General features: G+C 34.6%; 4 protein-coding genes across 6 annotated transcripts; 2 read left to right on the top strand and 2 right to left on the bottom strand.

Annotated features, from left to right (window-relative positions):
* The first annotated feature begins 981 nt into the window (after positions 1–981).
* Positions 982–6776, top strand: LOC123538331 (monocarboxylate transporter 12-like). Its single transcript, XM_045322351.2, has 3 exons — positions 982–1169; positions 1623–1748; positions 5899–6776. Exons 1-3 carry the CDS (start codon positions 1055–1057, stop codon positions 6051–6053), a joined length of 396 nt encoding a protein of 131 aa, XP_045178286.2. The 5' UTR covers positions 982–1054; the 3' UTR covers positions 6054–6776.
* A 4241-nt stretch (positions 6777–11017) lies between these two features.
* On the top strand, positions 11018–28587 carry LOC123538330 (monocarboxylate transporter 12-like). 3 transcript variants are annotated; one of them, XM_045322347.2, is made up of 7 exons: positions 11019–11360; positions 11633–11776; positions 19056–19157; positions 21325–21735; positions 23742–23921; positions 24144–24269; positions 26064–28586. In XM_045322347.2, exons 1-7 carry the CDS (start codon positions 11153–11155, stop codon positions 26126–26128), a joined length of 1236 nt encoding a protein of 411 aa, XP_045178282.2. In that variant the 5' UTR covers positions 11019–11152; the 3' UTR covers positions 26129–28586. The 3 variants fall into 3 exon arrangements, with proteins under 3 accessions (XP_053386525.1, XP_045178282.2, XP_053386524.1); XM_053530549.1 differs by having other exon boundaries at positions 26116–28581; XM_053530550.1 differs by lacking the exon at positions 11633–11776 and having other exon boundaries at positions 11018–11360; positions 26116–28587.
* A 348-nt stretch (positions 28588–28935) lies between these two features.
* On the bottom strand, positions 28936–30553 carry LOC123539521 (uncharacterized). Its single transcript, XM_053530552.1, has 2 exons — positions 30426–30553; positions 28936–29849 (listed from the first exon to the last, which is right to left on the bottom strand). The coding sequence occupies exons 1-2, from the start codon at positions 30540–30542 to the stop codon at positions 29520–29522; spliced, it is 447 nt and encodes a 148-aa protein (XP_053386527.1). The 5' UTR covers positions 30543–30553; the 3' UTR covers positions 28936–29519.
* Positions 30554–30641: 88 nt separating this feature from the next.
* On the bottom strand, positions 30642–32950 carry LOC128550784 (serine-rich adhesin for platelets-like). Its single transcript, XM_053530551.1, has one exon. It carries the CDS (start codon positions 31766–31768, stop codon positions 30782–30784), a length of 987 nt encoding a protein of 328 aa, XP_053386526.1. The 5' UTR covers positions 31769–32950; the 3' UTR covers positions 30642–30781.
* Between the last annotated feature and the right edge of the window lie 24607 nt (positions 32951–57557).

Here is a 57557-nt window from a genome sequence, read left to right as displayed (position 1 = left end):
ACATTCCATAGCTGGACTGGACCAATATCTATGGAACGCCACAGCTGTCTTATGTAGGGACATTTCGTGCTATGTTGAGTGTGGTGTTAACTTGACAAAACAACGTCTTATTTTGTTAAGAAAATATGTTATCATGTCAAAGTGTGATGTTTAACTTGCCAAAACATTGTCTTATTATGTTAACTAGTCATGTTGTGTCTTATTATGTTAACTAGTCATGTTATCATCTCGACGTGTGGTGGTATTTTGCCGGAACAATGTCTTATCATGTTAAAAAGCTATGTTATTATAACTTCACAGATTGATGTTAACTTGTCAAAACATTGATTTATTTAACTTTCTAACATAATAACACACTCTGCAGACAAGATCACACTTTGATATGATAACGTGGCTAGTTAACATAAAAATACACTTTTTGGGCAAGTTAACTACACATATTGACACGATAAAATAGCTTTTTAACATAGTAAGAGACTGTTTTGACGAGCTGACACCACACCTTGACATGATAACATGACTACATAATAAGACACTATTTCGACAAGTTAACATTACACTTTGACATAAGAACATATCTTTTTAACATAATAAGACGGTGTTTTGACAAATTGACATCACGCTCTGACATAATAACATGAAATGTCCCGACATAAGACAGCTGCGGCGTTCCATAAATATCTATGATACAGTAATGTTTGAATGTAACCTCAGTACCACATATTGGTCGCTTAAGATTAAAAGGGAAACTGGCCTCTTCTCTCATACCCTCGTGGCGATGGATTCCATCAGGAATGAGGTGTCAAGACTTATTAATATAAGTTGTAGTACTTCCATCACAATTGACCTAAAATAAATTATGTATAAACTAAGATAAAAAGAAGACAGAAAATTAAAGTTAGATATAGAAGTTGCCTTTCCTTATTAAAAAGATGGATAATTCTTTTAACGTGGATAAATTTATATATATATGTTTTTTTGGTTTTCAGGAATAACTAATACTGTAAGCCGAGCATGTTTTGGCTGGATAGGATATCGACAGTGTATAAAAAGGATGGTTCTGCTTGAAATACTTATATATCTCTTAGGAATATCAACAGGGTTGTCGTTCCTACTTACATCTTTCGAAACAAAATTGTTGTATATGAGTATGTATGGAATTTTTACAGGTATATATATAACTAAATAAGTACATATTAATATCTTTCAAATTATTGACGTTTTCGTCCTAAATAAATAAATAATTAAATTCTTCTTTTTGGAATGAAAAATATCATCCTAGTGAAAAGTGAACTCCAAAATAGTGTAAAATAGAATAAATATTATTTAAAAAATGGTGCCTTTTTAAGATAATGATTTTTCTGTTATAAGTCATGGACATTACTTTATGGGGTTTTAATCTCTGGTTGCCCAACAATTTATATAAACAGTCTATTTCTTCATAAGTCTTATATACATTAGCTTGTGTAACTTAGTAAATGGCCAAGTGTGCCATTTGAATAAATGAAACAGGCTAATATTATGAAATACATAACAAAAATAATCAAAACCGTCTATATTTTGTTACCAAGAAACACAGTATCTTCATTTGTACATCTATACTCTCTTTCTGTGTATTTTAGGTGGTTATAACTCACTTTGCCCTGTTGTTCTCGCGGACCTTTTTGGAACAGAGACGTTAGATAAATCATTTGGACTAATGATGCTGATCATAGGAATTGCAGATGCAGTGTCTACGCCGTCTCTCGGTAAAATGTGTTGTTTTTTTCTGTATTTTAAGAATGGCTAACACTTCTGCATTTTTGAGGTCTTTTCAACTGCACTCTTACCTAATAATTGTCTGCCATATCGCCTTTAAAAGGCGCAGCTGTCCAGACTGCAATTGTCGTTTTTATATGCTTAAGGCAGATCACTATCAAATAAAATGAAAGCCTACCCAATTCTAGTAGTCCAAATGAAAATAGTCCTTCCTCGTTCCCTTTCTCAGTAGCAAGGTTTTTTTTTACTCTTTAGAATGCGTTTCAATATGTATGTATGGCATTCTATCGAAATTGGCATGTTCCCATTTCATGCTAGGCAAAAATTGGGGCGTAAGAAATCTAGGTCTCGAAAAGTCATTGAAAGAAGAGAAAGGAGTAAATCGAGCCGATTGTATCTAATGAACCTTTCTTTTGTAAAAGTTAACACACCTTTTCCTTTTTTCTATAGAAGGGATATAGTACTTAAATGGAATATAAGTCTCTGAAAATCTGATTATGCTAGAAACTGTCGACACATCGTTATAAGTTAGAGTTTAGGAATAATTCAAAGTAATTCGGTCGAAAATGTGCTTCCATGGTGTAGCCGAAAGAAGTCCAAAGTAAATAGATCCTAATTTTCCCATTTCTTGTGCAAATTTATGTAGAACGAGTGCTTTAATCTCACTTTTTACTGCTAGAATACATTCTGCATGAAATGATTTCCGTGTTTATAACCCCATATGGCATGTTTTGCAGATCGAAACCGAAAGTAGGCCTTTTTTATGTATATCGCCATATTTAGGATAGCAGACCACAACTGACTGGCACTTCACTAGGAATTCGAACTAGTCAACCACCTATTTTCTTCACATTTTTTTCGTTTATTTATGATGGAACTTTCATGAAAAATACTTGTAGGAAAAAGTGATGTTTTATACATATACGTAAAGGCGATATGAAGTTGTCGGTTTTTATAAGAAACAAAGAAAGACTTCAGCTTTTATCTAGAAGTAGTATGTATTGCTGCCTATTAGCACCAAAAGGTCGGCGGTCGTCCGTCCTATTTTTAGCTCGTTGCACTTAGTGACCTTGACCTAGAACATGACCGACATACGCGACCTTACGCGACCGCAGGAATGTCCTGTCATAAGGGTGACGCGTTAACGAGGTCATTAATTATTTTTATCTGATAGAAATGTCGGCTCGATTACCCTAATCATTTTTCCATCAAAGGAAACCGCAAATTGAAAACCGCAAACCCACATTAAATAGAAGAGGTGTTACTTATCAAATCTCTGAAAGTCAGAGTGTTTCTGCGAGTGTCGCAGACCAGCGCAAATGTATTTGACCCTGCTGTGAATGTCTTTTAGGAAGAATAAATCATTTGGAACCGCCTCCTGAAAGTCCGCGAGTGTTCCTGAAAGTGTCGCAGACCAGAGCAAATGAATTATAACCTGTTGTGAATGTCTTTAGGGGGAATAACTCATTTGGCACCGCCTCCTGAAAGTCTGCGGGTGATCCAGAAAGTGTTGCAGACCAGCTTTAAAGACTTAGTTTTGGGTATTTCACATGTTGTAGAAAGCAAGGTTATCTGTTCTATCATCATCATCTACACCCTCAGTAACAACAGCAAGGTTATGCCATCATCATCATCATCATCACCTTCATCATCAATAACAGCAACAAGATCATCAGTAGCAACAGCAAGGTTCTATCATCATCATCATCATCATCATCATCATCATCAGTAACAACAGCAAGATTGTATCATCATCATCATCATTATTATTATCAGTAGCAACCTCCTCCTCTTCCTCCTCCGCCTCCTCCGATCCGTTATATTAGAGTTAACATTCCGGAAAGTTACAAATGGATCCTCCAGCATGTGTTATACTTCCTCAGGCAAAATCTTTTGTTAAATACTTTGAGCTTTCAGGGTTTATCATAAAAGTTCAGGTAAAAAGTTAGAATCATTTTTAAAAAAAATAACGGAAATTGTGTTCCGGCTGGTCAAATGCCAAATTACCCCACCCACTTTAAATGTGAATATCTATAAAAGCAAGTCAAAATAGTAACAGTAACACTTGTTAATGAAACTTAATACATGTAGGTATATTGCCATAAAATATAAATAAAATCAAAACACATTTTGCACAGACACATAACTGGGACCCCGCCTCCCACCCCTCTTTGTATCCAGAAATACGCACGTGTTCTGCAGCGGATATTTTGCGCGACATTAGTGCTCAATATTTATCCACAAAAAATGAGTGCATATTTCTCGATGGAAAGCTTATCATCATTTTGTTGCGCCTCCCTTGACTATTTCTTCTTTGAAACTGTTGTAATTTTCGAAGTTTTCAATAAAAATGAGTCCTTTATAATGGTTTGTACTGATTACTTAACGCACACACCGTTTTTCATATTTTGAAATAAATTTCAGATCAAAACCATTCCAGATCAAGTTTGAAACGATAAGTAAATAAACTCTTGATCTTATCATCGGGTAGCTCATTAATGATTTCCATTTAAATCCAAATATCTCAAGAACCGTACCAGTAAGTCCCGTAAATGTATAAATTTTCTGAATGCGCTTCACGAGACCTTTCCAACGATACCAGTTGTATTCCTCTACGACTAGTTTGAATTTTGATGACGTCATTTCCGGTTCGCGTCTGAATTTTCTAAATATTTACCTCTCAGGCATTCAGAAAATGTCAAATACCCTACCTGTCAAATCTGACCCTGAATCACCATTCTAGAGACGATCAAACTCATCCGGTTGATTCCAAACCTTACTAGCATCTATCATGCTGGAGGATCCATTTGTAACTTTCCGGAATGTTAACTATAATATAACGGATCGGAGGAGGAGGAGGAGGAAGAGGAGGAGGTTGCTACTGATAATAATAATGATGATGATGATGATACAATCTTGCTGTTGTTACTGATGATGATGATGATGATGATGATGATAATAATAGAACCTTGCTGTTGCTACTGATGATCTTGTTGCTGTTATTGATGATGATGGTGATGATGATGATGATGATGATGTCATAACCTTGCTGTTGTTACTGATGGTGTAGATGATGATGATAGAACAGATAACCTTGCTTACTACAACATGTTAAATACCCAAAACTAAGTCTTTAAAGCTGGTCTGCAACACTTTCTGGATCACCCGCAGACTTTCAGGAGGCGGTGCCAAATGAGTTATTCCCCCTAAAGACATTCACAACAGGTTCTAATTCATTTGCGCTGGTCTGCGACAATTTCAGGAACACTCGCGGACTTTCAGGAGGCGGTTCCAAATGATTTATTCTTCCTAAAAGACATTCACAACAGGGTCAAATACATTTGCGCTGGTCTGCGACACTCGCAGAAACGCTCTGACTTTCAGGGATTTGACAAGTAACACCTCTTCTATTTAATGTGGGTTTGCGGTTTTCAATTTGCGGTTTCCTTTGATGGAAAAAAGATTAGGGTAATCGAGCCGACATATCTATCAGACAAAAATAATTAATGGCCTCGTTAACGCGTCACCCTTATGACAGGACATTCCTGCGGTCGCGTAAGGTCGCGTATGTCGGTCATGTTCTAGGTCAAGGTCAAGGTCACTAAGTGCAACGAGCTAAAAATAGGACGGACGACCGCCGACTTTTTGGGGCTAATAGCCAGCAATACATACTACTTCTAGAACAGCCGGATTTAGTGATATTCGGCCTTCGTACGTTAGCCAGCGGTATGCTTCGTACGATAGTTTACTGTTACGTTCGGACTGTGTGCTTCAAACGATAGTTTACTGTTACGTTCGAACTATGTGCTTCATGCGATAGTTTACAATTAGGGCCGGTCGGTGTGCTTCATACGATAGTTTACTGTTACATTCGAACGATGTGCTTAATGCGATAGTTAACAGTTACGTCCGAACAGTGTGTTTCAAAGTTCAGAACCATTTAAGACTTTCTGTCCTTGTTTATGCTACAGAAAATGACGGCTAGTCAACGTCAGTTCTTGGATTTCAAATTATATAATGCCATTGACTACTTCAATTTGACTGTACAACATATAATAGTTTAAATGACTGCCATTGAACATTTCAGGTCACGACTGAAAAACATGAAATGGACTTACAGGTTTTAATTTGTCATTTAAGGTTGGCTGTTTGACATAACAGGGAATTACAACATGTCCTTCATCGTCACTGGAGCGGTTTTTACATTCGGTGGAGTTCTGATGTTGATGCCACGAATTCTATTGTTCAAGAAAAGACTTACAATTTGCATGCATGAGGATATTCCAATGGCTTGAAATTTGTTGCCATATTTACATATCATTTTAATAAAAAACATGAAGCATTCCTTTATTTCTTTCAGAAAAGCTGCACGAGCACTCGGGAACAATTACGATTTAAACTCTGGAGCTCTTTGATAAAACTGATTGTATTTCATGGAATTTCTTTTTTCACTTCCCACAAATTTTATCTCATCGTATCATTTTTTATTATCATTCTTATAAAAATGTTAAATAATTCAAAGATTGTTTTAGTATTAGTCGGAGGGAACTGCCGACTTTTCTCTTCAGTTTTATATGTTATAATTGCAATTTGTCACATTTTAAGAAAGAGGCGTGTGGTATCTTTGATATTTTTACTATAACACCTCACATATGTTTTATTTTTCTAAAAAAAAAAGAAATTCAGATCGTTTTTGTATAGTGTCCTACACATATTTTTGTTTTACATTGTTGGATCTGCAAGTTAGTCATCTTGACTGCATGTGAATGTACATTATATGGCACAAAAATATTTCACTGTTACTTGCAGCATTTCCATTATTGTCAGACCTGAAAAGTCAATGTCACAAAATGTTGACAAACCTTGCACATAATTAGATATAAATTTAGAATTACTCATTCAATTAAAGAAATTTTTGCGAGTAAAATTATAAATGTAAAATACAAAGCAAAGGTTGGGTAACAGTTTTTTGATATCCGTAATTGTTGCACTTATCTGATACATATTTCATTGAAATAAAGCGTCTTAAAAGCTTTTTTTCCAGGTTTCCATTTTTTCTGGTTTGTTGGCCGACATAATAATGTGTTTTTGTAACTTTGATAGAGAGAAAACCTCATCGCTAGTACAAAGATGTTACTGTAAAACATACACATTTAATAAAGAAAAACAACGAAAACAGAGCCAAGAAAGAGAATATATAAGAAAAACGGCCAAAGAAGAAGGCAAATAAAGAGTATGAGGAAGTTTGTGGTCACTGGTCAGTCAGTCTTTTTCCTCTTACAACGTAATCTTTGTAAGAGAGATTGTGGGGCTAAAACGAAACTGTTCAAACGGACATATTTTCAAAAAAAAAAAAAAAAAAAAAAAAAAAAAGATATCCATCTTATTATACAGCATCTTTTCTAACTCCGACCCTTGCATTATGTTCTTATCTCTACCAAATTTGGACAAATTTGAATCAAAATTAGAAAAATTGTTTAAGGATAAGTTCATTTGAATAAAACTTAAGAACGAAACAATAGTACATACGGTCCACTGAGCCGTGACATTTCTAATAAGCTGGCTCAAAAATGAAAAGTCAGAAAAGGGGTGCTCCTTTTTGCTGGTCGCTAAGCTTCAAATGTCATCTGTGCGATGGCCTCTATTACATTCTTCAAGGGGAAGAATATAGTCTTATCTAAGATATTATTCTGAAAATGTGCATTACTAGATGAACAAATTTGTATCCAGAAATACCCATTTGTTCTGTAGTGGAGATTTTGCGCGACGGTACTAGCGGCTCAGTATTTATCCGTAGTAAAAAGAAACGAGTTCATGTTTCTCGATGCAAAACTTATCTTCATTGTGTTGCGTGTTCCTTTTTGTTCATAAAGTAATACTCTCCTTTCATATTTGGGCTGAGTAGATTTGAAAATAATCGACTGACTATATTTTCTTTTAAACTGTTGCTTTTCAAAAACAAATAAGTCCTTTATAATAGTTTGTAAGTTGATTTCTTAACACACTGACCGTTTTCATCTTTCAAAATAAGTTTTCAGGTCAAAACCATTACATTTCAATTTAGAAACATTGATAATCAAATAAACTCTTTTGATTTTTGCTAGAATTAACTAGAACTTACAATGACTTATATTGGAGACATGTCACTTGGAAAATTTTGCACAGCAATTCAGAACGTTTTTTGTCTGACGGTACAGAATACGTGTATCGAAAACTGCGAAACAAAAATACTGATAACGTTTCCCACTGTAGTCTTTAAATTAAAGTTAGAGTTCAGCACTTCATAGTTTTAACTTATTATCACATTTGAACAGAGTTCGTTTTACAATATTTTCAAAATTGCTCGGAAATAATATCATGCACTCCACCCACTACTCTATTTTCGAAAATGCCATAGTCCTTAATTTAGCTATATTTCAGTGCGACAGAAGGACAATTTAAGGCCGCATTTTCAAGACTTTATCTGCAAATTTCATTTTAGCATTTTTACATTCGGTCAACATTTACCCCTTATTATGCTGGACACAACAGATTCTGCCTTTGTGACCAGTGTAAAGTGTAGATCATGATCAGCTTGCACATTCGTGCAGTCTCATAATGATTTGCACTGTTCGGCATTCAGTAAGTATATTTTGGAAAGCTCCCATTTAAACAGCTAATGGTACTATGCAAATTGGAAGATGGACAAGTTCATTTAGCAGGAATAGGCTTAGTATATTTCTAAGTGTTACAGACACAGCTAAATCAATATGTAACAATGTAGAAACAAAATAGGCCTAAATATAATTGTAACATTAAATTGTGTACATGCTTCTGTAACTGTAGGGACAAAATACATATGAGCCGCACCATTAACCATAAGAAAACCAACATAGTGCGTTTGCGACCAGCATTGATCCAGACCAGCCTGCGCATCCTCGCTGTCTGGTCAGGATCCCTGCTGTTCGCTTTCAAAGCCTATTGCAATTAGAGAAAACGTTAGCGAACAACATGAATCCTGAACAGACTGCGCGGATGCGCAGGCTGGTCTGGATCCATGCTGGTCGCAAACGCACTATGTTAGTTTTCTCATGGTGCGGCTCATATTGTATTTCTCATTTAATTGATGTAAATCGAGTATAAATAATATCACGGAACACAAAGGATGGTGGATCTTAAAACAAGACCGACAACCAGTTACTTTGCACACCATTGTTTCAAAACCTTAAAAGTTTGCAGTATCCTTCACGGTTCATGTATTTATTCTAGGTTTAAATAAATCGATATTTTACTGCATTGAAAAGTTATTGAAGTGTTTGTTGCACGATTATTTCGTGCCAATTTCAGTTGGTATATAGCTGTGTTGCATAGTCAGTTAAGTCATTCGAGGTTGTCTGCATTGCTTAACACAACACACACTACTTACATGTATACAAACTGTATCCCATCCCACCCACCCATTGAAAGCTTTTGTAAATTTCAATAAAATATTGAAGTCTTGAAATGATATAAAAGTTAAAACAAATAATAATAATTATAATAATAATAAACTTGTCGATATACATGTTGTGCATTTTGTACATGGTTGGAGTTGCATTTATTTCAATATTTAAAATAAAATTATACAATAGCCATAAAGGGAGGCAATCAGAACTAGAAAATTCTATAATACTTTCAATTGAATTTGCATATCAATTAATCATCAAACTCCTGACAAATTTTCAAATATTGAAGAAAACAATTATCAAAAGAAAGAAATTAGGAACTAAAAATAAATTATATGTTTATGTTCATAAAAGAGTGACAGACACGTCATAAACAAACATAATACGAGTTTTAAAGCGGCATGCCTCAAGATCGTTCGACAACAAAAACATTTTTTTTAGATATCTTGAAATAAATGCTATATTTCTTAAGAAGGCTTTAAAACTTAATTACTGACAAACTTTATGTTACGGAAACACATGAAAATTTGCTGTTTTACTACTTTTTAGGATGAAAATCGAAAAGCGTTTGTCACGCTTTTACTCCAGGTAAACTGTCTCGATTATAAATATCTATCTTTTGAAGTCATTATTCACTACTTCGGCTATAGCGCTATTGGTTACGACGACGGGAAAATGTCTTTATTGCCGCGGCGGTCCGGAGTTCGATTCCCGACGCGGTCATCTTTTTTTCTTGATTTGGAACTTTTAAAATATTTTAGAAACAAAAATTCTTATTCTAATGTTCATAATATGACCAAACTTCAATTTGAAAGAAAGATTTTTTTAGCCAAATCTGGAGGCATGCTGCTTTAAAGTTATTTCGTATATTAACAGTACATAGCGCGGCATAGAAGTTTCCCTAATGTATTTTATGATATGTTTGCTTAACTTGCTCGACTTAATTGTAAGAGCTGATTTAAGTATAATCAGTACTTAACTTGTTGACAGTTTTAACATGAGGTTGATAATAATACAGTTTAGTTTATATTTTACAGATTATTCCAAGAGTTGAGGAGTTCTCCTGGATATACTGTCGCTTAGATTTCTCGCAATGGATATGCGTTTTACATTAATGCATATGGAGAACTGTTCTATAATGGACTGACGTACCACGAATGAAACATTTACTTCGTTCAAAGATCCTTTAAAAATAGAAAGTTACATTTTCTTGTAAGATAGAAAGATAGAGACAGTATTTTACCCAAAGTGCAAAACCAATTTTATCATAGTCTTATTAAAATGTAAATGCATTGTAAGAATTCAAATGAATTTATATGTATTCGTAAGTTAAATAAAATTATATGTTCGGAAGACATACATTTAATGAATGTACATGTACATGCTTTTGGCTAGCAATTGAACTTCTATGGACTATATTAAATACCGTAACGACTGTATTAAAGAAAATTGATACTTTATATGATTGAAGTTCAGTTGAACAGTATATAATTATAAAAAAGGTTTTTGCAGATTTTTGTATATATTATGTATATAAATCTGTGCAGTTTTCGCTCAGTTTTAAACAAAAAAGTAGAATCTACATCCATGATGTGTTGTGTTAAAGCTAGAAATGTGTTAACAATGTGGATACATGATTATGCAGATAACAAATCCTAATAATGCATTTTTGTATTTGTTCTCCTTTCTTTCCTCGACTATAAGATAAATAATTTGTTTACGTTTGAGGGTAGCGAATTAGAAAATAAAGTACATTTAGTTTATGTGACATTGGAGATGCACATAAGGCAAAAAATGTGTTATATAAATAATCTTTTATATGAAACAAATTTTGACAGTTAAGTATCTCTTCCTGCATTTAACATTTCAGAATACTTTAAATTTACTGGTATCAGTTTTTGTTGTTATGTTTAAAAAATCTTAAAACGCGTGAGTTAGATCAATTTAAAGCTGTATTGAAATTATTTAAAATGAAATTATTTTGCAACAAAAAGACATATTCTGACGGCGGATATGGATGGGTTGTTGTGTTGTGCGCTTTTTGTATCGGATTTATCACAGACGGAATTTCGTTTGCTTTCGGAATTTTATTGGTTGAGTTACTGGATGTGTTTGAGCAAGGGCGAGCACCAACCCTGGCGATTGGAGCAGTGATGAGCGGCATGATGTACTGTATAGGTAACGTTTTTTAAATAAAAGAAAACGTTTAACAATACTGCAACAGATGTCATGTTTGTTATCAGTGATATCTGCCACTGCCTTTTCGTTCACAACATCAGCGTCAAAGTAACAATATACAGTTAATTCTTGGAAATATAGGGAACAGTCAATATTATTTTTACATGTATGTCGAATTAGCCTGAGGTCGTCAAAATTGTTTCGCGCCTCACGCAAATTCCTATCAATTATAAACTGAGAAAATATTGTTTAAACATTTGAAATGTTTTCAGGGCCACTATCAGGGGCACTTTGTACGAAGTACGGATACCGTGCTATTGCAGTCAGTGGCAGCATCATTAGTACCGTAGGGTTTGTGATCGGCTCTTTCTCATCCAACATTTTACATCTATGCCTGTCGTACGGATTTCTTGGCGGTAAGGTTTTTGTGTAATGAGGGTTACTGTGAAATTCATTTATATTTATTTTAAGAAGGCTTTAAAACTTAGTGACTGATAAATTATATGTTATGGAAACACAAAAATCTTCAAATTATATAGTGACATTTGGTTATTTTTACTAATTTCTCCTTTCAAAGTAATGGTGTTCCTAAGGTAAATTGTCTTTATTATAAAACTGTGTTAGCTTTGTTATAAAGCGAACAACTCCGTCGTGAATTTGTCAAGATGGTAGGACTTTTATTGCCGTGGCAACCCGGGTTCGATTCCTGGCTGAATAAAATTGATGAAAAAACATAGAAGTACGAGCAGGGGATGGGGGTGGACAGGGAGACCACCATCGTTTGCGACCCCCACACTTTGATTTCGCTTTTACGCTACTGAAATATAAATATCTACAATAATAATTAAATTAGGTATATTTCTTACGCCTGCCAATTCACATTAACGTAAACATTCAAATTCTATTTCAAGCTTAGAAATCGATTAGAAGTATACCAGGTGTATCGTATGTTAGCTAATATAAATTGCTTTTAAAATTATTTGATAGCAGTATGTAACCGGAGTAGACGAAAAAACTTGAAATCTCATTTTCTGTTTTTATCCAAAGGAAAAATGAATATCAACTTGTAAATGTAGATGTACTAAAGCGGGTGATTTCTAAAAACATAAAGAGTGAAAACATAATTAATTTCAATAACTACAGTTAGCGAAACATATACATAAAATAAAGCAAATAAATTCAATAACTTGTGCAATTTAGCAACTCCGTTTACTATTGATATCTGCCGTTTTGTTCTGGCGTGTCGGCATATTTGAAGAGCGCCAACGCGCCAGAACGACAAACCAACGCACCAATACGACAAATCAACGCACCAACGCGCCTATACGACAAACCAGTGCGCCAATAACGACAAACTAACATGCCAGTTCGACAAACCATCGCGCCAATACGACAAACCAACGCGCCAATAAGACAAACCAACGCGTCAATACCACAAACCAACGCGCCAATACGACAAAGCAGCGCACCAACGCGCCAATACGACCAACCAGCTCGCCAATACGACAAATCAATTCGCCAATACGACTAACCAACTTGCTAATACGACAAAAAATAAACGCGCCAATACGACAAACCAACGTGCCAATACGTCAAATCAGTGTACCGATATTGTCATGAATATTTAGATTTACTGTACATTTACTGAAATTGATGTAAGTTTTATCATCAGTGATATAAACAACGTATGTTTTATAACCGTAAAATAAAATCATACTGTATTTATTCAAGTGTCATTAGCTGATATAGAGCAAATAAAATATTTATTTTCCTTAAAGTGCACGTATACGTGTACGTGCTGTAAATATACGTAGTAAATACTGTACATTACAATTAACTGATTAACCCTATTACGATAATAAATTGTCTCCTTGACCAAAACTATACATAATTGTTACAAATGAAGTTCAAATCAAATGTACGTGTAGCAATACATTTACATACTATTTATGTAAAAGAGCATTTTGACATCCATGAGACAACCTTAAGGTATTAGGCCCATAATAGAGTATCTCCTTTTTGAAGAGTATTTAATTTCTACCATAAACCTACTTTGAGTGGGGCGTAGGTTCAAGCCCCACTGGGACCAAAATTTTTTTTCCTTATTTTTCTTTTTTTCTAGTAAGTTTTTACTTCTTTCAAGACCTGTTATTGATTTATTGTACAAAAACGGAAAATATTTATTTGATAAGCGATTTCTTGCTGTTCAAAGTGAATTTACCTGAAATAGAAGGGGTAGAGTTAGATATCTTTAAGAATACTGAGTTACGTGCGGTAAAAGTTCTCTATTTTGCCTTCATTCTTTAGATTATATATTGTGGAAGAAATGTAGGTAGGTTTTACTTCTGCCCCACAGTTTTTTTTGAATGAAGTGAGCAAAATTCAAAACAGACCGGCAGATTTCGACCTTTTATTTCAATGTTGGATATAGAATTCTGTTTCATTAAATCTGTTTACTTGAGGCACCCTAGAAAAAATGATACTGACACTTTTAGTTCTTAGTTTTATAATTGTTTACCAATAGTTTGTTGATTCTTTCATAAAAAATAATGGTATAATGAATTCTCTGCAAACGTTTTGGATAAAGGCCGCCACTTTGAAATTTGTCTCTACTTGAGCTTGAGGAAATACCATAATTTACACAAAATTTATAAAAAACGGCACGGTAAATGTTTTTAAAAATTTGCAACAAAGTGCGAAGCACGGTCAAGTGTAAGAATATACCAAGCAAATGCCATTTTTTAAACATTACTATTAGGGGCCTAATACCTTAAAAGTATTAAGAAAGGTTAGGTCACTGTGCCGTGTGCACGATAACTTATTTATGATTAACTGATAAAGTGTAAAATGTATGTCAACGCTCTGCAAGTATATAGTAAACGTACATGCATGAACGTCCCAAAATCGTACACACTATCAAAAAGTAAAATGATTACCTTCATAATTCCAAGAAAGCATTATCCCTTTATAAATACTCATTGCTTCCATTTTTAACACACTCAATATGTAGTACACTCTTTAAAACTATCTCAAAATGTTTCCGTGATATCCATGCAGACAGCTGAGTCTTATATTTAAAGAAATCTCTGGTCCAAGGGAGGCTAATTCAATTATTACACTTCTAACCTTGAACAGTTTTATATCCCTTCCTTGAGTTAAAATAGAATTCATGTATAAGAATACCTATTAAGTACACCTAGCTATGGACTTCAGTATAGGTATATGTGCATGATTATGTAAATATATGTTAGTATATATAGCTGCTGTAGATTTAAATACGTGTGTGTATGTATAATTGCATGTGTGGGTATAAGTGTGTACGTATATATTATGATATTGTTATATATATGGTCGTCAAAATGCTCATTTTAAAGCCCTGCTCCGCGGCTATTCAAATTCTGTTGCATGTGTGCAGCCCATGATTACAATAGATAACAGTTAACGCCCACGCGCTACACTTTAGCACGAAAACCACAGGTATTTTATATAGAATTTTATGTAAAATAGACTCTATTTTGACAGGCGTCATTGTTCATAGTCAGGATTTACATGCTTTTCAGTGACAATTTAAGGTTAAAAGGTAGGACTGGAGCAGGTCTGTAAGTATCACTTTTAATTTTGTATTTTCCAACTGTTGCAGTTGCTGTTTATTTCTAACATGCGACATCTGTGTAGGTCGGATGAGCTCTTTTTATGTGCATATTTTTCTTATATTTTTCTCTCTCTATTTGTGGGTTAAAGGAAAATGTCGAAATGAAATATATTTAATTGCTACAGTTTACAGACTGCCTAATGCTACTGTCGATTTTTTTTTGGGAGAGACTTAATATTTCTATTGAAAATGCTTTTGATTTAAGCAATAAAGTCTTGATTGTAGGAGACATCAACGAGGACCAACTGAATTTGAACAAACACAAGTTAAGAGATATACTAATGTTAAACGACATAGTGTTATAACAGAACCAACGCGAAAAACGCCTCAGTCTTCAACCCTTCTTGATCCGATTGTTATTTCAAATGATATTTCAGTTTTGCACCACGGTACATTTGATACACCGACAAACATTAGCGATCACCTAAGTACTTTCATTTTCATTAAATATGACCGACCCTCCTAAGTACCGTACAAAAGGTGTGTCTGGAATTATAAACGTGCAGACTTCTGTAAATTAAACGATTTGGTTAGAAATTCAGACTGGTCATTTATAAATTCAAATACTATTGATGAGGCATCGTGCCAATTTACTAATAAATTTATTGACCTTGCGAAGAACTGCATTCCATCCAGTTATATTACAATAAGACCTAATGATAAGCCATGGTACGACTCTGAAATTCGTCGTGTGACCCGACAAAAAGACCGAATGAAACGAAAATCTCTAACTACAAAAAAAAATATATCTGATTGGAAACATTATACTAAATTACGCAATAAAGCGAGTAACTTAATTAAGCACGCGAAAGAACAATTTTTCAATAACTTAAAAATTACTCTTATTGAAACTAGTTCAAGCAACCTAAGATTTTATCGGAAAATGGTGAAAATGCTAGTAAAACAAAGGTAGTGAGTGAAGGTATTCCTCCACTAGAATTATGCGTAAACAACAACACTTTATATTTTACTTCTGATAAAGACAAAGCAAATTGTTTAAATGATTATTTTGTTTCAATCTTAACGGTCGACTCCACTAAATCTAAACTTCCTCAATTTACATTTAAAAGTAGGAATATACTGGAAGAATTCGTGATAACTGAAGAACTTACTGATATTATAGCAGTTTTGTTAGTTAATAAAGCGTCAGGCCCGGATGAAATTAGCCATAGGGTGTTAAAGGAATGTAGGAATACTATTAATAAACCATTAAGTATGCTATATAATAGGTCACTATACGATTGTAAATACCCGAACATAAGGAAGTCGGCTACAGTTATGCCGCTTTTTTAAAAAAAAGTTAACAAAAATACTCCCTCCAACTATAGGCCAATTTCGCTTATCAGTTACATTGGGAAAATTATGGAAAGAATCATGTTTAAACATTTTTATAACCATTTACATTTGAATAATTTGTTATACTCAAAGCAGTCCGGTTTCATACCAGGTCATTCGACAGTGTATCAGTTAATAGATATTTATAATCAAATTTGTCAGTCATTCGATTCTAAAATACCGACATGTATGGTGTTCTGTGATATCATTTCAAAGGCATTTGATCGAGTGTGGCACGAGGGTGTGATTTTCAAATTTAAACAAAATGGCATCAATGTTAATCTTTTGCTATGGGTAAAAAAACTATCTTAAAGAATGTAATAAAAAGTGTTTGCTGGATCTCCTTTTTCTGATACGAAATATGTTTCAGCTGGTGTTCCCCTTGGACCTCTCATCTTTTCAATCTATGTGAACGATATTACTGAAAATTTATTGAGTGTTACACGTTTATTTGCTGATGAGAGCTCGTTAGCTGTTTCATCTTCAGACATAAACTTTATGCAAAATACTTTAAATTCTGATCTTCAGAAAATTAGCAATGGCTCGTTGAATTTAATCCAAACAAAACTAAAGTAGTATTTTTTAATTTAGGGTCAGAACGCAAACCTGCGTTGATATTTAATAATGTCCATCTCGACTTTGTTGAAAGTCATAAACATTTAGGACTAACATTTAGATCAGATGGAAAATGGCACGATCATAATAATAACATCATCTCATCAGCATCGAAAGTTCTTGGATCTATGCGAGCTTTTAAGTTTAAAATAAATCGTTATTCACTAAATCAGATATATATTTTGTACTTGAGACCCCTATAAGAGTATGCTTCTGTTGTATGGGATGGGTGTACTGAATATGAGAAGCAATCTCTAGAAAAACTACAGTATGAGACTGCGAGAGTTGTCAAGGGACTAACCCGATCTGTCTCCATTGAAAAATTGATTAACAGAAATAGGATGGGTTTCATTAAAAGACAGACGTATTATTAAAAAACTAGCTACTGTATACAAAGCAAGACAAGGAAAGCTACCAGCTTATCTGGCTAATTTATTTCCCGGAACTGTATCTGAATCAAACTCATACCGACTTCGTAATAGCAATGACTACGTACAACATTAGCCCGACGTACCCAGATACTAGTACATAATTCATCTTTTATTCCATCTGCCACTTCTCTCTGGAACAACCTTGAAATGGATATTAGAAACTCATATTCATTGAGTATTTCCAAAACCAGATTAAAGGCAAAATACAAAGCAGTTCCAAAATATTTTTGTACTGGTGACCAAAAACAGACCGCAACGATTGTAGTAACCTGAATGCTGATCTTTTTCACAATCATTTACGTTACTACTCTTCATGTGAATGTGGTCATCAAAACGAAGACGCAAATTATTTTTTTCTTTAACTGTAAAAAATATCATACTCAGAGAATCGTTTCGTTTCATGAGACACGTATATTTCCTCCGGTAAACCTACAAACATTTCTATTTGGAAATGATCAATATACGGAAGATGAAAACACATTCATCTTTCTACAAGTTCAAAAATATATGAAACAGACAGGCAGATTGTACTAACACTTTCTTTCTAAAATATAAAAATGTCTCAACTAATAGACGACACTTTAAAATGCTGAACAAGCGCCCCCTCCCCACTCTCTCTCTCTCTCTCTCTCTCTCTCTCTCTCTCTCTCTCTCTCTCTCCCCCCACTCTCTCTCTCCCACCATCATATTAATTTTGGTTTCCCCGCCTAGTTATTTTATGTTATTTCTATTGGGAAGGTCCGTTTACTGATGATGTAAGAACTTGTGGCCCGACCCATTTGCTTATTTTCATGACTGTACATGCACATTTTTGAAATGTGTTAATATAAATGTGAATATAGTAAAAAGCAATAAAATATGATTAAACTAATGCACCAACGCGTCAATACGACCAACCAACGTGCCAATACGACAAACCAACGCGCCAATACGACAAATCAACGCGCCAGCACGAAAAACCAACACGCCAGAACGACAAACCAACGCGCCAGAACGACAAACCAAAGCACGAGCACGACAAACCAACGCGCCAGAACGACAAACCAACGCACCAGAACGACCAACCAACGTGCCAATACGACAAACCAACGCGCCAATATTACAAACCAACGCGCCAGCACGACAAGCCAACGCGCCAGAACGACAAACCAATGCGCCAGAACGACAAACCAACGCGTCAATACGATAAAATAATATTTGTCGTATCGATGCATTATTTGTGGTTCTGGCGCGTTTGAAGGGCGCCAACACGCCAGAGTGAAATGGCAGAAATCAGCCACCATATTTACACTTTAAGTTGCTTGATATTTTTATAGCTGTGTGGCAATTATAGTAGGCTCCCATCCTGTGCCAGACACTGTGAAATGTTTGAGCATTTCATTTGGTTTCCGCAAACGTAAACATTTCATTTGATGACTGTAAAGTTTAGTTGTAATCTCGACCATTCCAGTTGATTGCATTAAACGTAATCATCCCGTTTGATTACCTTAGATGTAAACATTTAATTGATTGTTGTACACGTAAGCATTCCACTTGATTGTCGTAAACGTAAGCATTCAATTTGATTGCCATAAACGAAAGAATTTTAATTTGATTGCAATATGAACGTAAAAGTTTGTTTCTTGACTTCTAAAAACGTTCATTTAAACTTTGCCATGTTAGGTACCGGATTTGGTCTGATGTACCTGTCAGCAAACGTGTGCATGATGCATCATTTTAAAGAACGACAGGCTATTGCCAACGGGCTTGCCATGTGTGGCTCAGGCTAGTATACATTATTATTATTAAATACCTATATAAATTCAATCAAAAATACAGCTTGTATTTCACAAGGAAGTACGGACAGGCAGAAAAAAATACGTATTGTACCAGTGCCGTAACCAGGCCTGAAAACACACCGAGGCAGATTTTTTGTCAAGAAAGAGTTGTAACATAATTACATATTTGTATTATCATGTGTATATGAATTAATGTTTTGTGATTGATTTTATTGACTTTTGATGTCTATTCAAATCGTATTACATGTGTTATATACATATATATATATATTGCATTTAAATTTTGTCTTAAAGTTCTACATGTAACCAATATGCCGGATCACGAATTCGTTTTACGAAGTTGTAAACAACATTATATAATATGAGTGCTACATCAGGTTTCTTATTAACATTTGTCTTATATTCCCCTCACGTACGTTTTATTCATAATTAATATTTTAAAAAATAGTAATATGTTAATTCAGGCGTGATATATATGATGTCTATCAAATCAATATTCTAATTGGTACGTGATGTGTAATATCTGTCATGCCACCAAAGTAGATAGAAATTATAACTTGACTTAAAATTTTAGTAACTATACGATCACGGTTGTGGTTAGGTACAAACTACGATTTTAAAGTGAACAATTAATTTGAGCATTTTTGTCTTCTATCTATAAAAATCATATGGAGTTGTGGCATATGTTAAGGCAGGGTTACAGTGACCAATACTGAGAAGAATTTGAAACTCTGAAAGACAAAATGGTGCATTTTAAGTTATTTCAGATTTAAAAACTCTAAACAAAACAGTTTCGAAATGTATACACAACTCGCCTGCAATTGTGGAGTACAAGCTGAAATCGAAGGCGAATCTCCTTGAAAATATTTGACACTATACAATATATAGCTGTGCATTTCAAGCGATTTCAGATAAAAATCTACACACTACTCGCTTGCATACTCGTATATGGAGTACACATAGAGAGTTGGGTCCTCCCCAAGAAATTGTGCATTTTAAGCCGTCTTCGAAAACATTTAAGCAAATAAGGTTAAACGTATGCATAATTGAAATACAGGTAAAGGGTTTACAAGGTCCTCCCGAAGAAATTTTCAAATTATACAAGACAAAGCTGTGCATTTTAAGACATCTTTGATAAAAAAATCTGAGAAAATCAGGTTGAAATGTACACATTACCCGAAGAGGATTTGAAAAAACAATTTACATAATAAATTTGCTTCATCGACTCAACTTCATAGAAGAATATATGGACTAGATCTGCTAGTAGGTCTCTATTGCACTTTCATGAAAGCAGAAAAAACAGGTTAGATATTTGTTTCAAATATATCTGTTTTGTTTAGAGCGGAAACAGAAATTGTAAATTTTATAGATATATCAAATGTAACAAAAAACAAGTTGCTTAAAAAGCACAGAGGCAGCTGCCTCGGTATGCCTCAACGTAGTTACGGCACTGTGTACCTTTTGTATTGTATGCTGCCGGACTATTTTCATTCAGTATGCATGCCCTGACAAAGTTTTATAAATAGCGCACACAAAAACTTTTAACATCGATAAACTCGTTACATTGTATCAAAACAACAACAAAAGGGTGGAGGTATATAATAAAAGAGTCATTATAACAGTAGCTAGATCTGGGATTTTGTATTAGGCTCTGGTGAATTTTGTCCAGGTAGGATGACACTCGGCACTTGCGTGCCTCGTGTGACCAGACCTGGCAAAATTCACTCAAGCCGAATACAGCATCCCAGATCAAGTTACTATTATAATAAGTTTATTTTATATATTCGTACAAATGAATAGAATTGAAGAAAATAATATACAGTTTGGGTTTTGACCGCTTCCTGGTAAAATTGCACTTAAATCTTGAATAAAAGATAAACGATATCAACCACAGATTAACCTCGGTATGTCGACTTCCAAGGGATCGAACATTTTATTTCAACATAATCGAAATTCGACATAAAATAATATCTCTGGACGGGACTTGAAAATGTCTTCAAGATAGCCCGAATTTGAGATAAGGATAAGCGAGTTCGATATATCGAGTTTCAAGTGGTACATGGCATTGAGTCTATAAGAGCATTGCTAGAAGTATGCTTAAACCATTTTAAAAGTTGAAAGTAACTGTAAATTACTCAAAGATTAATCTTCAGGAGCCGGTGCATTTGCCTTTAATCATTTAACAAACTTTCTTTTGGAATCTTTTGGATGGAGAGGAACTCTGCTTTTAACTGGCGGAATTGTGCTAAATGGAGTAGTTTTCGGATTGCTTCTACTGCAGCCAACAACGGCGAATGAAGACCTCCTTTCTGATCCTAACACGGCAGGGAAACTGAATATAAAAGAGGAGACTGGACAATGCAGTAAACCTTTGAGAGCTATCAAGACATTTTGCGAACAGACATTTAAAGAAATCCTGTTCAAAGATATCAGTTGTTTCATTTTCTTTGTGTCGGTGTTTCTGTACTCGTTTGGGCGCGATGTTCCATTCAGTCTTATACCAGACCAAGTGACTGAACTGGGTATGAGCACAACTCAGGCAGCATGGCTAATTTCTGTGGCAGGTAGGTAACTGTTTATGTCTTTAGTGGACAAATGACATAAGGACTTCAAATAAGGACATAAGGACTGGGCCTCTAGACAAAATAAAACACAACATCAACTTCAACGTCTTTCTACTCCGCAAAATATTTTTATACTGCAGCATTACATTTTTGATACACGGCTGTAGTGCAAAAAAAAATGTTCCAAGTTTATCAAAAGTCGCCGACGGTTTCCCATAACGGCGACACTTTTAGAAATTTTAGTTTCGGATTACAAGGGTATTCTTACAATAGAGAATGAATGAAAAAAGGACCAAATAATTCGTTCAGTTTAGAGAGGTTTTCGGATAAATGGGGTTCGGATTAGGGAGGTTCCACTGTACTAGGCTTCTAAAGGACAGTGCAAAGTACACTGGATGGTTCTATTCGAGAAAGTGCCCCAGTCCTTTAACATGTAAAACACCATACACGGGACCTTTTAGTTCGATGAGCTGAGGATCGAACTCGCGATCTCTTGTTTTGAAGTAAGTCATATCACTATTAGATCGCAGCGTCCATACATGTACGTGTATCTCTTAACGTATCTAAAATCGCAAATGGTAAACCATACAGGCGACGGGAGACTCCTCCGTAATAATGTTTGTTATTTTAATTGGAAGTTATTGCAAGATAAAGAAGACGCTCCAATCGAAAAACATCGCTGGTTCTTAAGCGAGCCAGTTTTAAAGTAGTTATATTTGTATACAAGTGATTCATATCTGAACGTTAGTAATATTGGTATAAGGAACTTGGTCTCGAACTCAAGGCTCCTATTTCGGAGTATTACCACTGTTCCTTGCGTCTTATCTCGATAGGTTTTAGACGCAGTTGTCGTGCTAATAGCCTAGGCAACGTAGAAGGCTTATTGATTTTGCATAAACCAATGAAATTCTCTGTTAGAAAACTAGTAACATCACATGATGTAGTTCATATACACATGCAATTTGCGTGCATTCCTAATTCCCAAAAATACATGCACTTAAGAGAACTATTCATATGACGCCGGGGTTATATTGGCCGGCTCTTTTCCCACCATCATTAACCAAAACGCACGCGTATGAAAAATAGTCACTAAATGACCACAGGCAGGCAAAACTGGCCCCATCAAAAATCATGTTAAGCATATTCTGACATTCTCATTCTGTCAATTGTACTTGTACCTAGTGTTCATATTTCCTCTATGAAATCATGTCATTTATTGCAGGTCTTTCGCTCAAAACTTCACAAACAAAGAAACTATTTTTCGCGTAACGACTTACTTATTGTGGTCATCCAAACGCAGATAACTGCGCTTTTGTATCACTACATATGTTTTCTCTTTTGATCAACAATATTATTCAAATTAAAGAATATGGATTATATTTTACTAAGTAAATTTACTGTATTTGTTATTTAATTTTAAATAAATATATACATTACAGAACGAATATCATTTTATGAAACAGCATTGTTTTCATAATAAGATGCATGTCAATTAGAATAAATATTTTTGAATTATGAAACACATATACTTTTTGTTTAATGAAATATTGAATACATATGAGCCGCACCATGAGAAAACCAACATAGTGCGTTTGCCACCAGCATCGATCCAGATCAGCCTGCGCATCCGCGCAGTCTGGTCAGGATCCATGCTGTTCGCTATTGGTTTCTGTCCTTGCAATAGGCTTTGAAAGCGAACAGCATGGATCCTGACCAGACTGCGCGGATGCGCAGGCTGGTCTGGATCCATGCTGGTCGCAAAGCCACTATATTGGTTTTATCATGGCACGGCTCATATAGTGCAACGTTTGACATGCCATAGTCAGAATGGACCAGAATCTATGATACAGTAGTGTTTTAATCTATCCTCAGACAGCATAAGGCCTAGTATTATATTTTGGTCGCTTAAGATAAAAATGCAGAAAATAAAAATGTAAGATTCCTTTATTAAATGGATAATTCTTTTGACGCGGATAAATTAATAACTTTTTCTTTTTGGTTTTCAGGAATAACCAATACTGTAAGCCGAGCAGGTTTTGGCTGGATAGGATATCGACAATGTATAAAAAGGATGGTTTTGCTTGAAATACTTACATTTCTTTTAGGAATTTCAACAGGGTTGTCGTTCCTATTTATATCTTTCGAAACAAAATTGTTGTATATGAGCATGTATGGAATTTTTACAGGTATATACTCAACAAATATCTTTCGAATTCTTGACGTTTTCATCCTAAATAAATGAATAAATAAATAAATAATATATTTTAGCTTGTGTAAGTTTGTGGATGGCCAATTGTGCCATTTGAATTGAATGAAACTAATACTACGAAATACATAACAAAAATAACCCAAACTCAGTATCTTCATTTGTACATCTATACTCTCTTTTTTTTTTCTGTGTATTTTAGGTGGTTATAACTCACTTCGCCGTATTGTTCTCGCGGATATTTTTGGAATGGAGATGTTAGATAAATCATTTGGACTGATGATGTTGATAATAGCAATTGCAGATGCAGTCTCTACGCCGTCTCTTGGTAAAATGTGTTGTTTTTCTGTATTTTAAAAGAGTGGCTAACGCTATTAGGTTATTTAACATTGTTCCGTACAATACGGAGATATATTTGGACGAGTACCCAGCTGAGAAAACCATATTGAACGTGCCGCTAGGCGAGTACAATATGGTTTTCCCAGCTGGGTTTGAGTCCAAATATATCTCGTATTGTACAGTTCAATGTTAAATAAACATTTTATTCTATATCTATTTTATTTAAGTTTAAATTAAAGGTGATTCACTGAATATTGTATTTTTGCATAATCAAACTCTGTACATAGAGCGCCTATTTTACCCGATTTACATTCGGAACATCTTCACGCGTTTCGGGCTTTATCGTATGTTTAACATGGGACTTTTTGAGCCGTACGGGAAAAATACAGTGCGTCCAATAAGGTAATATATTGTACGGCCATGTGTTGCAAATGAACGTTCACGATTGGATAGATAAAATACATATAGAATAATATTAAATATTTTCGGTCTTTTCAATCGCGCTCTTACCTTATTATTGTCTACCATATCGCCTTTAAAAGACACAGCTGTCCAGACTGTTGTTTGTAGATGCTTCAGGCTGATCACAATCAAATAAAATCTAAGCCCACGCAATTCTAGTAGTCCAAATGAAAATAGTCCTTCCCCGTTCCCTTTCTCAGTAGCATCGTGTTTTCTTTTACTCTATCGCGTATGTATGTATAGCATTCTATCGAAATTGGCATGTTCCTATTGCATGCCAGGTAAAAATGGCGGCAAAGGAAATTTATGTCTCGAAAAGAGACATTGAAAGAAGAGAAAAGGAGTAAATTGAGCCGGTTGTATTTAATGAACCATACTTTTCTTTTATAGAAGTTAACACACATTTTTTCTTTTTTTGTATAGAAGTGATATAGTTCTTTGTGGGAATATATTCTCTGAAAGTCTGAAACTGTCGAAAACTCGTTTTAAGTCAGAGGAATTTTACATGAAATTTAGAACAGCCGGATTTAGTGGCGTTCAGTCTTCATACGATATTTTACAGTTAGGGTCGAACGGTGTGCTTCATACGATAGTTTACTGTTACGTTCGAACGGTGTGCTTTATGGCATACAGATACTAAATAGGAAAATGGCGCGAAAAAACGGCGGATTCAAATTTATTTATTTTTAGCTCTGTAGAGCTATTTTCCTTATTTTCTTTGCATTTTTGTTTAGTGAATCACATGACAGATCTTTGCTTGACATGTACATGTAGGTAGCATTTTCATAATGAAATGGTAACATGACAAATTTTCTCATGGAAACTTAGATCATACACCACCAGTACAATTTGGGGTCTCAGTTTTAGCTGATTTTGCAGTTTGTGTGTTTGACTGAAAATATTTTTCTAGCAGCAAACATGACCCCACTTTTCTTTTAATTTTTATTCAGCACTGACAATATTCTTCAAGAAAATGTAAGTTACAGACATTTAAAAAGGATCCTGATATTTGCTCGGGTCATTGGAAATATATCAATTTTATATATAATAAAGAAGAGCAGCTATTTACTGTCTGTGTTGTAATCTCATGCGATATTTCGCAGTAAAGGTCGAATGTTTTGCTTCAAACGATAGTTTACAGTTGCGTTCGAACAGTGTGTTTCAAAATTTAAAACCATTTCAGACTGTTCTTGTTTATGCTACAGAAAATGACGGCTAGTCAACGTCCGTTCTTGGATTTCAAATTATATAATGCCATTGACTATTTTAATTTGACTGTAAAACATGCATTAGTTTAGATGACTGCCATTGAACATTTCAGGTCACTACTTAAAGCAAGAAAAGGATTTACAGTTTGTAATTTGTCATTTAAGGTTGGCTGTTTGACAAAACAGGAAATTACAACATGTCCTTCATCGTCACTGGAGCGGTTTTTATATTCGGTGGAATTCTGATGTTGATTCCACGAATTCTATAATTCAAGAAAAAGCCTTACAATTTGCATGCATGAGGTTATTCCAATGGCTTGAAAATTGTTACCATATTTTACAGTATGTCATTGAAACATATAATATTTCATAATTAAAAACAAATCAGAAGTTTAATTAATTCTACAAACACTCGTCAATATATACTAGTACGTAACTCCATGGTTTAATTTTACGCAAAAACATAATGCGCAGGCTGGTCTGGATCCATGCTGGTCGCAAACCCACTATGTTGGTTTTTTCATGGCGCGGCTCATATGTCTCACACAAAAGTTGTGTTTCATAGTATCTTAAGTACAAGGCAAAAATATACTGTCTAATCATTAACGTGTGATATGGACCTTCAAGCGTGCCTTAAAGCATTTTCTCTTGCTCAAAAGTTTTTAGCAATTTATTACTTGAAATAACAGGAATCTATTGAATTAATGATATTTGTTTCCATTGAGCGTGAATGTTGAATAATTCGGTTAACAATAACAATATTAATTGTATTATCTTATAATCCAAATCTGGAAGATGTATATTATTTTGGGACAGACTTTCCATTTTTGCACGACTTAACTGTGAATTAATCTTTGTGACGCGTGGTAAATTTTTTTGCGCTAGGTTTGCAATCGGTAGATTTTCATGAAATATGTCGCAAAGGTTTGAAGTTTTAAAGCCCAATGTTTGTTATCGTTTTGATACTTTATCCATCTTATGCGGTTACAAATTATGGCAACTTTTCTGTTATATACATGCAGGTATTGTTACAGAAAACGGGGATTGTGACAATCAAATGCTAGCCTTCTTTTAAAACGTGGTTATTGTTATACTTATAATGTGTGTATTTGAGACGTGTTTGTCGAAGAAATATTTAAGTAATATAAATGTTATATAATATATTTTAGTGATATGTGTATTTTTGTATAAATGTTTGATTATAAATTGACTGTTTGATTGTGTAGATGTATGAATGTATATGAAATGTAACCCTTACCCTGCTAAATTTCTTAAATGGACTGGTCCATCATTCAATTTGGGCAATACCATTTGTTATTCGAAGGGATATTCACTGAAGATTTGATAACTGAATAGCGAACAGTGCAGACCATGATCAGCTTGCACGGATGTGCAGGCTGATCTTGGTCTGCACTGGTCGCAAAGACAGAACCACTTGCCGCCAGCAGGTTAAAGGTTAATTGAAGGCCATACTGGAAATAAGTTGTATAATATTTGTATTTGTACACTTAGTATGTAACCATCAGAAAATAAAGATGTTATCTTAACTTATAACAAATGTGTATGTATGATAAGTTAAGGCATATCTCCCATATTGTGATGCACTGCCTCGTCTCCAATTTGAATGCGGAATATAGTATATTGGATATTTTATCTCACTGAGCAGCCCTGACCGATGAAAAACGCTGAAATTTGCATTCTGCATATCGTTTTAAATATCATGTTGAATACTTGTATCAAATTATTATACAACTATTCCATGGAAGAAAATGATCAAGCGCGGTAATAAAACCGTGAGTGTAATTGAGCTTATTGTGCGACCGTGAAATGATACATGACTTTAAATGTTACATTCTCATGTCAAATGTCACGTTTAATTGATCTCGGCTTACGACTTAACCCTGAATTAGCACAGCTGACGGTTACATTCTCATTCTACATGTCGCCTGCTGAAAAACGATTTATCGTAACTCTATTTTTTTTCAAAATTGACATATTGGTGCAGTTGGATCAGATCTGAAATGCTGTATGTCCTGTCACATCCCTTATTTACCTAGTTGGTCCCGTTTTCACGTATATTGAAAACATCAAAATGTCGTATCTCCATACGTTTAACCACCTTTTACGAAACAGTATGTCTTATTTCAATCAGCCAATCAAGTATCAGAATGTTGTCACAATCAGCCAATCAAGTAACAGAATGTTGTCACGTGATAAAAATTGCTAAATCTGAAGTCACGGTCGTATCTCCAAAACTTGGGTTCTGCATTAAAAAATAAAATGTCGCAAGTCCAACTCATACTGAGCACTCTCTATGAGAAAATGTTTACCTACAAACAATCAAATCATAATTTTATATGAACAACAAACGCTGAAGAGAATTTAAAAGGGCAGACGTTGCCTATAATATACTCAAAGTATAGCTGCTTTGGAGTTTTCAAAAGACCTTTTGTAACAAAAACGTTTTGGCAAGTTGAAACTTCGATTTTCTCGAAAAGTGAAAAGTGGTAGTTGCGACAAATCGTTTTTCAGGAGGCGATGTCTCGGTTAATTGATCACAGCTTACGACTTAGCCCTGAACTTACGTGGCTACAATGTAAGTTCCATTAGCTTATGACTTAACCCTGAATTAACGTGGCTAAGTTACATTCTCATTCTACATGTCACGTTTAATTATATTTCAATATTACAAAACATTGATTGAATTATAATGTTAATTTATACATATGAGCCGTGCCATGGGAAAACCAACATAGTGGCTTTGCGATCAGCATGGATCCAGACCAGCATACGCATCCGCGCAGTCTGGTCAGGATCCATGCTGTTCGCTAATGGTTTCTCTAATTGTAGTAGGCTTTGAAAGCGAATGCGCAGGCTGGTCTGGATCCATGCTGGTCGCAAACCCACTATGTTGGTTTTCTCATGGCACGGCTCATATAGATGTTTAAAGTAAACCATCTTTGGGTATCATTCAAAACTCTTTATTTAAGAAATAAGTCGAATGTAGCTGTGCTTTAGGAATTGCATATTTTATTTACACGATCACATTTATAATTTCAATATACATAATTTTAACAAGCTTTTTGTCAGAAATTAAACATGAAAATTGTTTCATAATGACCTTATACCGTCGGATGATTAATTCTAAATCTTTTAGCTTCTCAATCTTCTAAATCATTTGTTGATCTATAAAACACTAGTATAATCTCGTTTGCTTGAAATCATGTACAGAGTTAGCGATGTTAGCGATGCTGAGATGGTGAAGTAGAAATTACATGCCGCAAGACACAAAATACTGTCTTAGACCGGACCATACGAGTAATATCAAGTTGATTTCTGCACTGGCCGGTCATTTATACCTTCAAATGATGTACATGCTAAATTATAATATTACATGAGCTGGAATGATGAAATAGGTCCGATTTATTTTACTCAAAGACATGTAATAATATTCATTAATACACAAAATTCGTAAAGAAAAAAATCATTTACGTTGAAATAAACATTGATACATGAAATACATGTACATGTACTTTATAGTACTGTCTACATATATGAAGTCACTTATATTATCTGATCCAAGCCCGAGGCAATGACAGTTCCATATCGACTGGCATTGACCTGTACCAGTCGCCAGGTCTGTCATACGAAGACCTTATTCCTAATGTCGAGAAGTAGGGTCTGTCGAAATTTGGGTCTTTAAATGGATTTATCTCCCCTTTCACATACTGTCCCGAATCTTCGTCAAACAAGTAAGGACTGTATGGAATAATTGCAGGTAAATTTCGATATGGCTCGACAGCTGGATACCTTTCGTATGTAGACGACACTTCCGGTGGTCCAGAATAAGGCACGTATATTTCTTCTGCGTATGAGGACACATCTGACTTTGAATATGTCTGAAACCACAGTATACCAAATGTTATTAGATAATGAAATAAATGGTGTCGTTAAATAGATTACCTTATTGAACTGATAGGGACTAAAATGGATAGTTGAATTACTTTTATATGCATGAGGTACTATGAAACAAACAATTATTCCTTGCTGATAAAGTACTAGGTTAGGTAAAGGACTGAATTATTTAAATCTTGATAAATTCTGTTAGTGTTGGATATAACCGAAAAGTAAAACAAGAAACCATTCACAAATTATTATCGACAATGTACTCTGCGTTAATCAATTTGAATGTCCATGAAATTGATTTACAGAAAATAAAACACGAAGATTTGGAGAGTATGCCTAATTAGATTTATTATAATATGTTACACAAGTGGTTTCCCATGGCAAATGCTTTTAAAACGGTTGTAATAACAGATATACGGAATAATATGTTACAGATGTATACAAACATGGGTTTAGGCATTTCTATGCAAATACTATGGTACCATGTTACATGAAGGGAGAGAACTGTTACATAAAGGCTGAAAACTTTGTCTAGAGATGAGAAGATTACGTCTTGCATTTTAACAAACCTCAATGTCCAGTGGTCTTTGGCGACGTTTGTATCTCCCTTGCAGTTTCTTTCTGGAATTTGAAATTAACCAAGCACAAATTGCTACCAGCAAAAGTAGGAACACCAGTCCACACATCGTTGTTGAAACAATAATCGCAATTTCTGGAAAAAAATAAATAGAAAAGGTAGTTGTCAATCCTATAAACACCACTTTTCAATTGAAATGGCTCCCTAAATATTGAAAATATGCTTAAATCTTTCAACTTTAAATAACTTACACGTATTACCCTATAACGATCGAATTTGTTAACAATCTGGTATGAATTTCATTATGACAGTTTATACATATGTACATTGAAGTAATCACGAAAAGAATTATTTACGTGAGTCTGTCATTCTTTTAGTAGATCCCGGTCCCGAATCAGTAGTTGATGTTATATTTGTTGTAGAATCTGTGACTACTGTTGTAGAATCTGTGACAACAATTGGTTTAGTAGTTGCAGCTTCAGTGACAGTTGTAGCATCAACAGTGGTAGCGGCCTCAGTTGAAATGACGTCAGTTGCCGCATCAGTGGTTACAGTTGTCTTAGGAACTTTACTAGTAGCGGCAGCATCAGTAGTAACGACACCAGTGGATACGACGGATGTAGTAACGGCATCAGTGACGGCATTTGTTGTAGCTGCTTCTGTAGTGACGATATCAGTTGTTACGGCGTCGGTAATAGCTGCTTCTGTAGTGACGTCATCAGTTGTTATGATGTCCGTTGTAGCTGCACCTGTAGTGACGTCAACAGTTGTTACTGTGTCAGTTGTAGCTGGTTCAGTTGTTACGTCATCAGTTGTTATGACGTCTGTTGTTGCTACAACAGTTGTTGCAACTTCTGTTATCGCGGCTGTAGAAATGGCATCACTCGTGGTTGACGCAGTAGCAGAAGTAGTAGTAATTGCGTCAGTGATAGCGGTGTCAGTAGTAGCGGCATCAGTAGTAACAGCCACACTACTAGTAGCTGAATCAGAAGTAAATGCATTAGTAGTTACGGGGTCAGTAGTTACCGCACTAGTGACTGCGGCGTCAGTTGTGAAAGAATCAGTAGTACCTGTTATCGTTGTTGTGTCATCTGTGGTACTTTCAGCGCTAGCGGTAGTAGTGTCAAACGTCACGGTAGCGGCAGTGGCAATATCTGACGTCACGGCGGAAATGGCATCAGTAGTTACGACGTCTGTTGTAACAGAATCAGCAGTAACTGAATCAGTAGTAGTAACTGCAGTTGAGAAAACGGTTGTAGTTGCGGTTCCGGCATTTGTTATTCCTAGAAGAAGATAAAATAACTCCTTTTTAAAGTAGTGGAACCGTAATGACATTCGACAATTTTCGTTCGATTCCGTGTTCGTCTAATGCTATTTCGGCATTCTCCAGTTGATAATGTAGTTCTTACGAACATCCAGCCGGAAAATGCCGACATCGTTTACGGAGATTACGTAAACATACGGAAATTACCGAATATCATTACAGGTCCATTACCTTAAGAAAAATACACACAGGAAAGCTACCAGGTTATTCTTGGCATAAAACTATGATTATGACCATTTTTTGACAAGGCAACTGAATTATACTTTTTATATGAATATGCCACCTATCCTAGAGAAAAATCTCGATTTTATTTCTTTCCTAGCTCGGAAGTGCTGCTTTTTAGCTTTTTACAACTGAGATACCTTTGTAATTACGTCCGAGTGCTAAAAGTACACATAACAAATCTATTGTAATTTTTAGTGATCGGATCTACAGCTAGACTCTTCGTTTAGAGTTCAAGTAACTTCAATCAATCATGTTCGAACTGTCTACAGGTCCAGCAGTATTTAATATACATTTTGTACGTTAACTTAATGTTGGTAGGAATGTAGGCAGTGCTTATTTCTTATGTATGTAAACTTGGTCAAAGACTTTGATTAAACGCAATTGCTTTGTGTGGTTACCTGTATGTATGAACAGAAGAATCCAAACCAACTTCACTGTCAATTGTTGTACCATATTTATTCAGCTGAAAACAATATAAAAAAACCGCAGGCGTTAGCATCGAATCCATCATCATCGGCAAGGCCGTACAATTTACATCGAATCCATCAACATCAGCTTTGCCGTATAGTTTATCATTTACTACATCAAATCAATCAACATCAGCTTAGCCATATAGTTTATCATTTACTACATCGTATCCATCAATATCAGCTTAGCCATATAGTTTATCATTTACTACATCAAATCCATCAACATCAGCTTAGCCATATAGTTTACCATTTACTACATCAAATCCATCAACATCAGCTTAGCCGTATAGTTTATTATTTACTACATCGAATCCATCAACATCAGCTTAGCCATATAGTTTATCATTTACTACATCGTGTTATCTGGTCCCACTTTTATTTTTAGTTTTTTTTTTTTTTTTTTTTTTTTTTGTGTTTACGCATGTCTGCTTTGTTTCTTGTACTAACAATTCTTAGATTTACGTCCTTTATGCATGGTTTAATCGATGCAGTAAAACATATCTGTTAGTAAGTGATCCAGTGTAGGAAAGTATATATTGTACGGCCTGTTTGATGATATGGATCCGATGCAGAAAAGGATATAGTGTGTAGACAGACTGCTGATGTGGATTTGATAAAGTTAAAGATATATTGTACGGCTTAGCTGATTAATGGATTCGATGTAATAAATGATTTATTGTACAGTTTATCTGATGTTGATGGATTCTATGTAGTTAAATAGTGCTTAAAAGAAAAGCATTCGTTTTACTTTATTTATTCTATTAATTGAATAATACACGGGCAAGAAAAGAATCTATCACTTAGTCTAGTTGAAGGTGTGGATGGAAATATCTGGTTCTCTGGTAACTGTTTTGCGATAACTCGACAGAGCCTCGTTACAGCTTAAACAATTACCTACGAGCCAGATATTTCCATCTGCGCCTTCAACAAATGAAAGATTCTTATATTCTTTCTTAAGATTAAAACTAAGGAAACACGTGACAATAATTCCAAAAAAAAAAATATATCTTGAAATTTGCAGATCTCTTAAATTATGGACAAATATCTCAAAATATTTACACTGACCTGTACATTTTATTTTACCATATAATAGACAGTCATTCTATATGAATGTACATCTATGAAACATTTCACTAAAATATACATTACAGAAAAAAATCTATTTGCTCGAAATAGGGATTTTCCCATAGACTCCCAGTACGAAAACTTTCAAGACATCAAATGTTTTTTCAGATCATCTTAGCAATAAGAAACACACGATCCTGATGTTTTAACTGCCGATTAATCTAAATAAAGTCTGAAGATTTTAATCTTATTTTACAACGCAAAAAAATCTGAGTGTGTAGAATACCTTAAGACTAGGCTTGCCTCAATAAATGATTGAATCTTAAATTAGTTAATGGAAGGGGCAACATTTTCGAATACGAACCTCTCTAATGTTTTAAGACATAGTGTTTGCGATGGGTCTACAGAACATCCTTTATACAAATGTACAAAAACTTGTTAACAAAGACAAAGGGCGTGTATCGAGACTATAGAAAGTCCTTTATATACGAACTAATTACGTTTAAAACGTTAAACAAAGACAACGAAATATACAATACGTATTTGACTTAAAACGTTAATTCTAGCATAAAACTGATGTGCTTGTCACGATGGCTAACAGCGAGATTCTCACGCTCACATGCTGGTGAAACACATTTTTATTTATTCGCGTTCCGTGGCAAAGCGTAAACGCATTACGGCACCAAAACAGATAAGTCAAAAGGAAATGACGTCAACGTGAAAAAACAATGCAGACGTTCCCGCGCTTTTCATGGAAACTGAATGAGGTTTAGGAATAATCTATTCGTTTATTTGTTGTTTTTACGTTTTTCATGCAAGAATAGCGTTAACGCATGTTCATCTTGTGTTGTAACATCGTCAGAATCCCTCGGGAAACGTTGGTACCCTCGCCCTACCGGGATCGGGCACCAACCAATCCCTCGGAATTCTATAGGTGTTAAAACACGTAAAAAATGCGTTATCTCTACATTAAAAAAATCTGATCAAATACCATGAAATATTTGTGGAGAAAATTTAAACCCTTTCTCAATGAAACAATATAAATTAATTAGAGTAAACATTAATTATTTGTTTTATTTAAGCTCAATACCACATATAAATATATATTTTAATTCAAATTCTAACTAATTAATAGAATTTCATGTAGAAACAAATTACAAGTACTTAAATATCTAAGAAATACTTACCTTGCAGTTTTTTTAATCACATGTATCCGTTTTTCATTCGATAAACAGTCAAAGAAATATAATTATTTAAACTATGCTTTTTGCGATAATTTTCACACAGATCATGTCATTTTATCATTTTGAAACGATTCTAAAATTGCTAAAGTGTATCATTTTCATAGATAAATTATATCTGATTTTCCTCCGGTCAACTGTGATAAGTGAAACTGGTCAAGTTAGTTTGTAACTGACCGTGAAAATCACACGCCGTGAAAATTGCTTAGCTAAACGTAACTAATATTTGCCTGCATTCAGTGTTAATGTAGCTAAAAATATAAACAATTTTCACAATGCCGTCCACTAATTGAAATAGTTTGAGGCAGCAAAAAAGACAAATTTTCTTCACACATCAACTCTGTATTAAGCGATTCAAACTTGTGTTAAGTACAGAAAGTTTTTTTTCTATTGTTTATGACAAACATAACAATGTCTTTGTTTAATATTTGAAATGTACAAAAAGTGTTTAAATTACAAATAAGCAGTTAATACATCATTACATGTCAGTTAGAAAATTTGTAATGCGCACTACGTCTGATGATTTTCGTCCATCAAGTACATTTTATTTTAAAAGATGTTTTTAGCAATCTGTTATTTATTTTTTGTGACTTTTTTGCATAAAGGCGAACATGAAATTAAGTTTCTTAGCTACCATTAATATTTGAATTGACATTATACTGACGAATATATTTTTTTTCATAGCTGTTTGCTTCGTCAGCTATATATGAGCCAGTCCACGAGAAAAAGAAACCTATATTATAGTGACATGAATTTAAGTCCTGCATAAAAAGTAATTTAAAATACTAGAAATTCATTGTATTTCTTGTGTTCATACAGGAGCTAGATACAAGTGTACTGTAAAGCGATTATCTAAGACCATACATATTCTAACACATTTTACAAATAAATGTTGTTTGTGTTGTTACAACAACCAAAAATCAAAACACTCGTGCACCAGGAGAAGACAGACGTTTACAGATGGAAGGGCCGCGAGGAAACCGTAAATACATGGATAAATTATCTTTTCAGTGTTTTCAAATTGTCTATGATGACCTATAAATATTCATGTCTCTAAGTACATTCAGTGACTCAGTGGAAAGCATCACAACTGAAGTAATGAAGATGATTCCTTCAAAATGTATTACAACGGAAACGTTACTGCCTTTCTAAAGTTAAAATGAGCCGCACCATGAGAAAAGCAACATAGTGCGTTTGCGACCAGCATGGATCCAGACCAGCCTGCGCATCCGCGCAGTCTGATCAGGATCCATGCTGTTCGCTTTCAAAGCCTACCGCAATTAGAGAAACTGTTAGCGAACAACATGGATCCTGACCAGACTGCGTAAATGCACAGGCTGGTCTGGATCCATGCCGGTCGCAAACGCACTGTGTTGGTTTTGTCATGGCTCAAATATGGTATTAAAACATACATAACACGTTAGACAATTTGAAAAAATGTCTTAAAATCAGTTTGAGGGGTGATCTCTTTAATCATGGGAAAATATCTCAGAAACTCGCACACAGTCTTTTACATTTTATTTCATATTTTATATTATCAATTGTCATGTAAAACAACCCTTTCTTTGTATAACTTGGTGTTGATTGTTTTTTTTTTCTCAAAATATAGGGCTAATCGTTAACGCCCTGAGAATTGCAAGGTTTGACAACTATGACAGATCTAAAGCCACTGTGATAGTCATCTTAGGAAATGATAAGGTGTACAGCCAAAACCTGTCATGATATTTTACAAAGAAGAATTTTATGTCTTTGTAAATAAGCAGTCATTTCTTAATACATTGGTGTTTTCACTTAATTTTATGTAACCCTGAATACATTTTGCTAATCAAACCAACATTATTAATCTGATTAATGTTGGGCCGGATTTCTTACACACATTTTCTAACGGTTGCATAGTAATGCCTGTTTTGCGTTTTCAGTATTTTAAGCTAAATTTTATTGCAGTTTTTATCTACAAAAGATTAGCGGAATGGATTCAAGTTTTAATTATGTAAAATATATCAAATATGTGTAGATTTAGATTACAATATAGATGTAAATATCACATAGGGGATTGAATTAGAGGGTATATGTTTATCCTTTAATATAACAGTAATAACCCTTTTGTGAAAGCATGCAATATGGGTTTTTATAAGTGCAATATAATGTGGAATTTGTTTTATATGATATAATCTCTGATATAATTTATATCATGATATATAGTCTCAAGTAACTCAGTATTGAGTGGCAGCATTAAATATGTTTTAAGATATTATATGTAATACAAATATGTACTGTGATTTTATTTATGTATGCTCATGAGACTTGAATAAAAAATAAATAAATCTTATGCAAACAACAATAGTTCCGTAACAATACATCTTAACAACACTTCAATATTTCAATTATAGTTTGAATCAAAGCCTCACAGATTTATCTGGAAGAAACGTCCACAGGCAGGTAATTGGCAGTTACAAAAATGTAGTTAAGTATAACATTTTTTCAGATGCGAGTCATTACTTTGACAGATATTAGTTTCCATATGGTGTATGATAACAAAGCCACATTTCAAACTGTTTTCATTATTTACTACACAGTTTATATAGCAAACACGCCAGGTCAAGCAGAGTCGTTGTACCAGGTTCTTGTTTTGATAGCAAATATTCGAGTCCCTGACATGATCATGATGTATTTCTGTAACTATACAATACCGCAATGGCTTTGACAACCAATCAATTATATAAAACACAGCGAATACGAAATGCATTTCTACTCGTTACATTTTAGGTAATCATATTGATTGGATTAAAAATGAATGCATTACATTTGACTTGTTTTAGTTCACTTTTCGACATTTTTTTTACTAAAATACATCTTTGATCGCCCTTAATTGAAATCCGAGGCATACAATTAAGTGCTGTTTGGTGTTTTCAATTTTAAGCGTTTATTTCAAACAATACGATTTTATCCCATTTGTATCAATTGCTGTCCTTAAAGTTTTATTCAAGTACAATGTCATCACCATAGCCACGTACAATCTCGGAACGCAAATATACACAATGACACGAAGCCATTCTCGCTCGTATTTATGATGAAAGCGGATTTGGCAATTGAAAATAAATTAACAAACATTTGCAATTTTTGATATTTTCATTTAGCATTTATTTATTTGTCATGATTCTATAATCTTTTTTTCTCTCTAATATTCGAATAGTGAAACAGTATTCGCATATAATATTCGAATATTCGTTGCCATACCTAGCTTTATCGTAAACGTGAAAAAACGTTGCGAAAATGCTATTTTCAAATCACGTCTTCGAATCGAGTTATCGGGTTTTCGCATTGTATTATCGTGCTATCACATCTTTGCGTATCGAAATATTGCCTTTTGTATGGGTGCGAAACAACAATGACCCTAACAGCACACCGTGCATTGTACACCTTTATAGTTATATATTATAAATATTGTATTGTACCTCATAATGTCATGTTATCATGAATTGAGAGAAATAAACGAATTGAATTGAATTGACATCTATGATCTAATCTTTTAACATTGTAGGTAAATTCGGACTAGTTCAACTGATGATGTAATTAGTACCTTCTTTTCAATTTCAGCCTGATATGACCGAAGGCGGATATCGATCCAAGTGGGCGCATTCGCCCAAACCTCCTAGGTCCACCCCAGAGAAAGTCCAACTTAGTTACGTCAATGATAAGCGATTTCCAGCCGAGCTCAAGAATATAAGAAACGAGTAAAACAAAACGAAATGTCAAAAACGTGCCGCTCAATATGATATAGGTCTATTTAATTTAATGAAACGTTTCTCATACTTTAACTAGTATCTGCAACAATTTGTTTTTGTAGGAGATTTAGAGTCATACCAACACAGTTTAGGTCATAAGGCATTTTTTTCCAGTTTTAAATGATGAGGAAGACCCAAGGTGTGGGCCTGGCCGGACATTTGGATAGAACCACCGAACTTCCGCACAACAGCTTGATGGCTTCCTTACATGCAGGATTCTACAACCGAAGCGAGGTGTCGATGAGGGACAAATGCTTTAAAGTCAGCGACGTTAACCACTTGCCATATTATTACTAAAACTCCTATTCATCGTCAGGCCAAATGGATCGTTTTTCATTCTTCAATGATTTTCTGATTTTGCACGTTCTGTAGAACAAGATTTGTTCGAGAAAATCAACACCTTTATAATACACTTAATATCTTTAATTTCAAAAATAATTAGATGACGGTACTAACAAAAATCTACTCGGCTTACCTTTAACAAAACATATAATAATTTATTAATTTTATCACAACCGGGGTGAGCAACTTGAGAGTTTTTTAATAGTTACAGTTTTACATCAAACAAATATCTAGCAGGCATGCATTTAGAAATAATTCAATTCAACTCAATTCAAAATGATGATCGGAAATTTCCGTTCGGTTACGTATTCTCCGTATAAGACTTCGGCGTTCTCCGGTATGAACGGAAAGCCACGAAGTGCAATGCAAGAATACGCAATCGCACGAAGAATACCGAATGACATTACCGGCGCACTATCTTAAGTAATTATATAACCCCTTATATAATGTTGATCTATTTGTTTTTCATTTCAAAAGCGTCCTAGGTGCTCTCGCTATGGATGCTTTTCGCTTTTTACATTGTTGTGGAGTTCTTTTTGTTGTTTTTTCTTTTCCTTTATCATACTGTGTAGAAAATTCATATGTCAAAGGTCTTAAAGACAATTTTGACAAAAAGATGTAATTACAAATTCTAAGAGAAGTTCATTTTTAATGAAAAATGCCAGCAAGACAAACAAAAACAATCTGATAATCAGACACCATCTACTGGAATTCATATGTTGAGAATTTTCTTTTAATATTAGAGTCGCTATTGAACTTGATTTTGGGCGAATTTCGCAGTGGTTTCAATGGATATTCTGGCTGTGAAGCATCTTTAACATCTCTGTTTTCACTCCAAGATGTGAGGAACGCTTGGTTTGTAAAACCTTCATGTCTCTCTTCTTCACAATCAGATTTTTCTGCAGTTATGTCATTTCCAGCTATAGGTATTCTTCCATTTCTAATGTTAGGGGTAATTTTACATGCAGAATCATCTGCAAAAATATTTTCATCCACATCACTAGCGCTTGTGACGTCATTGTTATTCTCATGTGAATCTGTTTTACCAAGACTTCTCATGACATTTATAACATTCTTTTGAATCTTTCTGTTTCTTTTGTCTGTTACATCGACTTCATCATCTTCTTCAGTGATACTGTTTTCGGAGTAATAACTAGGCGCGTGCACGCGTTCAAAGAGCGCATGCGCCCATATTGAACGGGAAGTTACCCGACGACCATGCCTGCGCAATCTTCCTATTCTACGAATAGCGTTACGTCGTTCTTTCTCTAAATCTGAAAGAGTCAAAGTAATAAATAATGTAATAATTAACAAATAATAAACCACGGTTCAGAGTTCAGATGATCTGTGGTAAATTAGACGATAAATCACAAGAAGGCCTTGATTGTTTTCATTCTGACATGCACGTTGATATATTGCAATAAATATTATGCTGGAATTCATTTACGCGAGGAGTAATGTATCGGACGTCAGGTGGCTACATGACGTCAAAATTGACGTCATAATGCTCTCTTACCGGTCCGTGCGTCAACCATTGTTTATCGCAGGATATATTGCGTTTGATTTTCTTCTTTGTTTAACTGGAAACCAATTCGAGCCATGTTAGAATGTTATAATAATAAATCATCGGCGGTGCTTTCAATGAGGAGTAAAATCAATCTGAATTCATGATGACTCCTTCTTTTTTCTTAAATCAGGTGTTCCTAGACTTACTTTCTTGTAAAAGGTAAAATATTTATTTACTGTAGTGTAACCCCTTTTGAAACGATCACCTTTAACTTATGCACATTTTACAGTCAAATCATATTCTGTACTGTCAGGTATCAGGCAGTAAGACGTTCGGTTATATTCCTAATTCATTTTTTTTATTAAAGTATGGTGATATCAGGCACAAAACATCAAAATTTTTAACTTTTTCCAACCGGTCAAATCGGAACGGCTCATAATGGGATAGATGACAGTGGTGTATGGCATTTGTTTGAAATAAAAGTGCTTTTTTAAATAATTTTATGTTTTTAAATCTAGTCACAAATCTACATTGAATATAAAGGTATATGAGAAGCATAGGGTCAAAGTCGGAGGTAATGTGACCTAGTGTGCCAAATTTATACAGATAGTTACACTTCCGGGTGCGCGCACATTCCAGTTTTAAACTTCGGGTGACATGACGTAGAGTATGTTACAAATCAAAACCGTATATATTTACATAATTACACAGGCGTGTATCAGAAAAGACTGGCAGAAAAACTAAATTGTGGCAACAAAATGTATTTATAAATAACGTGATCAAACAACGTTGAAGTCCACGCGAATGTTATGAATATTCAGTGACGCCGATCAATCTATTTTGTCTTGTTTTAACAAATCAGTAAAGTCCAACATTTGCAATAAAATGGTTATAAAACGGGGCGGGTGTACCATAAAGCGATATTGGCATACTAGACTGGCCAATACCTCTCCTAGTGTGCCAATATCGTCTTAAGACACATGAGCTCTGTATAACAGAACAGGTGTAAGGGACCTTAAACAGCGATGCTTAGTTAATATCAATTAATTGTCAGAAGGAGTGTCACCTGTGACCTAAATATATACTTACTGATTTTGCGTCGGTGGATGCACAGCTGGCTTGTGATGAAAATAAATGTGAAAAGTACTACTACTCCCATGATTATGCCAATGCACGCTGCGGCTAAATTAAGCGGCCTGAAAATATATTTAAAAAAATAGTACGTGTTAATCACAGGGTAAATGCCGGCTACATGAATTTAATGAAACAGTGAAAATGACACAGGAATACAAGTACAATAACTCTTCCATTTTGATGAGTTGATGTAGTAGAAGTCACTTCATTTCAAATCAAAAACTTTCACTGATTTTCTATTGACAATAATATAAAGTTCTTTCTCATTTTTGAAACATTAAATGCATTCGTATACAGTCTTTCTTTGCCGCTGATGATGATTTTTTATCAATTATACTTCATAGCACTGCATTATTATTATCATTATTATGATTATTATGATTATTATTATCAGTTATTGTTGTTATTATTATTATCATCATCTTCATCATCATCATCATTTTAAAAGGATAAATTTGACCATGTTTCATTTGGGTCTTGTACAGAAATACATACATACGCGCACTGACCGTGTATACTTTTGAAGAAAAAAATGTATCTTTCGTCTGCTTTAGTGACCTGCGCGTTTTGTGCGTGTCTGCTTAAGGAAGCCTGCACGTTTTGTGCACGTCTGTTTTAGTAACCTGCACGTTTTGTGCACGTCTGCTTTAGTAATCTACACGTTTAGTGCGCGTCTGCTTAAGGAAGCCTGCACGTTATGTCCATGTCTACTTAAACCTGTAAAAATTTTGTCATGAATGAAATATGTCGTTCAAGGGAAACTGTTTAGATTCTGCCTTTTACTGATCAAAACAGTCAACCCGCCATTAGTTCTTTTGTCAGTAATTTAAAAGTTTCTGAATGTATAATTTTGCAATTCAGACTACGCTTAGAACAATATGATGTTGATAACTTTTCACAATTTCAAAAAAATATCAAATTATGCTATCATGTAAATCCGCTCATTTTACGACTTCAATCCATCTTTGAAAAGTCACAAACTACACGAAAACATCTAGAATTTACAAACTAGCGAAAACGTTATGAGGGAAGAAAATGACAGCAAAAACAAAATATTGGCGTATTGGCATGTCGCAAAAGAGCATTTTATATGTCTTTGAAATTAAAACATTTCCTAGTTAAAAAATCAAAATTTACACTTCCTTATTTCTATAAATTTTGTATATTCATTTTCTAAACACCATCTTTCATGTGTATTTTTGTGACATTTTGAAAACGGGCCTTGGTAGCTTCTAGTAAAACGAATACAATTATATTCTTGCGTAATTTAATACTATTGAAATGTTGATATGTCAATATTGACAGATCGATCTAACGGTCCTCTTAATTTAAGAAATGTATTTTCAGTAATTTTAAAACTACATTTGTATTTGTAAAACAGCAAATGGCGGATTAGCTCTTTGGTTCAGTAAAGTTACCCCGAGAGCCGGGTGTTTACATCCACACCAGTCCCATAACCAGTGGTATTTACATTCTTGCCACCGTATTCTTTAGTATTTAGTAGAAATAAAATAAAAGGAATGCCCTTCTTTAAAGCACTATTATATTACAGTAGCATATGAATTCACGAATGAATTAGTAAATTACAGCACGTGAGTCATCCTACACCATGGAGTGTAAGATGGTTTTTTCAGCATCGGCGAATACACGAGAAAATCATGACGGGAATGCAAGAAACATACGCGCTATGCGCTTGTCTACATAAAAAAATCTGCACGTAATTCGCGTGTCTACTTACACATCCCAGAATTTACAGCAGTACTGGGCGTTTGTCAATCCACAACAATAGCTATGGTCAGCAGGTACAAACGGAAGCGGGCAAGTGAATATACCCAGATATGTCCCGTTTTCGTTTGCTTCATAGTTCTTGCAAACGGAGATTGCTGAAAATATATGTCGATCGGTTTAAGATTTGGTAATATATGATACATTATCTGTTACAAAAATGAAATCAGTTTCCGGAAATGCAAGGATGGAGACAAGCTGGCTACTATGGTAACATAAAAATGTGGCAGTCACTCATTTAGAGTTCGAATATGCGGCACGGCCATGACCCTGTCTCCTGTTAATGGTAATGCGGTTAGTGTTTTCTTCGCAAACGTACTGGTGTGTGAGATCCCCTTAATCTATAACTTTACACAGTATATTTTTTATATTAGTGTGACTCAATGTTAAATTACAGTTAAGAGTTTAGCTTTTTCATGAAGTTATTGACATTCCAGGCAATATTTAGTTAACGTATTTGAGCTACAGCGTTTAAGGCGTTTGGCCGAAACACAGTTTTTTTTTTTTTTTACAAAAATGCAATATTACGTTAACAGTTTCTATAAATTAGAAATATGTGTGTAACATAAAGTACTTACCACCAGAGGGCGTATTCTTGTAGACTTTATACTGATCTGTTTTAAACCACTCAAACATGTAGCTATAGAGTGCTGGATAATGGTTGGTCGCGTGAGAATATACGCGACTGTAACGGGCGTAACCTTTCCCGCCCGAATAGGAGTAGTATCTGAAAATGTAACGTAACGTAACGAAGCGTAAATGTGAGTAACATTATTTTGAAAAAAAAGTATAACACTGTAAGGTTTGTTTTACTTGTACATGCATGGATGCGTGAAAACTTTAATTATGTTTGAAGTGTCAACAATATGAAAATAGACAATTCGACAGAATTAAAACATATACAAATAAATATCAGTTAAGTCTATCTTCAATTTTTAAATCATGTAATTTTAAGTGTAACCAGATATCTTTAAACGTACTAGTACACATAGTACATATCATTATATCTTATGTGCACAAGTTTCTATGATTGTGTAAATATTTTTGTATATAAAAACGTAACGTAAATTACGAAAGAATACTGAGGTATAATTTAAAATATCTTTATTAGTCTGGAGAGACAAGAAATCTAAATAAACCAACATTTTATATGGTATATTTTCTTGGAATGCTTGAATCTAAATAACATCATTTTTGTGTATCTTGTTATGGAAAAGGCAATTAAAGAGTACACATACACGCTACTATAGTAGTTTCCGTAACGGACAGCCCTGTAACGTATCAAGGTGGATCCTTTAGCTTGAGTGAGACCTAGGGGAAAAGAAAAATAGAAATGATAATTTCAATAAATAGATTAAAATTTCTTTCCCAATACTTCCAGAGTTTACTTAGTTGAAAATAGTTCTTGCAATGGCACAACGCAGCCTAATACTATATTCAACTGAAAGTGGACAATTTCATGACAAAGAATTTTCTCAGTGTATTTATTGCACAAAGTGTAATAATCTTCACCCTAAAAAAATATTTTGATAACTTTCAGATAACACAGAAGTTCTCTTTTCTGTGCTACTACGTTTACGCACATAGATAATGCCCCAGTCATAGTCACAGTCATAGTGTCACGTTTTGGCCTCTACGTATAGCTACGTTGGGAAACGTGGCTACAGCGTGAGCTAACGTAGAATAACGTGACTGAAACATGATCAAACCTGAACTGGAAATTTTAGTTTTGGACATGTTCGAAGTTCGCTGCCGTTTACAAACAACTTACTATAAGTGGACGTCGCAAGAACGTAGTACAACGTAGTATAACGTAGCAATAACGTAACAGAACGTGAACATAGCGCGTCCGGCCGGTTGATGTATGCCCTAGTCATAATGTCACATATAGCTACGTTGGTAATTAAGAACAGTCAGCTAGCCAATGCTTGACGAGTTTTAGTTTCACGTGGTTGCAGCGTGGCGACAGCAAGGCATTACGAAGCACAGCGTAGATAATCGTGTCACAACGGGACTACAATGAGGCAAAAACGTGGCTATCACATGTCTAGCGCGTGGAGACAACTTGGCACATCCTTGCACCCAAACGTGGTTGTTAGAAACGGCCCACGACGGCGCGGCCAAAACGTCACGCTATGACAGGGGTATTATCAGTGAAATTTCTTTACATGTACATAGATGTAATAATAAGCATCTGATATTTTTTCGATAAAGTTGCTAGCTATACATATCTCACACTTTTAACACTTTAAACTTTGCTTTTAAAAGTTAATTTTGAACATTTACGGCACAATTGTAAGAATAATGTGCAATCTGAATTCTCAGACGACTATCCAATACCATAAAAGCTTGAAGTCACATGTATCATCTCTTAAAGCTTACAAATTGCATTTAAATGCAAACTACCGGGAAAATGTTGCAATACCAGCATTTACAAAATTCGTTTTATAAAACCATGACTACAGTCAAAAGTTTAGTATTTAAAAAATAAATCTTAAAATCTAGTATATTCAATAAGTAGCCCTCGGTCGAGAATCGGAGTATCGTTTTACATGAAAGATACTGGCGGGGAACTGGCGGGGCGGACAACCTTTTATGTATAAATAAAAGAACTATCTTGCTTACCTATAAGCATCCAAACACTGAAAACAAATATCCATTGCGAGGCTGAAAATATCATCTCCCTAAGTGTTTTTTCCTTACTGTTTCTCTGGTGTTTAAATGAATGTTTAGATTGATAAATTAATATTTTATGCGTCACGCGCTAAGTATATATTATTTTTTGTTATCCGTTATTCATATCGCAACAGTTTTGTTTAGTTCCTAATGCTTCAAATGTTAATTTTATATAATATTACAGGACAGTGAAACGTTTTTTTTTATTCAGGATTATCTTTAAAATGCTTGGGATTACTATCTTGATTAATCAATTGGGCTTACAACTGAATTAAATGCAAAACTGTGCAATAATTCTATAAGTGAGAGTGTCTTAATCATTGGGCATTAAAAGATTAAAGGAGATGCACTGACTTGTTCTAACTGAAATGTGTGATATGTTTTCCACACCTGTTGTTTATTTGGTTGTCCCTTTATTATAATTTCCTACACCGAGCCAAAAGTAGATGGTATTTGCAAAGATACTAAAATGTTTTGAATTGGATTTTCAAGGTCATTTGAAAGATAATCCTGATTAATAAATAAACATTTCACTGTCCTGTAATATTATATAAAATTAACATGACCTTGAAAATTAAATTGTTTTTATATACAGGTGATAATAATTTCAATAAAAATTCAAAGTATATTTGTATTTATACTGTTATAAATTTACCATACTATGAAAACAGTTCTATTGTACAAATTGCCAGAGATTCAATTGTTAAAATGCATCTTTTTTTTTTTTTTAGCAAACTCGGTGACTCGTCCACGCCTTTCGGTAGTAGTTATGTTGGATCATTTTTAAAGACACTTTCTGTAATTTAAAATGTTTTGTTCATTTTTCCTCCTGTCATTGAAAATCCCAGTCTCGAAAGAATAGAAAATATTTCCTTTATAGCCTATGGAAAGCATAATATTTACCTCCGAAAGATCCAGTATAGGCATGGTACCAGATTTAGTAAGTGCTGAACTGAACACTAATCGGATATCGCAACTTCGACCGGGACTAGAACCCGGACTGCCAGCGTTACAGTCGAACCTGAGTTGAAGTCCAAGACCACAAATTATTCCTTCAAATAAAACCTAGTCCAGATTTCACATCTGCCTAATGAGGGATTTTTGGTGAGTTCCAAATTGTCTACCTTATTGGATTATGTCCAAGATAATAAAATTGTAAGTCGGTCCTATCATTTGGAATCCTCTGACTTTATCGCTGTTTTGCCTATGAGATTTCTCAGTTCTAAGGTATGCGATATCTTGCATTTTTGTTAAATCAAATGTCTGGAATGTCAAAATTAGACACTTGAGTGGTGTTTATAGAAGATGTAGTTTAAGGCATTTTCTAAATAAACAATCATGATGATCAATAACTTAGCTTCACTTACACCATATTTTTACTAATAACATAGCAATAACAACAGAGTAATCCAAATGAAAGGAACTACTAACTTTAATAGAGTATTAAAGGGAGATAACTGACCCAAGTCTCCCATTTAAGCAACATACAATATAAAGATATATAAATAATGTTTTTATAATTTGTTTTAATAGTTGAAAAGACCGTAAACATTTTTATATCAAAATTCCGGCTTACGCCTTCTTCAGGGTAAAACTTAAGGGCGGGAAAACTTTAAGTGCAAATGTACCTAAAACTATGTTTAAAAACATCAAAAATGCACGTAAGTACAGACTTTAATAGGAAAATGATCCTTAAATCCGCTTAAAAACTGTCACAGCATAGCATGTACATATCGAAATACCTATGAAGGAACTGGTTTTATCAAAGGTGCTTGAGTTCTTGAAAATTTAATATAACTACACATCCGAAAATTTGAAAGAGCATTGTTAGTAAAAAATTGTTTTTTTTTAAACATGCTGAAATTGTAACAAAATCGGTTTTATGATCGTTACATACCCTCAGTTATAATGCTGAAAATACTGGCTAACAATCGGCGGCGGCGGAGGAGGGTGGCGGATGGTGTCCTGACCCCAAGTGTCTGTGCCCTCATACTGACGCATTTCAGAAAGTGGTCCGCAGAATAAACACCCTTCTATCGTTTTTAAATAAACAACTGGAAAACATGCGAATATACGCATGAAAAGTTTCTTATTTTATGTAAAATACATTCCACGAGTGAAATGATGCCCAGGTGGCCCCAGTTTATGCGCAAATGCGCTAAAATGGAAAAATTAGAATCTAACTATTAGGCACATTTTTGACCAAATTACTGCTTTATAACTTTAGAAGGAAAAAACTGACAAGTTGGTTATCTAAATACCCAAAAATAATGATAGACGGTGAAAGGGGAATAAACTGATTAGTTGGTTCTTTTCCCAAATAGTATGTATATATCACCATATCTCAATAATAATAGTCGGTAAAGGGAAAAGAAACTGACTAGCTGGTTCTTTTTCCGCTAGTGGGTATGTATCTACGTACCTGAATAGTAATAGATAGTACAAAGGGAAGTAACTGTAACTGACTCTTTGGTTCTTTCTCAACAATTCCTTTTCGAGCTAAAATGTTGCCCTTAGTTCATCATTCGCTGTCGGCTCTGTCAGTCTGCATGTCTGATGAGATCTATAAGATTTTGTGTATAAAAACTAAAAGGTAGCGGAGAGCGGGGGAACTAACCAGTTGGAAGGAAAAACATTTTGTTTTCTTTTTAAATAAAAAAACAAAGAACTGATTAGATTTTTTTTCTTCTCCCCGTTACGTAAACAAATACTAAGGGTAAAAAATAATCAACTGGTCCATTTTAATCCCATTCTCTTTCACTTTTCTTCGCCTTTCGAGTCCAGGCTTCTTGGGTGTAGCATTTCAGGGGTAACGTTATTATGTTTTGATAACCTACCAGTCGCCAACAAACCAATTATGTACTTATTATGTCTATACCCTCATAGATAGTGAATGATTTAAGTGCATACCGTGCGACAATAGGTTTATTTTATAACGGCATTCAAAGGTTCTTTAAAACAGATCATTTTTACTGTTATCCTCTAGAAACATTACTGAAAGTTATAATTTATTTGTCAATTTATGTATCTATAATACGAAAAGTGACTTGTTTTATCTATTCGAGTCTTATAAATCTTCATACTGGGATACTAGTTCATTATATGCTGGTAATCTTGTTACAAACGAAATTGTTTTCAATGTGTTCGATAAATCGGACATGTTATTCCAATCAATGAATCTACAATTTTGTTTCTTCTTGATAAAAGTTTTAATGTTATCTGGTGATGTCGAGTTAAATCCCGGACCAACTGACTTGGTTGAAAGCGCTCTTTCTGTTTTTCATCAAAATTTCAGAAGCATTCGAAATAAATTAGAGTATATACGCGATAACTGGTTGGACTTTGATGTCGTCTGTTTCACAGAAACTCATTTGGATAACTCAGTCAGTAATGACATATTGAAAATGTTAAACTTCTGTGAAATTCATCGTAAAGATGATACATGTCACTCGGATGGACTTTTAGTATACGTTAAGGATCATTTAATATCTAAAAGATTAATTGAGTTAGAAAATAACTTACCGGAATCTCTTTGGATTGAAATAAAATGCCGAAATGAAAAATACTTAATTGCAAATATATATAGACCACTAAACACAGGTGTTGAATTTTGGGACAGGCTAAGTATTTGTCTTGAAAATGCTTTTCAAAAATGTGGTAAAATTCTGTTAGTAGGGGACATTAATGAAGATCAGCTTAACTCTAGTAATCATAGATTTCGAGACGTCCTCTTATTAAACAATATGTATAATGTTATTTCGGAACCAACAAGGGTTTCAGCTAATTCATCAACATTAATCGACCCTATTGCCATCTCTGATGCGGATTTACTTTTACATTCCGGTATTTTTCATACCCCGAGGCATATAAGTGACCATTTTGGCACTTTTATTTACATGAAGTTTAATTTACCCCCATCTGCTCCTTATAAAAGACTAGTATGGTATTATAACCGTGCAGAATTCGATAAACTCAACGACTTGATAATTGCAACTGATTGGTCATTTCTTGATTTAAACACAATCGATGAGGCTTCCAAAAATTTTAATACTAAATTTACGGAACTAGCAAAACTTTGTATTCCGTCCAACTATGTAACGATAAGGCCAAAGGATAGACCATGGTATGACTCATTCATTCGTCGTACTTCCCGTAAAAGAGACCGTCAAAAATCTATAGCTATAAGGTCAGGTAAAATTAATGACTGGAACGTTTACAAACAACTTCGTAATAAAGTAAACAATCTTAAAACACATGCTAAACAAAAATACTATAATGACTTAGAATCTACATTAAGTGACAGTATGTATATTAATCCAAGATCGTACTGGAAAACAGTTAAACAATTAGTAAAAGACAACAAAAACTGTGAAATTATACCACCATTAAATGTTGATATCGATGGCAATGATGTAATTTATACGTCAGATACCGAAAAAGCAAATTGTTTGAATGATTACTTTGTATCTATATCTACAGTTGATGACTCACGAACAAACCTTCCAGAATTTCTCCCAAAAACTAATAACGTCTTACAGGATTTTTATATTCAAGAACAAGAAATTATTGATACCTTATTTTCTCTCGTTTTAAATAAATCATCTCGGCCCGATGAAATAAGTCACAGAATGTTAAAAGAATGTAAAGACTCAATTTGTAAGCCATTGTGTATTCTCTTTAATAGGTCGTTATCCGAAAGAAAATATCCCGCAATCTGGAAATCGGCCGTAGTTATGCGGCTTTTTAAGAAAGGTAATAAAAATAGTCCTTCAAACTATAGACCTATATCTTTAATCAGCTGCGTTGGTAAGGTTATGGAAAGAGTTATGTTTAAACACATTTACAATCATCTATTTGCTAATAAGTTAATTTACGAAAGGCAGTCTGGTTTTTTACCAGGGCACTCTACTGTATATCAGCTGTTAGACATTTATCACCAAATCTGTTACTCCTTCGATAATAAATGTTGCTTCTATGGAAAGTACATTAAATGACGACTTAAATAAAATAGCTGAATGGTCCAAGCGTTGGTTAGTAACTTTTAATCCGAACTAAACAGAAGTGGTATTTTTTACTCTCGGATCTGAAGTTAAACCGTCGCTTTACTTTGATTATGTTCTTCTTGATTATGTTGACAGTCATAAACATTTAGGAGCTACTTTTAGATCAGATGGTAAATGGCACGATCATATCAATAATATACTTTCATCTGCCTCAAAAATTCTAGGGTCAATGAGAGCATTAAAGTTCAAACTAAAAAGAAATACGTTAAATCAGATTTATATATCCTACATGAGACCTGTTCTAGAATACGCATCAATAGTCTGGGATGGCTGTGCAGATTACGAAAATCATTCTCTTGAAAAACTCCAATACGAGGCTGCACGTATTGTCACAGGTCTTACGAGGTCTGTTTCTATCGAACGTCTTCTTAATGAAATTGGTTGGGTATCTCTGTCCGATAGACGAAACATTCAGAAACTTGTTACCATGTATAAAGCTAAGCATCGTACATTACCGGACTATCTATTAAATCTTATTCCAGATACAGTTGCCAATGATGTACCCTATCTTCTAAGAAACAGGAATGATTATATAACAGTTGCTCGTCGTACGCAAATATTTGCTAACTCGTTTATTCCATCAGCTTCTTCTTTATGGAACGATTTAGAATCCGATATAAGAGAGTCATCCACAATTCATAGTTTTAAATCAAAACTTAAACTAAAATACAAACCTTCATCTGTACCTACATATTTTTGTATTGGCGAAAGGCTGTACTCGGTTTACCATGCTCAAATGCGTAATAAATGCAGTAATTTAAATGCTGACTTATATAAAAATCATTTGAGAGACAATGCTGCATGCGATTGTGGTCACGTTACTGAAGATGCCGAACATTTTCTCTTTAAATGTAGACATTATGCTTTACAAAGAATACAACTTTTTAACGCCACATGTATCTTTCATCCACTGAATACGCGTACTCTTTTGTTTGGAGATGAAAATTATACTGAAGAAGAAAATTCACTCATATTTTAGAAGTACAAAAATATATCAAACATAAAATCGTTTTCATTAAGAAATCTGATTGCTGCCGTATTACTTTAGTATATAAACTTAACGCAGTTGTACCCCACACATCAAGTTACGACCCTTGGAACACACTGGACTCTCTCTCTCTTCTTATATTACCATCTATCTAGCTTTCTTTTAATTTCTAGAGTTAAATCATTCTACTTTTTCTCCAACATTGTTGTTATTCATTTCGCTTAACTTTGTTCTCTTCCAATTACATTTTGTCATTTTTATAAGAATACAATGCAATCTATAATATAAAATTTTCCTTTAAATATACCTTCGGGGACGGACCGAACTACTAATGTTATATGAACTTGTGGTCCAACCCTTTTACCTTTCTTAGAATGTTTTGTATATTTTCTGTATATGTACATTGTATATGTTGTCACAAAAAGGAAGGAATAAAATATGTTTAAATCAATTAATCCCGTTTGTGGGAGAAAAGAAACCGGTTGATTTTTTTTATTCTGAAGAAGGCAACCTTTTTTTATTGGCGCGGGGCGCGGGGGTGGGGGGGGGGTGGCATTTTTCTTGTCTGGCCTTAGTTCCCTTACCTATTTCTGACTGTCATCTCACTGAAAGTATACGCTCTTCGTAACCACCATTCTTGCGTCTGAACCAAATATATTTGCACTTCATTTGAATCAAATATACTGTTAATGCATAAGTACCAAATATACTGGGAAAACATTTTACCCAGTTACACTCGAAGAACATTTGACTCAGTTATACCGGAAATACATTTGAATAGAATATACTGGAAATGCGTTTGACTCAATCATACTAAAAATATATTTGAACCAAATACAATGGAAACAATACAACAATTTTTTGCTTGTTTGACAAAAATACACCAAAAAGTAAATTTCCTGTATGTAATTACTATGTCACAAATATGTAAATAATTATGTTATGCAATTATTGTTTTTGTTAAGCCATATCTGTCCAAATATGAAGTAGTCACGCTGAAATTTTACTCACTGAAATGACTTTCGAAACAAAACTATCTGCATTAATTTTAGCTAATTAATTGTCTTCGGATTTACACTGTTCCAAGAACGCGGATTGTTCAAAGATTGACTTTAAGTGCTCAGTAATACTTTATTTACATATTAATTCTTTATGTCGTGAAGGTGACATACTTTTACCAAATGAAAAGCTTCATGGTACAGATGATGACGTCATTCTGAAAAACAAACCGTAGCTGCTTTGCCTTCTGTAGGAACCTTCCGTGTAGTGACTATTGATACGTCTTTTATTTATTTATTTAAACTACAGAGGAGAAAGAGTATATTACACTAAAAAGTTCAGTGCTTCATAAGCCTTGTTCTAAATTTTAAATAACGCAGTTACGATAAATCTTCTGAAGTACTTCGATAAATGGTATGCTGTGTAGAAACAGATTCATTTGCAGACGACGGAGCTGAAGTGTACCAGTTTCGTATATTATTGTATTGCATACGTATCCCTGCGCCGATGTAAGTCGGCGTTTCCGACAGTTCGGAGACCCTCGTTTCACTGACCCCCTTTTCTATATGGCCTAAGAATTGTGCAAACTTGTCAGTTTTCTGTAAACCTGTGAATGTATCTATTGAAGAATCATCATGGAGACTTCTGGAATATTCCGAGGAAAATTCTTGGCGCCTTAAATATGATGCCATGTAATAAGGTGAAGAACTTTCGGTAGATGCGTACATCTGAAATCAAAATGCCACTATTTCTATTGATTTACTTTCAACATACATTGAAATTACATATCCACGAACAATGTATAATTTAACAGGTATGTGCAATAAGTGTTGAGATGAATTTTGAGTCTCCAGCTGAGTGCCGGTGTAGCATTAAATACTGACCCCGTTGAAAATAGACCCCATGGGTTCTTTTTAAACGTTGAGAATGGATTCGTCAACATCCCAACATTAAATTTTGATCCAAAGGTCCTTTTTCAACGTTGAGAATTGACCCCGCCAACATTTCAACATTAAATTTTGATCCAAAGGTCCTTTTTTAACGTTGAGAATTGACCCCGCCAACATTTCAACATTAAATTTTGATCCAAAGGTCCTTTTCAAACGTTGATAATTGACCTAGCCCACATTTCAACATTAAATTTTGATCAAAAGGTCCTTTTTCAACGTTGAGAATTGACCCCTCAAACATTTCAACATTAAATATTGATCAATGGGGTTAGTTTTCAACTGGGTCAATAATTAATGTTACACCGGAACATATCAACGTCATAACAAACGGAGAATGCCAGGAAATGCCGAACTCGCATTTATAAGATACGTAAGCCAACGGAAATTGCCGACAGTCGTTACAGGTCCACTTCCTTAAGGTTAAAAGAAAACACATCTTTGCCCTGCTTTCAACGGAAAAGAAACTTTCCATAAATCAGCCGTTGAACAATAAAAATTTCTGAAACATGATTCGGAGAAAGTAGTTTGAAAATCTTAAACCAAAGCCCATTTTCTTAACTTAAAACGTTTGTGGGTCAGAGACAACCAATTCAAAAAGTACAGGGAACGTACTTGTAATAAGGTAATGATAACTCCGTTTTGAATTGTCAGATTATCGTTCATGCGAAAAATATCCACATGATGTATCACTATTCATATATTTTTCGTCTGTTGTTTTGGTTGAAATAAGATAGCTCTTGAAGAAAACTGTGATTAGATATAAATGTTTCGATTTATGGAAGGCCGTACACGCCATTGTTATAACTGAATTCTATGGGAAAACAATTGGTTGTCCCAAACCTGTGAAGTTACTCAGTCCATTTACCTTACGGTGTCGTCGTCGTCGACGTTTTGCCACAATCCACAGGAATACTACACAGAGAAGCAAAACGAACAAAACAGCACACACTGTTGATGAAATAACCAATCCCGTTTCTGTGATATGAAAATAAATAGCGAACAACAGAAGTATTTTAAAATATCAAAATAACGGCATACTCGGTCAATGCAAAATACATATGTAGACTAAAATTTACAGTTAGATCTACATCTAAACATTTCTTTTGAAATCATACGAAATTCGTATTTTTTTATTAGTCAAAAGAAAGGCGCACAAAAACACAACCTTTAGATTTTACCCTAACCCAGATTCTTGTAATGTTAAACTGGCATTTAAATGTAGTATCAACAAAGTGCTATTGTCTGCATGTGAAAAAAGTTAACTTATAAACGTAGAGAGTAGAATATGACAATGAGCTTCTTTTGCTAGTTACAAAGCTTAGTTGAAGTTATCCCTTTTGCTAGTTACAAAGCTTAGTTGAAATGACCCCCTTAAAGGTGATCCAAGTAGTGGATTTGTTCAAAACTTTGACATCTGACTATCTACACTTTTATATGGTATATGCAAGCTTATAATACATTTTATATTTTCACTAAAGGTATTATCGAAATTTCCAAAGTTGAAATAATGTAACCTGTGGGTATATTCGTGTGTAGTGAGATATCAACGGACGAATAACAGTACTAAAGGGACTAGTGCTGGAGCCATCTAGTCAATTGAGGAGGCTACAGATTTCTATACAAGGGCCAGGTTTTGCTTTATTTGCAATGTGGATGTGCGCTTTACATTTTTACAGAAACAAATAGGAGAGAATTGTGGACTTTAGTATGAGTAAAATAGCCACGCCACAGTAGTGTGATTTTGATGCAATTTTGCAGTAAGCAATATGACAGGAACACTGTCTTAGAGGATACAAGAGTTTTAATTTTCTCTTCATTTTATATCAGTTTTTGGATAATTCTTGAAGATGAGGTAAGGCTTTGGTGTCTAGCTATGTGGCGGCCCTGTGAAATATTTAGCTACGTCCGACCTATCAGGGTCAATATTATATCATTTGATCAATACTTTAAGTCAATGAGTTTAAACAAATGTTCTTGCTTTGAACTGTAACCGTGTATAATAAGTCTGTTTGAACTATTAAAAATGTTTAATTCGCCAAACTGCTTGAAGATAAAAATTTAAAACACTGTTTATACGGACTTATTGTGTGTTTATTTCGTAGGAAGAAAACGGGGTTCTTGATAATGGCTGCAAAGTAACATATACACAGAAACATGTACTGGCTGCTTTGTGCCATTTGTGTTTTTTGTTTTGTCGCAGCGACTCAACGACAAACGTCGTTATGGGGCCCCGCCAAGGTCGCCCCCTCGCGGGGCGATTTTCAGCGGGAAGAAACAAGTCGAGGCGACGCTCGACGGGGCAACGCTATAGGGGCGCCATAACGATGTTCGACGTGGCGACATTCGGCGGGGCGACGTTTGGTGGGGCAACGTTCGACAGGGCCCCATAACGACGCTTGTCGTTGCAACGAACGAAATAACGAAACGGCACAAATCAGCAATCATATATCTAAGCGCCTATCGGGCAATTTCTTTGGCAATCAATTTATTTTAGAAAAAGTCCTATAATTATGTTATTATTTGTTTGTCTTTAGCGCCATTTTTATAAAGCTTGCAAGGTATTTAAACCCACACGGTAGCAAATAAAATGTGTAACTACGTATAATTGGGGCTTAGAATGAGATGCTGTATGTCTGTTTTAATTTGTCAGTTTCAGATAACATACTTACTTTTGATAATTCACAATATGGAATTGGGGAGGTTTTTTTTTTAAACAGCGATGATGATACTATTTACATTTCGAAAAGTTCACATTTTGAAGTCATGATGATATGACGCACGCTGTCGTTGGGATCGTGGAGGGTGACAGACTATACTTTTGTTATTGCCAAGAATTATAATTCTCTCATATCTTGTTCTTCACAATTATCAATTTTCTCCAATTTCCTGATTTTTGAAAGAGATTATCTAATGTTGACCTGTCACAAGCAGAATTCGATAGATGAAACTAAAGTGTCCAATGGAGTCATACTCATTGGGAAAGATGATTAAGTTTGTCGCTATCGTTGAGAAAAGAAACTGACAACGGGATCTATTGTAGTCGTTAATGGTAAAGGAAAACAAATGACAACTGGATTCATTGGGGCCGTTAATGGTAAAGGAAAGCGATGACAACCGGATTCATTGTGGTCGTTAATGGTAAAAGGAAAGCAAATGACAACTGGATTCATTGTGGTCGTTAATGGTAAAGGAAAGAAAATGACAACTGGATTCATTGTGGTCGTTAATGGTAAAGGAAAGCAAATGACAACTGGGTTCATTGTTGTCGTTAATGGTAAAGGAAAGCAAATGACAACTGGATTCATTGTGGTCGTTAATGGTAAAGGAAAGCAAATGACAACTGGATTCATTGTGGTCGTTAATGGTGAAGGAAAGCAAATGCCAACAGGATTCATTGTGGTCGTTAATGGTGAAGGAAAGCAAATGCCAACAGGATTCATTGTGGTCGTTAATGGTGAAGGAAAGCAAATGACAACTGGATTCATTGTGGTCGTTAATGGTAAAGGAAAGCAAATGACAACTGGATTTATTATGGTCGCCAACGGTAAAGATAAGCGAATGACAACTGGA

This window comes from Mercenaria mercenaria, chromosome 18 (genome assembly GCF_021730395.1).
Source record: "Mercenaria mercenaria strain notata chromosome 18, MADL_Memer_1, whole genome shotgun sequence".
NCBI lineage: Eukaryota > Metazoa > Mollusca > Bivalvia > Venerida > Veneridae > Mercenaria > Mercenaria mercenaria.
Note: the sequence above shows the minus strand (reverse complement) of the source record. Positions and strands in the feature narration are given on the sequence as shown.

Coding starts and splice junctions, on each gene's coding strand:
- LOC123538331 (XM_045322351.2), top strand. CDS start 1,055: ATGGTTCTGCTTGAAATACTTATATATCTCTTAGGAATATCAACAGGG. Junction 1,170..1,622: donor TATGTATGGAATTTTTACAG/GTATATATATAA, acceptor TGTGTATTTTAG/GTGGTTATAACTCACTTTGC. Junction 1,749..5,898: donor AGTGTCTACGCCGTCTCTCG/GTAAAATGTGTT, acceptor TTGTCATTTAAG/GTTGGCTGTTTGACATAACA.
- LOC123538330 (XM_053530549.1), top strand. CDS start 11,153: ATGAAATTATTTTGCAACAAAAAGACATATTCTGACGGCGGATATGGA. Junction 21,736..23,741: donor ATGGCTAATTTCTGTGGCAG/GTAGGTAACTGT, acceptor TTTGGTTTTCAG/GAATAACCAATACTGTAAGC. Junction 23,922..24,143: donor CATGTATGGAATTTTTACAG/GTATATACTCAA, acceptor TGTGTATTTTAG/GTGGTTATAACTCACTTCGC.
- LOC123539521 (XM_053530552.1), bottom strand. CDS start 30,542: ATGTGTGGACTGGTGTTCCTACTTTTGCTGGTAGCAATTTGTGCTTGG. Junction 29,850..30,425: donor AAAGACCACTGGACATTGAG/GTTTGTTAAAAT, acceptor CTGTGGTTTCAG/ACATATTCAAAGTCAGATGT.
- LOC128550784 (XM_053530551.1), bottom strand. CDS start 31,768: ATGTCATTACGGTTCCACTACTTTAAAAAGGAGTTATTTTATCTTCTT.